The 72,089-nt window shown below is 34.8% G+C and overlaps 2 protein-coding genes across 2 annotated transcripts; one reads left to right on the top strand and one right to left on the bottom strand.

Moving 5' to 3' along the window:
* Window positions 1-586: 586 nt before the first annotated feature.
* On the top strand, window positions 587-6,992 carry LOC116165745. The gene is made up of 14 exons (XM_031480411.1): window positions 587-591; window positions 810-1,913; window positions 2,236-2,387; window positions 2,441-2,649; window positions 2,707-2,753; window positions 3,131-3,522; window positions 3,595-4,183; window positions 4,559-4,645; window positions 4,698-4,891; window positions 5,366-5,591; window positions 5,852-5,981; window positions 6,032-6,339; window positions 6,390-6,588; window positions 6,639-6,992. Exons 1-14 carry the CDS (start codon window positions 587-589, stop codon window positions 6,795-6,797), a joined length of 3,801 nt encoding a protein of 1,266 aa, XP_031336271.1. The 3' UTR covers window positions 6,798-6,992.
* A 9,171-nt stretch (window positions 6,993-16,163) lies between these two features.
* Window positions 16,164-46,543, bottom strand: LOC116165348. Its single transcript, XM_031479706.1, has 11 exons — window positions 46,302-46,543; window positions 18,920-19,097; window positions 18,170-18,357; window positions 17,926-18,117; window positions 17,765-17,874; window positions 17,549-17,712; window positions 17,339-17,491; window positions 17,131-17,282; window positions 16,691-17,077; window positions 16,547-16,642; window positions 16,164-16,496 (listed from the first exon to the last, which is right to left on the bottom strand). Exons 1-11 carry the CDS (start codon window positions 46,351-46,353, stop codon window positions 16,393-16,395), a joined length of 1,776 nt encoding a protein of 591 aa, XP_031335566.1. The 5' UTR covers window positions 46,354-46,543; the 3' UTR covers window positions 16,164-16,392.
* Between the last annotated feature and the right edge of the window lie 25,546 nt (window positions 46,544-72,089).

Consider the following 72,089-nt stretch of genomic DNA (forward strand, 5'->3'; position numbering starts at 1 on the left):
AGGCAATGAAAACATGATTCAAATGAGTGGTCATGCAGTGAAGATAAAAGTGAAAGTAGATTTTTTCACATTGTGAAACCATTTTGTTTAAAATGTGGAAAAACGCTAACAACTCTCTTTAATTTAAAGTGCGGGTTAAATTAAATAACAGAAGATCATTAACGCCCCAATTTGAATTGTTTGTAATATATAGCAAGTCATTTTGCTCTTGTAAATGCAATTAACTGGAGCATTATGTAACACGTGTACACCATGCTAATCTTAATTGTCTCTTACTGTATCACCTTATGCAACTTCTCGTCGTCTAATTTTAGTCACGGGAGTCCTACTTTTGTTTGACTCTTATCTAACACTTTTTGTCGGCGCTACGTTAACATTTTTATATCATCGGTGCATCGTGCATCTAGCTTAGGAAGGTTAGGTCATGGTACCAAAATTAACAATATACACCAAACTTCGAGTTAGTGAAACGAACGTGGAACTAATTTTCTCTAGGCTCGTGAATTTAGGTATCAGGTTTATATTGTGCATAATTGCAATATTTAAAGGTTGTTCTCGAACTCCAAAATTTGAAATTGAAAAAGGAATGATGTAGGTAAAATTTTACTTTGTATATCTTCTTATAGGCGCACGATCTGATTGTCGGTCAACAGTTATTACTTACTAACTTGTGAAAAATTTCCTTTCTATAGACTTTAATGTGTATCGGGTGTTGGTAGTACTGGCCTATTTACACTTTCAGCTATTTTCTCTGTTTTCTGTCTTTGTAAAAATTACCGTTTGAAATAACTGATTGAAAATTTTTTTAGTCAAAACTATGCCGGTGGCTCTATTCACGTTATTGCTGCACAAGCGTTTCCAAATGGGCAACCGTCTGCATCACCATCTTTTCAATCTTACTTGGCACCATATCGAACAGACATAACAAATAGCAGAGATCGCTCAGTGGAAATTTTACCAAGCACGTTAGCAAATAACAATTACCAACGGATTACGTTATCAAATTTACGCAGTAACAATTATGATCAAAATTACCAATATTATCATTTACATCATCACAATATTCCACAACTTCCGGATGCGAAGCCTGTAAATCACAAGGCCCAATTGACGTTAAACTATAATACTAACGGTTTTGTTCCATCGTTACATTTTCCCATACTGGGAAAGCAACCCAGAGCTCCGGATTTGGATACATTCACTCAAACAAGAGGTAGTATAGCGTTATTCAGAAAACCAACGACAACAGAATTTATACCAATCAGCAAACGACCAGATAGTATATACAAGCAGTATTTAACAGTAAATACTGATAGACCAAAAAATATAAGCGCGTTATATACGCCCAATAACAACAGTTTTAATATACTCTCGTTCATTGACTACCTCAAACAACCTCTGTCGGGGCATCTGATATCAATACCGCAATACAGTGGAACAAATTTGACAAAGAACACCAATCCAAAAATTGAAATATACGCCGATTCACCTGTAACGAAAATAACCTCTGGCACGTCCCATTTAAAACAGGTATTGGCACTGACTAACAACCCAACAAAATTTAACACTAACGAAGACTTTAGGGAGACCATTCGTCCAAGCACATCTTCAAAAATGTTAGCGCAAAATTATTCTTATTACGACGAGTATTATGACTATCCTAATGAAACCGAATACTACGATGACGATTTAAATTTGTTGACATTGAATAGATCATATCCTTTAAAAAATTCGAGCGTAACGACCACTACACCGTTACCAAAAATAACAAAGGTAAAACCACCTCTTGCTAAGTTACATAATACGCAACGCAACACTGGATCGTCAACCACCATTACGTCACCTTTTGCCAGAATATCGACGACAGTTCGACAAACTACTGAATCCGGACATAGACTTAGTACGACACACAGGTACATATACTATTGTTGTGTAAGATTTTATTTACCTTTCAATAGTAGCTCATTTCTGAATGGTTTACACCTGACATCAGTCGGAATTGTATCCCACTTTAAAAGTTCATGCTTGAAGACCTTTCTTCATGTTAACTAGGCAATTGTTTTTATAAGAATTAGTCAACTGACAAGAATTTTCACCAACTTTGGAAAATGTGTCATTACGCACACACAGTGGAGCATATCATTTGTTTTCAAAAGGATTATTTCCTGTTGATTTTTGGTTTTGAGTGAATCATTGATTTTTTATGACAAGTTTAAATTAAGTCATACTTTTCAGAATTGAAAACAAAGGCAATCGCGCTATTGAACAAACCCTATCAACTGTCCCTCCAAAAACGATATACAATAACAGCAACAACTATGACTCTTCTCGTTATGATTCATATTACGCTCTATATGATGATGATGTGGATATATACAAAGACGTCGGTAAGAATTGGGGAGAGATTGGCCGATGTTCCATGGTAATTTGGCAATTTTAGAATATGCGCAACACTACAATAATGAACCGACGCCAAAGCAAGTTTATCGAGGTACTCCGGCAACAGTAACCCACGAAGTGATTCAACAAGAGAAATCGCCAAAAATCAGTAATTCGGGTTACATACAAAACACATACAGCGCGTCCGATGATATTTACCAACCGGCCGATGTACAGAGTTACAGCGACGACGTTTCTTACGGAACTCAAGTAAGTTATTTAAGCGTATTATGATTATATGGGGTTAACGCTAAAATGTTTTGACAGGATGACGAACGTACAGTATATCACCAAACAAGCAAACAAACAAACCGGTAAGTTAAAACTATGATACCCTCTTACTAGCATATATATGCAATCGAATAACGTCCCTAGGGGAGATCGAAATGAATTGAATTATATTGAGGAATCTGCGACAACTAAACGAATTACGACCACCACTACCACCACACCTGCATCGACTCCACGTGAATACTCTACGCAAAAGAATATTAGAAATCCGGCAAGGTACTACAACGAGTTGTCGCGCTTGAAAGTTTTCATTCATATGCAAAGGAGTCATATACAGTTGTCACACTTGCTTGAAAGCTTTGAGACTGAAATTTGTAGTATCTTTCTTTACCTGCAAGTTTTGATTTAGTTATATCTAGCATTAATATTTCGCCTTCTGAGACTATTATTTATCCAACAGATACCCTAACACTGCCAACCAGAATGAAGTACGAGTACAACCTACACTTTATACATTACCGGGAAGCCCAGGTTCCAAACATACTCCTAGTATCCAAAAACCTACCTTCCCTTTACTTCGGACTACTCCCGACGCATCCGTACAAAGACCAATTATCAAACAACCATCTCCATTTAGTTTTGCAAATCATGTAACTACACCAAAAACACTATTTTTCCATTATATAACTAAAACGTCCATGTCAACTTCAATAGTCTCAACGACTCCTACCTCAAGTACGCCTGAAAATTACAACAAAAGTCAATTGAACACCACGAGCAGCAAAATAATTATACCAACCACGTATTCTCCTCCCTTCTTCTTTTTAAAGTCACGTTTAAACAGTCACTCAGGTGAGACCGTAAAAAAAAATAACAGCTGGAATTCAACCGACAAATCTGTACCCTCCTTTTCAAATTCTTCAGCACATCTAGAAGTTAATGCCACTTCCATTAATAACGAATTATGGAGTTCGACGAATGTCGCCACTGAAGAGAACGACGAAGAAACCGCCACCGTTCCCGTAGCCCCAGCTTTTCAACCACAAAACAATCTAAATGACAAAATTATATCGTCTAGTACAGAGTCATTTAAGCGCACAGTCTATGTTCCAACAACAACCACCACTACCGAATTTGAACCTCAAGAAGTTTCAACTTCTGAATCTGTTGCATTGGATAACGATATCACCAACACTTCGTGGTTATTACTTCTTGAACGGTTGAATTCTATAACGACTGAAAATAAAACCGAATCAACTCCTATATCAGAAAGCGAAAATAATCAAACATCCAGTTACAGTTTTAAATCAAATTTGGAAAAACAACTACCCTTTACTTCTATTCCACCCGTTGAGGTGACAAAAAAGTTAAGTAGCTCCCGAAATACCTCACTTCCTGCTCGAGTTTCCCGGGTTAATACCGCTATTAAGTCGGTTATTGCATTTGGGGGAACGCCACGGCAATATAAATGTAGCGATAGTCCAAATGTCACATGTGGCAAAATAAATCAGAGGTAATGATCGCTCGAATATAACTGCAAAATTGCATGATTTTCACGTGTTTTTACATATAGTTGCACATGTTTCCAAGTTAACCATCCCACCTTACCACTCGCTTTTTGCCGAATTCACTAAATGATCCAAAATTATCCTGTTACTCCTCAAGAGACTGGAGGTTGACTGGACCCTTTTTCTCCAAATTATAACACATGTTGCACAATTAACGCATCACCCAAAATATTACCATAAAACATATACACAAACTGCTAGACGGCATTAACAGGTTGTATTAGATGGTATGCATGGTGGTAGCGTAGCTAGGTGGCAAATGTAAATAGTTTGATGGTCTAGGTGCATCGAATTGTTGTATAATGTTTATGCACTTCTAGAGTAACAAATAATCGGGGAAGAGGTTCGGCCCACTATACCACTTCTGGTCGGAACGACAATTCCGTAAACCGAGGCACACCGCCATCGTAAGACTAAATCGTTTTTATCGATTTGATGTTACATGCGAATTATTTTCAGACGTTCTCGGCCAACGCTAAAACCTTCTACTTCAGTAGTTGCGAAAGCGGCGGAATTCATCGACATCTACAAATATCCTCCACGTAGACCAGAACCAATCTATCCCCAACCTCTACCGGATAAAACTGCCGCGAAATGTCGAAAGGACGTATGCCTTTTACCCGACTGTTCCTGCGGTGGAAAAGAGATTCCCGGTAAGTTTTGTTTTGTCGTGTCGAACGTATTACAGATCTTCTGCAATCCAGCTCCGTTGGTCGAATGGTTAAAAGTATGCATGTGTAGATTTTTTTTGTGCCGTTAGGAGACTTGGACGTCGCCGATGTACCGCAGATGGTGTTGCTGACGTTTGATGATGCTGTTAATGATCTCAACTTACCTCATTACTCCGAGCTCTTTGAGAATGGGCGTGTTAATCCAAATGGTTGCCCCATTGTTGCAACATTTTACGTATCTCACGAGTGGACTGATTATAGTCAGGTTCAAAATTTGTACGCTGACGGACACGAATTAGCTTCGCACACAGTATCGTAAGTGAGGTGTTGCTGTCCAGGAGCTGCCATGTTGCTAATATATTTTTGCTTGTTTTATCTATTCTATATGCAATCAAATAGCTTATTTCGATTCTCTAACGTATTCTTCTTTGTCTTGCTATGCCCACTAACTAATAGGTGATCTACCTGTCGAGCAAGTGCCTCAAATGGTTCTCTTAACATATGATGACTCTGTAAACGACTTGAATAAGGGCCTATACAGCGACCTTTTCGAGAAGGGCAGAGTCAATCCCAACGGTTGTCCCATTGCCGCTACATTCTACGTATCCCACGAGTGGACCGATTACAGTCAAGTCCAAAACTTATACTCTGATGGTCACGAAATCGCATCTCATACTGTATCGTAAGTCCCTCCCACAATCAATCACATGCACTGTACATAGATTTTTCATATGCACTTAATTAATACTAATTTGAGTACAGTCATTTTGATTCAAATAGAATTAATGCGCGATTTTTTTCTATAAATGTTGTAAATAATATTATTCTTCTCTTAAGCTGCTTACTACTGTTTAATTTTTGTTTGCGCTTTTTGTGTTGTTGCTTAATTAATTATTGTTCTCCGCTGAGTGGCAATCATATAATTTGTCCAAAATTTCGTAGACATAGCTTCGGGGAGCAATTTTCTCAGAAAAAGTGGACAAAGGAAGTGGCGGGACAACGAGAAATACTTTCCGCGTATGGGGGTGTTCATTTAGAAGATGTTAGAGGAATGAGGGCTCCGTTTTTATCTGTAAGTTGCTTCGGTTGTTGGGCCTTTAGATGTAACTGAGGAGTGTTTAGGTGGGAGGAAATAAGATGTTCAAAATGCTGTACGATTCTAACTTCACGTTTGATTCTTCTATGCCAATATATGAAAACAAGCCTCCAAGTTGGCCTTACACTTTAGATTATAAATTATTCCACGATTGTATGATACCGCCGTGCCCGACTCGTTCATATCCTGGCGTTTGGGAAGTACCTATGGTGATGTGGCAAGATTTGAATGGCGGTCGGTGTTCAATGGGAGACGCTTGCAGCAATCCTTCAGATGCCGAGGGGGTATATAAAATGATAATGAAAAATTTTGAGCGCCATTACACGTCAAATAGGTAAGACTTAGGTAATACAAGATGTTATGTTATCAACATGAAATTGGTAGAGCTCCATTTGGTCTCTTCTACCATGCAGCGTGGTTCACACAACCCCATCATAAAGAAGGGTTTATTCAGTTTTTGGACGCTATAAATTCTATGAAAGATGTGTGGCTGGTAACGAATTGGCAAGCAATTCAGTGGGTTAGAGATCCTACTCCCACTTCTAGACTAAATTCCTTTCAACCATTCGGGTGTAATTATCCTGTAAGTTGTTTATATCACAATGAGAACTTGTACTAAAGCACTTTTACCAGGACCGACCAAAACGATGTAACAATCCTAAAGTGTGCAATTTGTGGCATAAGACGGGAGTGCGATATATGCGTACCTGCCAACCCTGTCCTGACATATACCCCTGGACCGGAAATACGGGTATTCACAGTAGCCGCATCGATAACGACTTAGAAGAATGATTATTCCTGCCTTATGTTAGATTCTGTCTGTGTAACATATTTTCCTAACTTGTATTATACTTTTCCAAACTGTCTTACTTCAAGAAATCTCTGTTATAAAAGCGGTAATATTTGCCGCAAAATGTGACGGCGCAGTTACTCATTTATAAGGAATACTCGTAATAAAACAAGAACAGTAGGTAACAGCGAAGTTTATTATTGTTTTTGTTTTATTTAATGACCACAAATGTAGTACTATGAACTGCATATTTATACATAATAGGATACTTAATTTATTTTACGAACATAAAGAATTGTTGATAAATATTGTAAATTCTTTTGTGTATAATAGGAAACCAGTGAGACTATGAGAAACGTTTTTAAATTATACTTAATTTAATTTTTGGTGCAGTGTTATTCTTAAATTTGGATTAACAATTTTGCTAAGCGTTTTCCTTTTCAGACAATTTTGAAGCATCACTTTGCCAAATAAAAGGAAGATCGACAGCGGTGGACCGAGCTTGGTAAAAATTCAAATAGTGGCTAGAAATTTTTAAAATCATGCCGTACACGTGCCTATCTTTGTTTCTGATATTTCTGTAATAATCGTAGACGTAGATGATCCGGGTCGATCTGAGACAATTTTTTTGCGGGCCTCAAAAAAAGGCAGTGTATAACCTTCCTTTTTTTACCAAAAATCGACTACACCAAAATTTCTCGAGAAAACACTTCTTCTTATTAATTTTGGTGCGTAGAATCCAAAACAATTCGTACTTTTTCGATCAGACTTCTCAATCAAAAGTTATAGACTAGAAACCAATTTCGAAAGAAAATTTAAAGGGCTGTAACTTTTGAACTAGTAGCCCAATCTTGGAACTGTTTGAAATTATGGATTCTACAGGCCACATTCTATAAGAAAATTTTTTTTCCGGGTCAATCTGAGACAATTTTTTTTTCGGGCCTCAAAAAAAGGCAGTGTATAACCTTCCTTTTTTACCAAAAATCGACTACACCAAAATTTCTCGGGAAAAGACTTTTTCTTATTAATTTTGGTGCGTAGAATCCAAAACAATTCGTACTTTTTCGATTAGACTTCTCAATCAAAAGTTATGGACAAAAAACAAATTTCGAAAAAAAATTCAAAGGGCTGTAACTTTTGATCTAGTAGCCCAATCTTCAAACTGTTTGAAATTATGGACTCTCCGATCGATCTCGATCTCAGACAATTTTTTTTCCTGCCTCAAAAAAAGGCAGTACTTTTAAGTTATTCAAATATTTGAGAACAATTTAGAAATGTTTAGGGAAAGTTTCCATTGTCACAAAATCAAATATAAAAATCCGATACATCTGAATACCGAACTCGATAGTCTACGTAACTTAAAAACAATAGGGACCTTTCTTATATCCTTAAAACCATGTGTACAAATTTTCAAAGCGATCGCACGTTTCTAAACAAGTTATCATGCACACGGACAAACGGATGGTCAAAAATGGATCTGTTCCAAAATTGCTAGGATTAATTTCCGAAAGGCGTACGTATCATGTGCACGACGTACGATCGCTTTGAAAACTGGTACACGTATTCTTAAGGATATAACTGGTATAAGAAAGTTCCTTTTACTCCCGTTAAATTTGTATATAACAATAGAAATATAAAAAAAGCTAACCCCATACAAAGTATAACTTGATTTTTTAAGTAGTATTAAGCCTTTTATCTAGTATACTATTTTAAATTTTTAATGTATTTGAGTGACAAGTATTTGAATACTTTTTACTGTATACTTTTCAAAGTAAGATAATGAAATACTGTTCAAATTATTCGAATACTTTTTATAGTATTCGAATACCTTTGATAGTATTAGATTTGATAGTATTAGAATACTTTTGAAAGTATTCGAATACATTCTAAGGTATTTGAATACTTATTTTTTTAAGTATTTGAATACTTTTCAATGTATCTGTATATAGTATTCGCTTGTGCTGGACGTAAAAGTATTTAGTATTCAAATACCTTTGATTTGTGTAAAGTATTTACTATTTAGTATTGAAATACTTTTTGAAAGTATTCTGCCCAGCTCTGCATGTGGTGCGCATATCCAACAAACAATCGGTGAGTAATCCTTTCCTATGCGAATATCTGTTCAAAATTTCTTTCGTAAATTAATCTTAATAGAAACCGGTGTCGCTTTGAAGATAAGGCAAAATTTGAATGTAAATCATTGCAGTTCTTTTGTGAACGTCGTTCGGTGTGTATGGTTAGATAGTGTGTCGTGTAAATTTACCGAATTTTGGTGTAATTTTGAAGATGAAGCGACTAAAAGGTACGGCATGATATTTAGACTTAATATTTTTCGCTACTGATAATCATTTCGGTCATAACTTCCTTGATTTGTATAATATTTTTTAAAGGAAACGAACGAATGGTTGGTAACGCAAATAAAACACACTATCGGGCGTATTATTTTTCAAATTTCACGATTATCTGATGTGATTTAATAAGAAGCTTTAAATCAGTACTAGTGCCCGGTTTCACAAACCATGATTAAGGTTAATCAGTGATTAAAAATATTAGAATGTAAGCCACCATTGATTATTGGGTAAGGTGTATACCATTCTAATGTTTTTTAATCATCGTTGGTACTAAGTATATGACGCGTTTTTACGCCCTGGATATCCAAATAGACTGGCCATATGGCCATGGGCCACTTTTACAAGTACCTTATCGTATATTTTTCCTTGTTTTTAACATTTGGTGTTCGTATCCATTCGTTTTTGCACGTTTCAGTTAAATTTTTTAGGGATTGCATATCATGTTTAAGTTACTAGTAAAGAGTATGGCATTCTGTCTAATATAAATTGGAAAACACATTCGCTTTTTAAAGTCGATGGTATTTCTCATTTTTATTATAATCAGGTTGGCAGACTGAAATATTTTTGAGTAATTACTTCGAAAAATCCTCCGACACGTAATGTTCTAGTGGCGTTTTTTACAATACCGTTTTACAACATGTAGGTAATGTAGGAAGTGAGAAAAATCATCCTTGAATTTGGATATGATTTTCTGATTGAATTACTTGATCGCAATAATTTCAAAACTGTAATAATTAATATGATTGAATCACAAATGCGAAATCTCATATCACACATTTGTACGTAAATACGTTGATGCTTTGTACCTTTTTCGAAAATGGGTATCTTTGGACTGTTTGTCTAAAAAAAAAAAGGAAATCTTGCTAAAAAGTTTCCGAATTTTTTTGGATATGTTGTCCATTTTTGTCTGAAAAAAGTTAGAAGTTTGGAAATCTTGTCACGCTATCGACAAGATATCAAAATCGTAGTTTCTAAATTTTGTTGTTTTGCTTGGATTTGGATAATTTGGTTATAAAAATGGGAACTCTTGAAGAAAACAATCCAAAACATTTAGAAACGTTGTCTCTAAAAAATTGGAATTTGGATTTCTTGTCTGTCCCATTTTGGGAGACATCACTGGCAAGGGTATTATATATATCTAAAAGGATGATCGACTGCGCTGGACCCAACTTGGTAACAATTCAAATAGTTGCTAGAAATGTTTAAAACCATGCCATGCACGTGTTTTTAATATTTCTGTAATCGTAGATGTGAATAGCAAACATGTGTTCCGCATATCCAACAAATAACCGGTGAGTAATACTTTCCTATGCGCAAATACCTGTTCAAAATTTCTTTCGTAAATTAATCTTAATAGAAACAGGTGTCGCTTTGAAGATAAGACAAAATTTAAATTTAATTGCAGTTCTTTTGTGGACATCTTTCGGTGTGTGCGGTTAGATAGTGTGTCGTGTGCTTTTACGGAATTTTGGTGTAGTTTGGAAGATGAAGCGACTAAAAGGTACGGCATGATATTTAGAATTAATATTTTTGGCTACAAATAATCATTTCGTGTGCGGGTTTCTTGATTTATATAAGTAATATTTTTTAAATTAAACGAGAAAATGGTTGGTAACGCAAATAAAACTGTGATGTGCGTATTATTTTTCAAATTTCACGATTATCTGATGTGATTTAATAAGAAACTTCAAATCAGTCCTAAGTATATGACGCGTTTTTACGTCCTGAATATCCAAATAGACTGGCCATATGGGCCACTTTTGCAAAGTTCTTTATCCGTGTTCTCTTTAGTTTTAACAGGTGTTCGTTTGCATTCTTGCACGTTGCAATTAAATTTTTAATGGTGGGTGTTTGCTGTTTCAGTTAAATTAAAGAGTATGGAATTCTGTTATATAAATTTCTGATTTTCATTAGCAGACTGAAATATTTTTGATTAATTACAAGATTTGAAAAAATTTGGGACGCGTAAATTTGAAGTCCTAGGGGATGTGTCTTTTACGATACCGTTTTACAACATGTGATATAGGAAGTGTAGTCACTTGTCATTCTTAATTGATTACATACAGCGTGATGAAAATAGGATGAACCAGCACGCCACCTCACTATTCAGAGAGATCCGGAATATGAAAAGATACCAAAAACAAAAAATCTCGCGATCTCTTAAAGATATTTGTGAAATTAATCACCAATTACTTTCTTTTCAAAGTAATTCCTCCTGCTCTGTGTGCCGTATGGGAATTGTGTACCAAAAGGTATGCGTTAATTGTGCAAATTTGTGGAAACTGTTTAGAAAATCCGGATAATTTGACGATACAAATTGTAAATCTGGACAAAAAAATCCAAAACATGTGGACAATTTGTCTTTAAAAAGTTAGAATTTGGATTTCTTGTCAGTCCTAGATTTTGAAGGGTTTCAAAATTCAAAAAGTGTTCGTTTCAATTTCAAGGAATCTAATTAAATGATATTTTATGGTTTACTAAATAACTCTCATGTCGTACATAGATTATCCGTTGCCGTAGAGGTTATGGCGCGTGCTGAGATTATCGATTTGTTATCACTTTATCAGCCACCTCTTTAGTAGGAAACAGTTTTTAAATATGATTATATGAACATTATGAAAAATGAATTGAATTATGGAGATATAGAAACCTTTTCGCGTCACCAACGAGATATCCAAATCGTAGTTTTCAAATTTGTTGGATATTTTGTCGCTTTATTTGGCGATAAAAATTGGAAATCCTGACAAAACAAATAATATTTGGAAGATTAGTCCTTAAAAAGTTGGAATTTGTATTTCTTATCGGTCTAGATAATTTTATTCCCAAGAAAATGTTTATACGTCCACTCAAGAATTAAGCTTGATTGGATGCAATCTCTCGTGCTTTCCAAATTTTTACCTCTGCCCTGTGCCTTCGCCTCTGCCATGTACTTCTTTAAATTTACCGAGATCTTCAAAGGTATACATGATCTGTAGGAGTAGGTACTATGGTGAATATGAATTGCAGCTGTTCTTGTGCCAAAAATGGAGAAAAGAGTGATCATATCACACGATCTTTGAAGGCTCATGCTGGTAGATGCAAAAAATTTCATTCTCGCATTCATGCATTCCTGTAACCTTAGCCATTTCCGTCGCAATGGCTCCTTAATTTCTCAGTGCGTAATTTAAAATTCAAAATCGTACTTAAAACTACCTACCAACGTAGCACAACAAACATTTACAAAATCCTGCTAAATAATGAGATCACCCCTTGTGACTTTCATGACCGTGCACGTATTGTATCCCGTTACACCTCCTCCTCTCCTCTTCAGCTACCAAACGCTTAGTATTGTAATGGAATGGTTCTGAAAGCTTTACCAAAAAAGCATTTTGTCCAAATCAACCGATGGGTCAAAATGTAAGGAGAATTTGCATTTTCCTTTTCCGTATTATAGTATTTTAATATGCTAGAAGAATGAAAATGACAAACCGAAAATGTCTTTCATATTAAACATAATTCTTGGCATCTAGAGTTACAACTCGAAATTCTACATTGTAACGCGGGCCTTAGATGAAAATACGAAATTGTAATTTGTAGAGTCGTAAAGACGGAATTATAGAAAATAAGCTCTACGTTTATTACGTTCTTAACTGTAGCTATACTGCTACAAATCAATTTTTCCAGTTAAATTAACAATAATTTTGGTATCTTTTAAGGGTAAATATGTTATTGAAGAGCATTGTATGTACCTACGGTCTCCTATTAAAAACAAACAAATGGTCTTTCCAAAAAACGGTTTTTGTTTTAGTATGGGTGTTGCTATTAGAGGAAATTGTGGAAGGGAAAATGATAAGCGCCACCTTTTCTAATTCCTATAGTTAACTGTACCGCCGCAAGGCACTGTTCTCCGGTTATTATTTAACAATATTTTAACACATCTAATGGATGATCTAAAAACGTTTACTCTTTCACTATACCAAAATATATCACATGGGATAGTTTAGTTAACTCTAGTTTGAACCCACCTCCTCTCACCCTCTAAAATGGAATATTGTTACTCTGATTCATAGTATAGTACTGAATCCCAGTTGGCATACACTTCCTTCCAGAGATGAAGGGGAATTGGTGCTAAACTATTAGCTCGACCCCACAAGACAAACTGATTAAAAGAATTGGGCTACATTTTGTTTCACAGAATGATGTTGGTGAAAAGGATAGGGAATCAGAGAAACACTAAAGAAGGTTCTTAGGGAGCACTTCCTTCCGAAAAGTTTGCTGGCTCCAGGGAAGTGGTAGCTCTTAAAAAAATGCGTCAATTCAATATAAGCCATGCCTTGTTGGAGTTTACTTCAAGTGCAGGAAACGTGTAACATATTATTCCCTAAAATTAGATCTATATTCTCAGTGTAAGGATGATAAATGCAGTAACACAACTTTAAAGTGAGCTTTTAGATGATAGCATCATTTTATTATGTTGTAAATTTCCTGTAATATCAGAAACCTGGTTAACAAATGAAACTAACTCAGACGTGTTAGAATTTCAAAATTTTAGGCTCCTGAGAAACGATCGACCCTCGAGAGGTGGTGGTGTAGCTTTCTACTATAAGCAAGAATTGAATTTAACCGTAATAAAAACTGATGGGAAGATTGAGGAGTTATGGTGTATGGTGAGCCATAGAAAAACTAAAGCTGTTTTTGGTGTAGTATATAGACCTCCAAGTACCGATTATAAAGTATTTGTTGATGAATTAGAAAATTCAATTCTAGTGTGTTCGTCATTTTCAGGTAACATTATTTGTGCAGGGGACTGCAACATTGACTTCTTAAATTCAGATCATAAGACTACATCATATTTTCATCCCTCCGAGGTAACTTGGAATTATTACAAGCAGATGCGCAATATAACGAATATTGCAATCAGATCCGAAAAAAAAGCTTACTTCAAATATATTGCGCAAACGCGTAACTCAAAACAGTTGTGGTCAGAACTTAGGAGGTTGCATATAAAACAAACAAACATCAACGAAAATTCTTTCGCTTTTGATGTAGATGAGATTAATAGATGTTTTATAGATAGCGTTCCTAACTTATTAGTTGATCCTCTAACCCTTCAGCATTATACTGATAATTGCATTGCAAAGTCTAAATTTAGTTTTCGCCTTGTTAAATATGAAGATATTTCCAAAATTATTGCATCACTTAAAAGTAACTCATTTGGGATTGACGGAATCAATCTTATAATGTTAAAATTATGTTGTCCTTACATTATTTCGTTCATTACTCATATTGTCAATTGCTGCTTGACTGATAATGTATTTCCTGATCTATGAAAACTGCACTAATTACACCAATACCCAAAGTTAATTGTCCTACCTCACTTACACAATATAGACCGATTAGTATACTACCAACTATTTCGAAAATTCTAGAACGAATAGTAAATGCGCAAATCATGTTACACCTTGTTGATAATGCAATTTTGCCAGTTACTCAGTCGGGTTTCAGGTCATCACATAGTTGTAATTCTGCACTCTTACATGTCGTTGATGACATAATATCTGCGTTAGATTCTGGAAATAGCACTATTCTGACACTTTTAGATCTAACCAAAGCATTTGATACAATTAATCATTCCATGTTACTGGGTATATTGCATTATATAGGTTTTGAAAACGACGCCATTAGTTTCTTTTCTTGTTACCTACAACGTCGCTCTCAAAGGGTTCGGTCTAAAGGCAATGTATCAAATGCGTTATCTGTCAATAATGGTGTACCACAGGGATCGATCCTGGGACCAACGCTTTTTTTAATCTACACGAGTGCACTCTGTAACAAATTAAAATTTTGTAATATACACATGTATGCCGACGACACTCAAATTTATCGGTCATTCACTCACGTAAATTTACATCAGGCGATTTTTGAAGTTAACTATGATTTGGAGCAAACGCGCATTTTCTGTGATAAACATGCCTTACAATTGAATCCCTCAAAATCGAATGCTTTACTATTCAGTAATAAGTTGGTGACTTCTCAGTTGCCTGAGTTACACATTAATAATGTTATTGTTCCGTTTGTTGATCAAGCTAAAAATTTAGGTGTACTTCTGGATCCATCGCTTAGATTTAAGTCACATATAATACAGTGCACACAAAAAGCGTTTTTTAGTTTAAAATTATTGTATCCTCACAAATCGTCCCTTACCACCCAAGTTAAATTAATGTTATGTAATTCCCTAGTACTTTCCCAATTCTCCCATTGTTCATCTGTGTATGCATTCTGTATTACGAACGATACTTCACAACGTATTCAACGGATCCAAAATTCTTGCCTCAGATTTGCGTATGGCATTCCAAAATATCATCACATCTCTCATAAATTAAAAGATGCCCATTGGCTCAATATGGCAAACAGACGCTACCTTCAGTCTGCGACACTATTTCACAAAATTATTACTGACAAACAACCAGCGTATATTTATACAATAAAATCAGGTATAGGACAGATATTCATAACTTGAATTTAAGGCATAGGGGTCTACTCACTATACCCCAGCATAAAACATCTTTATTCCGCCGTTCATTTAGTTACAATATGGCTTCGGTATACAACACTGTACCTTCGTCTCTCAAGGGTTTGACCAGTAAGAAATTTAAGTTTGAAATGTTTAATATTCTATTTACATCACAAAGTTAAGATTTTGTTTTCCTTATACCTTTTATTTTTATTTTTTTCTCGTGTGATTTTACGTCTACTTATTTAATATTTGTTTTTTATGTCACTATGGTGTACCTACAGGTTTTATTTTTAGCTGAAGAAGTGTTACTTTTATTTTATACGTCACTCCACTTATTTATGTGCATGGTGCATATGGAAGAGCAGCTTTTGCTGAATTTGTACCATGGGATTCCATGTTATTATTGGAATAAATATATATTATTATTATTATTATTATTATTTATTAACCCTTTAAATACAATGGTACCCCGTACCATGTTTGCCCATGGTGTCATATCGGTACTTGCACTTGCAATTAAATAAATTATTTCGCTTTATTTATTATTATATACAAAATACATCACATTCAACTTTGTAAAAATGAACCCGGATTTAAAGCAGTTCATTTTTGACTATCTTAATACAAAGAAAAACTAAGTACAAAAAACAGGTAAAATTGGCAAGTAAACGTAATCGACATTAGATAAATAAAATACAGTACAGTCTATAACATATAAACAAATATAAATAATAATGGAACTTTTTACACTTAAAAATGTACGATCACAATCATGGAAATCCCTAAAATTACAGTCGTCGTTAAAATGGACGGAAGAGAAGAGCCACTTATGGAATTAGTCGTTATAGGAGGATCTGTAACAAAAATATTTATAATTAATGATAAGGGATATGACCATTCTTACTTTGCACACCGATATTCCAGGATTTTGTGGGTATCCTAGTGGGTGACATTGTTGGAAGTTTTTTGGTGGTGATGTCGTCTTGTGTGGAAATTTGACCTACAAACACTGTGTGGTAAAAATTATCAAAAAAATCAACGGATATACCTATGCAAGCATACAGTCCTTGTTTAATCAGATTCATCCCATTCTGTAAGGGATCTAGCTGGCGTTGGCAGTGATCTCCCGCTTCCTTTATGTAGATATCTTTCTTGTCAGAAATAATTGAACCGACGAAACATTCAAACGCTTCTGACGCGACATCCTTTCTTTGAGTGTAAGTGTACAACAGACCCGACTCTGTCCAATGACCTAAGCACCTGTACTCCCTTTCCTCGTAAACCTCATTTGTTGTACAGTCGGAGACTTGGTAGTACATGAGCTCTGGAGCTCTACAATCCGACCATAATTTCGCACATAATTCCGTAATGTCTGGAATTACTCCAGTATATTCACCAGAAATTGGACAAGAAGCCTCGAGTTTTCTGTTTAAACCTAAATTTTTTTTAATGTAACCGCAAGTTTTGCTTGTAACAGGAATTACTTACGTCCTTGGGTAATCCAAGAATTTTCTACAAAGTTTTCGTCGGAACACAGATCAATTTCGTCCTTCTTATTGCTGAAAGTTATTCCCACTTGAAATTCCATTATGTTATTACTTCGTTTCTTAACCTTAAGACAGGTAAACTGTTTCTTGTCGCTAAAATGAAATTGTTATTCATTGGGATCTATGCTAAAGCTATTAACATGACTTACCATTGAGTTTTGGTAAACACCAAATACTTGTCTTGGGATTCTTCGCGTACGCATTTAATTGAATATGTCTTAAATGAGGTCTGATTTCTATAAGTAAAGGTATTGTCATCCACTGTTACGTGTTCCCATTCTCCCGATAGCCAATCTGGAAAGCTGCAAAATCCAAATTGTGGTACCTATTTACTTCGAAGCAAGAGCCAAGCATCTTACCGACATTCTCCTAACTCGACCGCTCGAGGCCAATTATTATCATTTTTAGGAACCAATTCGAAAACTTCGTGCCCATAACTTGAGTTATGCAAGTCAGTGTTACAGGTTGAATCTTTCCCTAAGGCCAAGTATATGTTTCCTGTTGTTTCGTTACGTTTGTACATCTGCAAGTACGTATAATTAGCGCATTTACTGTGCAGGTTGCTGTTTACAAACCGCGCAACGATATTGTGGCAAACGGTTCTTCAAGTGTCGATTATCCAAAAACGTTAAGAACGTTTCACCATTAGGACCTTCCCATTCTCCCAGACAATCTAACTTTAAATCTGAAAGTGAAAAATTATCAGATGGTAACTAAAGAATGATCAACACCCTACCATAACTAGCAAACAAACACTGCCGGAAGTGAATGTTTAATGTCGATCCGGAAGGGCATGAATGTAAATCTGATTCGAAACCAGTACATTCCCTTCTATAAAATTTATCTGTCGTAAAATACCTTAAATTATATTTCCCATATATTGGGCAGAATTCTTTAGGAATTTCATTTCCCTCTAAGTCTTTGGTTTCTGAAAAACAAACGCAAGTGAGACAATTTCCTCGTGCATCCATCACACTTACTAAATAGGATTATTTCAGTCGCAGAGCGCGTCTCGAGCGACGCTTCTGATGGGCAGTTTATTGCGGCGGATTCTTCATTGGTATAGCACTTTTTGGAGATTTGCTCATCTCCCGCCGCATGAACTTGCAAAACATTCTTTGATCGCAACTTTAGATGCAAACATCGCACGCAGCTGTTTGATCCATAGCTGTAAAATACGATTGATTATTCATCAATAAATATAGTCAATTCGTAAGTTAAGCGCACCGAAGACTTTGAAACATGAATTTAGAGTGAGTAACCAATGTTATTATTATTAAGGGTATTAACATATTTCCGAGCATAATTCGCCAATGTGGTAAAGTACAATTTACTTTACTTTTTTTTTACTTGTAACAATTATATTTAGAACAATCAATTTGTTCAGGATTATAATGGTCAAACAAAAAAAGCCTTTAGTTATCGAAATATTCAACAAAATATTTTTAATGAAGCACCCTGTATTTTTTTACAAATTTTAAGCCAACATCAAATCTTGTGTTCTTTAACAAATAACTCCCCATTTAGTAAATCACATAGCTGTAAACTTCATGTAACTTAAATATAATTTAAATAAACCCTTAAAGAGAATCTAAAAAAGCGGCAGAGTCGGTGTGACCCTACGGGGTCATTGGATTTGAGCCTTTTTCAATAGGCTTATTACTTGTGGCATATATGACGTGTTTAGAATTCCACGAGAGTATTTTTAAGGATATTACAAAAATACTTACTTAATCATAAGCATAAAATTATTCCCAATCCTTCTATGGCAGTTTCCCCATATTGGAATTGAATTTGCAGTGATGTTTAGTACACTATATTGTATTCCCTCGCCGGTATTTGAGCTCTGCATTTTATACTCTCCTTGAAATTCGGGAGGAAAGTAGCAAGTTGCGTATACTGGCGTCCCTGAAAAGAAAATAAACGTGTAAACAAATATAGCTTTAAATATGCTTTCATAAATAAGAAAAAAATTTGCTTTTATCCCAAGTACCAAGTACCTATAGGTACGTATTAAATTTCATTTAAATACCTTCATACATAAAAAAGTTAGCAATTCGGTTAATAAGTGGTCGAGATGCGAAAAGGGCACTGTGAATGTTGAATGACGAACTCCGATCTACAAATGTGATAAAAAATCCACCCGCAAAGTTTCATCGGAATCGCACTCGTTTTCGGGATATCATGCTAACGGACAGACACCTCAAAATTCTAAACTCGCTGGGAGCTCGTTAATAATGCTGCTTAAATGTGTAACTAATGTGCCAAAACTAAAAAAAGGGACCAGAATAATACTTTTCATTTAATTTCCAAATTTTTGTCTTGTTTGTGTTCTGGAAAAAATCTCTCACAAACGCTATTTATTCAGCATATATGCACATAAATTCTACATCAATAAGTACACGCGTTTTGATAGGGTGCTTATGATGGTTGTATATTTTAAAGCGCAGCTAAGGGGTCATACACATTTTTTCCAAGCGCTATTGTGGTAGAACCGATTTTTTTGCGTATGTACTGAAAGATTAAGATTATAAAGACGATCTCCAAGTGTTGTTGGTGCATAATCGAAATTTGCCAATTAGCGGCGAAATTAGCCTGTTAATATGTTTCCAAAAAAAACAACATGTATTACCTCTTTACCTGCGGCCTGGATGTAATTTCCAATACTTCTACCTTAGAACCGTATAATTAATTTTTCAAAGAGGTTGTAATATAACGCTATACATGGAAATTAAATAAATTAAGTTTAACGAGGAATAAATAATTAATATGGTAATGTTCTTTTTACACAAATAGTGTAAATTTTCCAAGCCAAACAGAACTTCTCAGAACGTAAAAAATCCTTCTCTACTTTTTACTCGAGAGAAGGCTCTCATATTCGTAATTTTGAAGCGCTTGACTGCTCTAATGATTACATCCTGAACATTCAGCATTAAATGTTGGGTGCGAAGTATCTTTACCTACACTTCCTTGTAATGTTCGTTGATCTTTCAATAAATTTTCGTTAGCTTAATTTATTCACTTGTTTTGAGCGTATTTAATGAGAATGTTCGCGCTTAATAACCGAGTAAACCCTTTCCAGGTTCATGCATGAGTGTATATACATTTCTAAAGCGTGCCCCTTTAAAAGCCAGAAAATGTAAAACTTTTACGTTTATAGTTACCGTTTACTGCACAACGTTTTTCGCTTTGTGGCGGGGTATTGTTTTTTCAATAATGCAGCCCAGAAATTCACTTTATAAAATAATGCTGAAATGCCTATGGGCAATATTAATTCTATATTTGAAACCTCGTTTGTAACTAAAAAGCTCAGTGGTGGTATCCAGTTCAATAAGTTTTCCTATGCGTAAAGTAAAAAACCAACGCCCAATTGTTCAACCGTGATGGTCATTCAGTCGTAACGAACGTATTGTAATATCCATTTTATTTTTCTGCTTACTTTTATTTCTTTTATGACCCCTGAGTTTTTCAATGCTAAGAAGGGGAATTATTAGCAATTCCCACAACATATTTTCGCAAATAGGCGAGATCGTTTTCGTATTTAGTAAGAAGTCATACATTAGTTTTCGTTCAAGTTCAATTTTCCTTTTTCTGGTGTGAGGTTTGAGGTATGAGATGCTGTAATCGATCTCCCTAGTGGGTTAATAGAGGAGAGGAAAAACAATTCGGAACCTCGGAACTTTTCATTAGGGTATCATGAACGATAACATTTCGTTTGAAATCTATAATACCGGGTGGTGCCTAGAGCGAGGCAGCATAGGGATTTCAACGGTAATTTCTTCATGGCCAATTGCTAGCTCCCCTAATTATTTTAGAGCAAAAGTCTAAATACGTTTTTTTAGAGAAAAAGATACTGCATCTGTTCATACGCTTGCTTATAGTTTTCCGTTTTTCAGAGCTGTAGGAATCCACAAAATAAAAAATTACATTTTCATAATTCAGTGATGCTTTGGAATCTTTTAACAAACTGCAAGCAGATCGCATCTAAGTTGTTTGACGTCGAACGGTTTTCATATTTAATTCTGTTTCAACTAACCGACGCCGACGCAAGAAAAAGCGTCTATGGGGTAATGTTTTTTTATAGAGAATACAATGCTGCATCTCCATCAGATACTATTTGTTTATCATCTTCCGGAACCAGAGTACATAATAATAATAATGGTCATTTATTGAAGGATAACACTGTACATACTAATAAAAAGAATTCATGACTATTAAATAGAAAATAAAAAACTAACGTCAGAGTCACCTTCAATAGGGCGAAGTTCAGATTTATGAATAGGAAGTTTCATAATCTGCTCTTCCACTTAACCCTAATACTTAACAACAATTTTTATTGAAAGAAAGAATACGTCCCAAGTACAAAATTGAAATTATATTAATTAATTTAATATGAATTAGTTGGTTGTTTAACTGATTAGTGGCGTGCCATTTGCAATAAATGGCAATAATAATTTATAGATGAAGAAGAGAGGAAGTTAATTAAAAAAAAAGAGAAAAATATCAAGGTAATAAAAAAAAATAAAATTAAAAGAAATTTTAAGTACTATTTTTTTTATTTTCATAAATAGTTTTAGTAAGGCGATGTCTGAAAGAGGCAGTCCTAAGACTTTTTACACATTCAGGCAGTGAGTTATATAAATTACTAACGGTATATGAGAATGATTTTTTAAACAAATGCGATTTATGGATTGGAGGTGTGATAAAACTTTTCTTTCTAATATTTACGTTGTGAATATCATATCTAAATTTAATTTTGTCAAAAAGGTAATTCGGTTTCTTAGTAGTTATAATTTTGTGAAATAGAACTGCTGAATGCAGAACTCTTCGGTTAGACATATTTAGCCATTTAGATTCAGTTAATTTATGAGAGATACGATGGTGTTTCTTAATACCATATATAAGCCGAAGGCAAGAGTTCTTCATTCGCTGAATTCTTTTCACATCAAAGCTACCAAGACACGGTCCATACACAGTATCGCAATGATTAAAGTGCGACAGTACTAGAGATTCACATAACAACATCTTCAATTTCCCACTTAGGCAGCATCTTTGGTTAAAAATAAGTTTCAAATTTATATATACGCTTTCCGTAATAAAGAAGTAATATGTTGGGAAAATTTCAAACCATCATCTAAAATCAGGCCCAGATCGAAGAAAAAGAATTTGACTTGAGGAAGAATTGTTCTTAAACTTAAATTCGAATTTTCCGCTACTGCAGCCAAAATGTTGGATGCATTGTCGTTTTCCTGATGGTTTTGACGGACATTTTGAACGTTAACTATCATTGCACTTGCAGTTATTTAACACTGTGCCTGTTCTTTCAAATTTGCGCACAATTCTGTATACTGCTTGGAATCGGCCGATCGGGGTACTTCACACTAAATAAAGACGTTACTTGGCGGGCATAAAACAACTTTAACATTTCCTCTTTCCCTTAAGTTAAATACATGATAAATAATGTTATGATTAACTAATTTATAAACAATTTCGAGATAAATTTAATATACGTCAAAGGTAAATAATCAAACGATGTCGCTGTTTTTTAGGTAATTCCAAGGCATATCTGATTTATTGTAAAATGAACATTTTTATTTTGTCGATTTCTACGGTTTTGAAAAACGGAAAATTATGAGTAATAGTATGAACAGATGCAGTATTTTTTCTCTGAAAAAAATATATTTAGACTTTTGCTCTAAAATAATTAGGGGGGCTAGTAATTGAGTATAAAGAAATGACCATTGAAATCCCTATGCTGCCTCGCGCTAGGTACCATCCTGTACATAGACAATGTGTTAAAAACTGGTTTTTAATTTTTAAATAAAGCGTTGAATAAGTGCTTGACAAATATGCCAGTGTTTAAAAATCTAGCGAGTTGTCCACTGACGAACCCTACAGATGGTAATTTTGCAAGCCCAAAATTGTCCAGGGAACGAAATGCAAATTTATCCGAGTGCCAACTATCCCATAAAGGGAATTTTTTAAACCGAAATAACTTGCTAAATAGTTTATTTATAATGTAGTTCATGCTATATCTATCAATGTTTATTTTCTTGGTAGATGATTAATGGAGAAGGGCTCTTTACACATAAACATTTAAAGGCTGCCTGGCATACAATCAACATCTACGCTATATAATGATTTTAAGATTGATTATTTTTAGTTGCCTACATCCTTGATGATGTTGGTGTACTTCTTTTGCTAACTGGCCCCTTTTCCTAATAAAAAGAGTAATCAAAATTGGTCTTAAAAAGCTTATTTAAGAGTAAATGAAATTGATATTGGTAATCAAAAGTAAAGTTGGATTGAATGTAAAAGGAAACTAACCTCCCAATCCCAACTCTTGGCAATCATGATCACAATTACATGAAATAGCTAATTACGCCATGTGCTAGGTTTAATTTTACGAAAGCTTGATGTGAACCTTTATGGAGTAACATTCTCGGGCTTTGTTTATCATCAATACTGCCCTGTAAAGTATAATGGAGCACGGACATTACGGCTGTAATACGTCATCTGTTTTGATTATTCCAGACGGTTAAAGTTTTCTCGAATCCTTTTGGACCACAATGATTCCATCCAATTCCAGAATTCTCTCCTCCCGTCGAATCATTATTTTCTTCAATCAGCGATCGCTCTAATCATTTTATAGTAATTCAAAGTTTCATTGTAATGATTGGACTGCTTGTCGTTTCAACGTGAATTCATATCACCAATCTTTCGTTCCTGAAAGCAATACCAACGCTGCTTCAAAAAAACAATCGCTTCTTTAACAACAAACAAACATAGAACGCGAAAACCTCTTGAGCTTCGTTCTTATGCCTTTTACTATTGAATAAGCACTGCCTTTACTCAACTTCGCACAGTAGCCTGTGACAGATTGGCAAAGCGGCTTCAAATTTTGGAAATTATGATCCACATTTTATATCTATAGTTATACCAAGAATACTCTAGATTTCACTAGGTGCGGCAATATGGTCTTGTGCATACTTTTTGCGTTCTTCGACCCCGAAAACAGTGGAGACAATAAACAACAACGTTCTATGGATATTATCTCCGATTCGGTCCTCATGTCCCGAAAATCCCTCCGCAGCCCATAAAATATATCCTTCTGATTTGTCTGCCATGCATATTGGTTTGAGCGACTTCCTTTTGGGATCATAAACTCAGAAAACGACGGAAGCGCTATCGCCATCTGGAATGTTCGACTTGGCAGAATCGAATTGTCGGGCTGTTTAATTAAAACCACTTGTTGCCAAAATCTCGCAAAAATATGCAAGCATGATATAGGTACCAGGTACCTACCACACGCGTTGCTAATGTGAAACATTATGACGAATTAGGAACTGAACCATGCTCAGATAGGTACATATCCAAATTAAATTACAATTATCTCGGTTATTATGCTAATAATTTTCCTAAACTAGATCCTCCCACGGAATGAAAACCCACTTACTGAGTGCCAGAAAAGGTAAAGCAAAGCACTATCAAGTATCTATTACATTTTAATCAATTTTTTTCGTGTTTGAGCTTTTCAGTTATTTTGGTATAAAATTAAGTGTTTTGCTCTAATTTTCAATTACGTTTATAAACACCAATATATTAATATTTGTTGGGAAGTTTTCATGCTCCATTCTCAACACGTATTGTGTTGGTAAAGTACAAAAAAAAACAATTAGTTTTTTTATACTTGTTAGTTGAAGCGCATCGAATCCATACAAGTGCTAATTAGTAAAATTTTTGTTTACGTTCCGGTTGATAGGCTGCATGGTATTAACTCTTGTTTTTAACCAAACAAGCCGCCCGACGGTACTAAAAAATCATTAACTTCTTCAGAATTAAAACACGGTTTGTCATTTAGTGGCTTTTATGTAGCGCGGTGCCATTATCTATTTCATGATATTTACATAACAAAAAGTGATCAAAATTACAGGAAAACGCGGTCATTTTTAGAATTGCAAAGTAGCTAATTTTAAAACCCATCTTCGGTCACCTAAATTAGCATTTTAGCAATGTTTGAACAGGTTCATGACTAAAGTAAGTAAAGTTGTTATGCATCATAAAAAAGAAAATAAGTTACATGAAGGTGATTAGAAAAACTATTTAAAACGGAAATGAGATATTGAAATAAGTCAGAAGAAGTATTCGTGTAAGAATCTCGACATAGCATGAGCACTTCATGGTCCGATAAATCTAAAGTCACCGACCGAAAGGTACGCGTGGTTATGTTGATGCGCACCAGGCCGTTTGGTACAAATAGGTTTTACATCCAAGGATATGACAATTACGGAAAATTCAAAAATATCGCTTTACATTAAAAATGCCTTACGAAATCGTTATGCATAACTTCCTTCGGATCATTATAAAATACCGGTACAATTTGCGGAACACACCAACTTCGAAATTGGCCATCTTTGTTTATATAATTTAAGCTCTACAATTATTTTGAAGAAAAAGTCTTGTAGAATTGGACCGTGACCATTTTATAGCACACACTGCTTCACCAAGCGCTACAAATTACGAAATAATCATTTATTCCCATACTAATTTTCGGCCCAAGACAATTATGACAAAAAAATTGTTACCCCAACAAAAAAAGTGCTTAATGCATTTTTTATATCCTTTTGAACCGTTGACCGTGGTACGGAACTGGCGAGAATTATTGTATGGTAAATAATGGTTCGAATAGGCTATTTAAAAAATCATTCATTATGCAAATAATAGATAAATGTATGTACCAAACACCGTTAAGACATTATGTTTCGAAATTTGGTGCGCGGATAATGCGGAAGTAAAATATGGGAGGTGTGTTTGAGTATTCAATCCGCATAAAAATTATCCTCATACGTATTCAACTCGCTAACCAACAATTAGATTTCGTTTGAATTCAGTCATGAGGGAACAGAATACGCTAAGGTCTTATTATTAGCCATTCATATTTCTATGATTGATGATTCTAATCGACAATTAATTCAAAGCTAATTAGATACAAAGCCGGGCGTTACTTAAAATTAAACGCAAATTATGTGAATAATAAAATACACAAAATACCTCCCGTTGCGATGGGAACTAATTTCCTTTTCGAATATCAAGAAGTCAATCATTTGGAAAGATGACAATTAATTTGGTTCAAGGAACGGTGAGCAATGCGCAGTAATTTCGCTTAAAAAATCGAATATCATCAAACTCAACCAACTATGATAGAGAAACAAAAAGAATAATGACATTCCAAAAGATCGAAATTGTTCAATGATGTTAGTTTTGCAGAAGAAAGGAAAAGAGTTCCTGACCGTTTTAGTACACTCGTTTGTAAACACATCCATTTAATTTTCACAATATGCGACTGTGGAAAATTAGTTTTGCAGTTTAATTTCTTGTTTCCCCTGGTTTGTTTCGTGACCGCTTTGATCTTTGACATTAAGTACGAATTGTCAGCTAAACGTTGTAATAAAGGAGTACACTCTTGAACAGTGCAATAGACCTCTCCAATTAATTGATTGTGATTCATTTCTTTGCACACTTCAACACTTCGATTTTTCCGATTCGCACCTTTTTAAATTAGGGTACCTATATCAAACAAAAATTGGGGGGGGGGGGGGAGATTGTGTAAAAAGATTTTCGTTAACACATCTTGAAAACGGTGAGGTTTTCGTAAGCACATTATACTAAACGACGCCTAATTAGAAACAGACCAATCAATATCATTTCTATATAGCACGTGTTTGGCAAATCGTCACTATGGGGGATGCGAATTTAGGGAGTTCGGTGGTGTCTAGGCGGAAGAAGTATAAATTCTCAAAAGTTCTCCACAAACAGTTTTCGTTATGTAGCGCGAGCAGCTATTTACTTACGAACATACTAATTAGATTTTGAGTCTGGGTAAGGGCCAAAGCTGAAAATGTTTGGGCCAGACACAAAAAAAGCATGTGCACATGAGGAACTACCACATCTTTTTTGATACGGAAGTAGCATCATAACCTGACATACTAGTCTTCACGGATGGATTTAAAACAATGGAAGGAACAGGCACTGGTATTTACTCCAAAGAACTGAAGCATGGCTGCCCTACCGGCACTTGGTAACTGTAAAATTACCTCTAGGTTGGTTTCCGAATGTTACCATTTAGTTCTCATAATTCTGCTTATTCTGCGATCAAATTGTCGCTCCACCTTTTTTGGGGACGCTCCAATGGCGCAGGGCTGATTTGTCATGTGTAATCCTTACAATCCTCCGGTCATCAATTCTGTCAATGTGTTAATTCCATTCCACCTTTCTGCTCAACACCCAATTGTTCACGTTTTCTACCTTGCATCTTTTCTCACATTTTCACTCCACTGTCAAATCAAAAGTGTTAAGCCTGTTACGCAGTACCCTCATTTCGGTTGGTCCCAAAAGCTGTTTACTTTTAGATGTGTTGGGCCGGGTTTCGGCGGTATACGTCACGATTACTGCCTTATATATTTTGAACTTGGTTTCTGCTTCGCCATATTATGCCGTTCAGGCATCTCGCTATTCTTGTTGCTTTTTGTGTGTTGCCTCACTCTTGAGCTCGTATCGGTCAAAGGGCACGCTTGAACGAACGGCAATTAGAAAGCCGACGAGTAAACCCACTGGCCTCAAAACAGGTCAACAAAAGTAACGATGCACTGTAATCAGATTGTAAACAACTCAAATCGAAAAGAAGGAAAAACCGGAAAAACCTGAATATATCTTCAAAATAATATATTTTTTAAATAATCTTTTTATGGTATTCAGAAATATAAAAAGTTTTATACCAATCTACGTACTTTAAATTTGTGGTCAGTGGCGTAGTTCTGCATGGTCAAAGGGGAATATTTTTTTTAAATAGCAACCCCTAGTTTTCAGTACATATTTTGAAAGTGTAACCTTTTGGATATAGCGGCATAAAAATTTATTATATTACATAATCAAATTTAAGAGAAAAACACAATATCACAGCACAGTGATATTCAATATGGCAATGTAGATGTGATTTAGGCAATCCTTTTTCTATAATTTTTTGTTTTGTTCCAGAAAGTCCATTGGGACCATTGGCAGCATGCTTAAGGGTAAGAGATTTGGTTATTACTTAAAAATTGTTAATTTATATGAGCGCAAATTTATGAATTAATAAAATATTGTTGATGTGAGCATATGCCACATATTTATAAAGTTTTTATGCACTTGCATAGAAGCATTTACAGAAATTCTTGCTGTTCATCTTTGATCAGTAGTCAGTCTATATTCAAAGTTATTCACTAATATTCGCGCATGATTTTTTATAGCCATTGGTGTGGTGCAAAATTTCACTGCACCCAAACACCCATAATTTATGATTATTTGTAAAATATAAAATCGTTTAAAATCTGAAATTATATGTCTTGCAATGGACATGAAATAAATTTAAAATCAAATCGAAATAAGGGAGTGAAACCTTCTAATGACTCGATAATTCTCGGAATTATTGAATACTTCGACATATGCAAACCTAAAAACCTTTCCATCTTACAGAAAGCACTACTTCAATACAGGTCTTAAAAGGTGCTGTTACATGGTATTAATTTTTAAACCTGCAAATGACGTTTCCACGTAGGTATATTCTCGGATTTAAATAATTTCTCTGGCTGTGTAGATCTTTTATAAATTTATCAACACAATTATCGCCTACAATTATAAGTGTTTTATTTGAAGCAGTACGCCCTATGTGTTGACGCATTGTTAGAGGTATATTAAAAACTGCTAAATTTCCAATATGGGGCCACTTCCCGTCACCAAAAGAATCATTTTCAAAGAAGGAAGCACCTTTTAACTTGTCATATTTCTTAATTTTTGAGCTCTGCACTATAGCACTTTGGATAGCCATTTTTAACGTGAGTGACGAGATAATTTTGACGGTTATATTTTTGTCTTTGATAAAGGTTCGACAGAGTAAAAATAATACACCTAGCTACCTGGTGTGCCTACAAAAACAATAGTGTTACAATGAACGATTTTGTAATAATTCCGTGAACACTGGTTTCTTTTCAGCCATTAACAACGTGTATTGCCTATTATTAAATAAAATGTAACTAACAATAATAAACATTTATTCAATTTTGAATTTTTGATTTCTTGATATCCGATAATTTCACTCAATTTTCATGGGTTGAAACTACCTTCAATGAATTGTTATGTTTCTGTTTAGGTACGTAAGTAATAATTCCGTGAACACCGGTTTTCTTTTCAGCCATTAGCAATGTGTATTGCCTATTACCAAATAAAATGTAACTAACAATATTAAGACTTATTGCATTTTTAATTTTTGATTTCCTGACATCCGATAGTTTCACTCAATTTTACAATGGAGAAATGATCATTAATTTTTACAGATTAGGAGAATACATACATTTGGAGTTATTGTAGGAGGAAGTTGATGAACTGCATGGCAGACTCAGCGATTAGTCAGTGTAAGATTGTGCAACAGCAGACTTGTATTCACCTGAACCGTGATGAACAGGGTTCTAAATTTCGAGGCTTACATTTTCAACGTTCCTCCAGTTTGAAACTACTAATAAACGTTTTGTGTTCTTGTTATTCTTATTTATTAATCGACACTACAAGCAAAAACGTTCATTGTCACACTTGCATATGAATTCTAAGCACAAGTTACGAATAGGACGCATTTTCCTATAGTTTCACTGTAATTCTTAGATAAGTAGGTACTGTGTAACGCACCAGACACCTTTTTTTTTACAGCAATAAGGATTGTGTGTCTAATTGCCATGTTAAAACAGTGCAGAAGCAATTAAAAAATCCAAGTTGGCCAGAAGCTATCATTTCATTTAAATTAAAAGATTTTATTAATTCTATGAGCAACAGGTTTGCAAAAACTGCAGCAAGCAATAGAGATGGTGTCCTCCTAAAACGTGATAGTATAGGTTCCAAAATTACCTTTAGGATCAAAAGGTGAATTTTGTGGCAGTGGAATAGCCATGCAGCATTCTTAGTTATTGTTTTTCAGAATCAGATTTGTATATATTTTTTTAATTTCAAGCAATATATTTGAATGAACAGCTTTCAAACATTCGGTTGATGTATTGTTCCATTGTTTTTAAACGTGTTGTGCGATGTAGAATGGGATCAAAGAGAATCTTTTTTAACACGTTTTTATTGGTTCTATTGCGGCTATCGATTTCAACCTCGTAGGGTCATCATCAGGCCGAGCGTCATTACTATGAAATGATGAGGCATGTACTATTATTAGCGGAGTAGTATGTGTAAGTTATCAGGAAAGATGTTTACTAAAATTGAGGTTGTTGTGTATACATATAATATAAATCGATAGCCGCAATAGAACCAATAAAAACGTGTTAAAAAAGATTCTCTTTGATCCCATTCTACAGCTTTCAAACAATAAACAACGTCAACTTTTTGAAACGTATATTCTTTTGGTGTATTTGCACTAAAAGCAACAGTATAACAGTATACGATATATAAAGGTTTGAAATGAGACAAACTTTTAGGCCCATACTTTTAAAATAAATTTGTGTACGAAATGCCACATCATTCTGTTGGAAAGTTACGAAATTAATTATTTAATTGAATTAATTGTCACGCAGTACAATTTTTGCAATTATCAATTTAGTTATTTAAGATATTTATGGTTTACCTCACAAAATGATTTCTGACAGTGAACGAGTTTATCTCATCCTCTATAAGGCGATTATGTAACTCGGGGGATTCAATATTTCACTCGATTTTCAAATAGTGGAAATTGACTGTAAACCCAAGCCCTCTCTAAGATTTAGAACTTTGTTAGAAACATCCATAACTCGAATTAGAATTGAAAATCTGTAAATAAGGGACTAAGTTCACATGGACCTAGAATATAAGGGACAGCAATTAATTTGGTCGCTCTTTCTAAATTAAATAACACAGGAACAGTATGTAAGTGTTCATTTTTGGGTCCATCACTTTTCGGAATCGGTTCGCGCCGAACTATTACTTATTATTATTATTTCATTAACGAGCGCGTATAGCAGTTCATAATTTTGCGATGTCTGTCGGTCGGTCCATTAGCACAATATCTCGAAAACGAATGGACCGATTATACGATGAAATTTGGCAAGTGGATTCTTTATCAAATTTGTAGATAGGGGTTCGAGAATTGGTAATTTAGGCCAAAAACAAGGAAGGTCTCCGTTAGTTATTACCCGAATTGCATGAAATTCAAAGTGAGCATAGCCTTAGTCATATAATACGTGCGTTTGCTATATTTGTTTACACATTTATTATAATTCATACTTGCTACCGTCAGGTACAGGGCGGTATTTTGCAATATTCGCATATTCGGCGAAATAATTGCAAATACACGTACACAAAATTACGAACTTGTAGCGAATGAATTTTCATTTTAGTAAATAGAGTGTATGCTTAGTAATTTTTAGCATAGTTTAAAGTCTAGGAAGTACCTAATATTTTATATATGGAGGTAGGTTAGGCAAACAAGGGCACTGAATAAGAATAAGAAACCTTCAGTCTGGAACGCGTGATGAGTCAGTTGACATACTAGTAAATAAAAATATAACAAAGGAGTATTATTGTCTAGATATTTGCGGAAATTAATTGCATCTTTCTCTTTCTGGTGTAATAAAAATGAGATAAAACAAGTTGTAAATCAGCATATGCATGATGAAAGTGCATTTTTGGTAATACCGATTAGTATTTTATTAGCGAAGTTTAAAATTATCTATCTCATGAGTAATCTAACTCAAAATAGAGTAGAGCCTGCACATCTACACAATAGCTCGAAGGGAATCCAGCGCATATTCGTGTGGCAGATCCGTATTCAATCAGCTAGCTAATTTTGACTTCATCACCAATAGGGTTTTGTCGGGGGCTACTCCATTTTCCCTTTGTCGCTCCCACAGTCATATAAATGCGCCATTGTGGTGGATTTCGCTAACAACCCTCCAGAAAATAGTACTCAATTTTTGGGTTACTTGTCATAGCTTGAGCTTCTATTGGCGACCCGAGAAAGAGAACTTTAAGAAATTTTCAACCGCGACAAAGTTCGCAACGGAAGGCAAGTGTTGAGCGTCGGAAGTCGACTACCCCTCGAAAACGAGCGCCTTGCAAAGGGTGGTTCATTTCGTTCCTAGGAAGAATAACGAAATTCCGTCACGCAGGAGTTGTGCACGTTCACAAGATCTTTCCGACGACGCGCGTTGGAAAACAATGGGCCCAAAACTGTAGAAGAAGATAGGAAAAAACTGAAAAATGACCACGTTAGTAAACCATCCTCGGGGATGGCACTCACGTTCTGATAGGTACACGTGACACGTCCATTCCGCGGTTTTCTGCAAGCGTTCTTCTGTTCTATAGACCCTCATTTCCTGCCAGCCAGCCGGCTGGTCAAAATGGGATGAAAAGCTACCCTTTAACAAATAAATTTGCGAAAATGCACTACAAGAGTAGGTATAATATTCCTTCTGCAAATCCACCTTACCAAACTCGTCATCTATTCTTACAAAGTGGCTATCATCATCAGTCACTTTAAAAATCCACGACGGCTGGGCCCTCCTTTCAAAATATCGCGGCCTACGAATCTCGAAGTTCAAATCAGTTTCCCTTTTGCTCCGCAAGGTCGGTTCACTGTTCGATTCTTTACATTATGGTAGCGTAGTGCAATGCAAATATGTAACAAACTAACTTCAAATTACTAGATATCAAGTCAAGCCAACTATTAAGTTTTTCAAGTCAAGTACTTGACTTCATGAATCGCTATTGATCTATATGTATAGGTATGTAAAAGATACAACACTAATAATCATTTCAGCATCATAAAATGTGGAATAAAGTGTAGGTACAATTTCGTACGAAGAAAATTTACATGTAGATACGTGAAAACAAAGTCAGCTTAGATTGTAAACGATATCATCGAAGAGAAATGTTTCACAACAACGAAAATCAACAATAGAAAATATGTAGGTATAAAACAATACAAAGGAATCCATTTTAATTTTCTGAAATTTCCGGAGTCTCAGCCAACAATCACATTCCTCATTAGTCATTACGTACTGTAGCAAAGCGTTATAATTTTTTTACTATTTTAGAACACTTTAGTTTTTACAATAAAGAACGGAAACGCATTTTTTATACATTTGGTAGTTAAAGCTCATTAACCGCGCTTGCATCTCAGGTTCTTACGCAATCTCACGCTTGAAATAGCTCGTAAAAACTATTCTCCTTTAACTCCCCGAAACACCTGTGGAGCAAAATCCGGATTAAAAACCAATAATATCCGGTATTGCTAGTGATTCCGTGATATCCGGTGTAACATTCGGCTATATCAGCTTGCGTTTGGGATTGGGTAACCGTACAAGTAGTATTGAAATTACTTTCGTATTACAATAACAATTTCAGGGGTTCAATTTACCCCTTTTGCAATTGATCACTTACACGCGCAGGGGAATTGTCGCGTTTCGTAAAATAAATTTTGTTCAAATGTGAGAAATGTTTCGCTTGCGTACCTACCATAGAAAATCACTTTTTGTTACAACTTTTATGGTTTTACACCCCATATTTATTTACGACGTATAATTAACCTTATCCTAATGACTGGTATTTTATACTCCTATTAGAAAAGACTTATTGTGTCGTGAAATCAATAACTCTAAATAGATAGGTACCCATTTACCTGTACTTTTAAAGTCTATATCAATATGCATATCTGTGCTGCGTACCCATAAGTTGGGAAATTGCCGATAAATTAAAATCCTTACTAGAATAAGAGTAATGGGAGCACTTACAAAAACGGCTTAGGTGGAATTTGGGAATTCATTAGCTTTTTGCTATTTACCCTTAAAGATATAATTCATCGTACACAATTTAAACCCCAAAACCAAGCAAACCTGGTTGAAAACAATCATTCTCAATCAAGTATTTGTTTTAAATTTAGAATAATTAATCCTTGCAAAGTACTTGCAGTAGGTCGGTATCTACGTCAAGAAGTCAATTAACGCCAAAATGAGAAACTAAAGATAAAAAATATGAAACAATTTATATCACGGAAACAGTTTTGAAAATTCGAATAATAATTTTTAATTTATTTTATTTATTTATTTATTTATTTATTGTCCCTCTTGAATATAAGGGTTGAATCTGCAATGCACTAAAGTATGTAAGGTTAAATAGATGTTTGATACATTTCGAAGGATAAAGCCGTCAAATTCATTGTTTTATTTTTATAATCAATTTTTTAAAGTTTAACGTTACCTCTTCTTTACAACACAGTTTGAATTTTAAGTTGAATATCGAGCCTAATGTTTTGTGTATCAATTCTACAGCCTGCGTGGCAACATTATACGATGCCTTTTTTTACTACATGTATACAGGGTGTCGTTAGTATCTTGGAATCATATAAAGTTCCAATTTTTTCTGTTTTCTGTCAATAGGGGTAGTGTACCACGTATATCAGCAAAAAAACACTTTTCCTTCAAATACTGATACGTCCATGTTTTGCGAAAGATGGCATTTGTTTAACGGAAACAGTGTTCCATTACTCCATTTGACGAAATGAATTTCCATTTAAAAATGTTAAAAGTTGTATTATTTCTCAATAATTGTAACGGAAACGAAAAATATTCATATGTCAGTGATATTTTCTATGTGAAAATGTGCAAAACTTTTTCCTTTGTCATTTTGTATATAATTAGGTATGTAGTAAATCAAACAAAACAATAGCATACGCTTTGGCAGTTTGGCTCCTTTAATTTAATTATGATATGTGTACAAACTTGCCCTCTTGCAACCTGGTACCAGTTGGGCGTTGTGGTTTGACTCCTTTAAAAAAAGTTTGGGCCTGGATGGACGTAGTATGTATAATTTTTGATCTCTTCCATTTCCATGTCAAAATATACCTAAACTTCATGGGCTTTATTAAGGTGCCCAATCGTCATTTAAACTTTTCGTCTTTCACCTAAAATCTTGGTGTTATACCTACGTAGATAAATTACCTTTGGTTACGGTTACATTTGATTAATGATCATAACTGTATACATAGCGTACCATAAGTTAAACAAATCATTTTTTGAAAGCCGAACAGAAATTCTAGAACTATTTCGCAAACTTCCCAGTGCAATTTAGACATATAGAAATCTAATTGACGCAATTTACGTTAATTAATAGTTATTAGAAATGTTATAACTTTACTACAAAACTCGTTTCCATGGGTTCGAAATTTCCCGTGTTTATAATCTACCATAAAGTCGGTCATTACTGATTAATTTAATTAGTTCAAGTATTTCAGTCATAATATAATTTTATTAATAAACGTCTCTGTCAGCAAATACGGTTATTTGTTTATTTTCAATTGGTGAACGTTTTTTGTCGTTAAGTATCCCGTGCCGACGCGACGATATGCAATCAGCAGACGGTGCTAAAAGTGAAATTGATTTTGTCATTGCCTTGAAGTGGGCTTCATTCAGTTCTTGTGTATACCTATTTTTAATGATACGTGGGAAGGAATACAGTTCACAAATTTAGTACTAGAAATGCCGGAAGTTTGAATTAAATAAAATTGTGCGAAATTAATATTAATTGTTTATTGTGAAGCAGTGTCCTTATTTTTACCGTAGGCAGACCTTTGTAATTTGATATTCGTTTAAGTGAGAATCTGTTCACTAAAACTCCCACAACGGCCACAAATCTTACTTAAAATTTTTAAAATTATGTAGTGGAAGTGGTTTCTGAAAGAATGACATTGATTTCCTGTCGAAACATCCCCCGATGCTTTCAGACGAGCATCTGTAAAGCACCACAAAAGATTCATTCTTGTGTAGAATTCAAGGGCATAACCAGCAGGTAACTGTAGCGAAAGAGGGAAGTACAGCTACTAATTGAAAAATCGCCCAATAAAAAATGCAAATAACACGATCATTAGTTTTCCTGTTCTCTTTTCGGTCATATAGACAACCAGATTGCATTTTAAAGTCCTTATTTCAATAATAAATAAGGTTTGATTCTGACTGACGTTCTCTCAACTTGGCCAAACGTAAAAAATTCATACGCACTTAAAAAGCTCTTCAATGTCGCAGCAGGAACAAAACATTCATACCTGAAAAATGACAATAGAAAATTAGAACTTTCTCTATTGTACGATTTCGTCATTTCATTACTCTGCATACAATGAAAATATAAGTAGATATGCATATTAGTTATTTTATTAGTGTCCTTCTTTGCCTCAACTTGGATAGAGGAATCACTTATGTAAAAATGATCGTAATATGGAAGACTAACATAAATCATTTCCATTATGTCATCCTACAGGAATTTTACTTAAATTTGTCTTTATCTTCTACTCCTTTGGAGCGGTATTTTATAGTGTTCCTGTTTTTCGTTGAAAATAACAATTCTTCATATTCGCTAAAAGAAGTAGTTAACTCTGCACGACCCGTAAATTTAAGGGGTTTAGGAGTTTGTCTTAAATGAATTTTAGTGCACAGAAAGCCGCTTATTTTAATAATATAGAAACCAGAGCGATCGCTAAAGGCTCATTTCATTCACCTAATAAAATCAATAGCAAAGGGGATGTATTTAAATCTATAAACAAGATAAAGGGGTGGGTTCCATCTTTTATCTCATTCTGGTTGAACACCTCTATACTTTTTGGTCAAGTTATGCAAGTAGTCAATCGATCGCTGATGAATAATAGTTGCCTTTTGGCTCGCCTTTTGGTGTATGTAGGTACTTCCGATAGCATACTATACAAAAGCACGCCGTTTGAAAATTTCATTCTTTCAGGGAGCATTTTGTTCCTTTGAATTTTAAATGAAAACTTGAAAGACCGACCGAACCATACTGATAGACATTTTTTCTCAATGAACTTAGAATGCACAAGTGAAATGCCTTCCGTTTAATATAAAAATCTTCGTTCTTTTGTTATTCTTCTTATTTTATTGAGTTTGTTGTTTGGGTTAGAATCGCAAAAGATCTCGGGTCTGTTCAAACTGTTGAATAAAGTAGGTGCAGTTTTATTGTCTGTGATGATATTCCCCTTAAAAATTCAGCTGCGTTATACCTTTCTATATTTTTAAATATATCGTATCTATAAATTTTTCAGATGAAATATTGAATTTGGAACTCGAAACATCTCGATCAAATTGAAAAATATTGTGAAGGGTGCTTAGAGAGAAAAATGAAATCATGCTCGAAGGGTTTTGTATACATTAAAGAGGGTTAACGTCACATCCAACAATATACGTGGATTTTCATAGGCAAATGGTTTTCCACATGCCACGGAAATACCGTTTCGAATTGTGCATTTTGTATCCATATCGGTAGCGGTCATGTATCAGAAGTGTGTAGACATATTGAAAACTCCTACTCTGTAGGACGTACATTTTTTGGAATATTTTCAAAACTTGTAGGCATTTTGAAAAATTTGTGAAACATGTAACCAAAATCATCTAGAGATTGTACGTTTAATTTTAAAAGTGTTGGAATGTTTAATAAAATTGGAAATATCCCCGAAATATGTAGGCAATGTTAGGAATGTGCCAATAATTTTGAGACTAATGATTCGGAAATGTATAAAATATTTCCAATGGTGCACAAAATTTGGAAATACTTAAGAAATTCCAGAAATTTTGCTACAATTTTTTTAGAAATTTTGAAAATATTTGATTATGTACATACAGAGGGATGGTCATGGTGTATCTATGAACTAAGAAAATTAATTTTATTGAAATATTATAGATTAAAATGGGCAAATTCATACCTTAATAATTATATTGTGTCATTTCGAATAAGCATATGTGGCTCTTCTGATGAAACGGTTCGAAGTATTGATTTAAAGTTTGGAGATCTTCAATGAGACATTGTTATGCATGGTTCTGAATGAAAGCTAATTAGCTAAAGTTGAGGACGGCTGCTATCTTGAATTTTTTAAAATGACAATATAGGTCATGCGACACATCATTGAAAAGCATCTTACTTTCTCTTTCTAGTGACATTTAATCTTTTTTTTGGAAAAAAAAATTAAATTTTTACCATCTGATATAAGTGAAGGGACAAGGCCGAAATAGTTTGATATATGTATAGATTTGCAGTTTGAAGGACTTTGTTTGAAAGACATTGTTACGCATATTTCGGAATGAAAAAGAAATTTAAATGTCCCATATTGTCAGTAAAAAAAATTGGGGTAATGAAGAAATTTGTTTTTCATTTCCAAACAACCTTTCCAACTCCTTCAAATAATATTTCATCTTCACTGTCTTTTCCATTGAAAAGCTGAACTGTACATGAGAAAATGGGCGAATTTGCTCTTTGAACAACATTGTGAAATCCCAGTCCAGCTAGGTATAAACCTATGTCTAAATTATCCCGTTCTCTGTAGGGATCGCAGTATTGCATTGTTACACAAGGGGTCTTTATGAACTGGTTTTTTTACATTATGTCATTTTTTGTTATCTCACATAACATTAAATCCGCGTTTCCAGGAAGTAAATAAATTAATTTATTGTAACATTAGGGTGTTCACGCAATAAACTTTATTGTGAAACATGGTCAAATGACAAGTTTGTACGTGGGCCGACGATTTACGTGAGAGAATTACAAGTTTTAAAAGACTCGTTTGTTGGTCCCACTGAAATTGTTTAAATGCTTAGGCAGGGTAGCTCCTCAACTTCAGGAAAATGATTACACATTCCCATAGCATCTCTTAATTATAATAGAGCAACCTTACCCCAAAGCTCTTTTGAGTTATTTTTGGATGTTTGGTCCATTTTGAAAACAGGAAACGTGCAGAATAAAGTCAAAGAATATGTTTTGGTTCTTCGTAGGAAAAAAGAAGGCGGAATGGTATCTATTTATGTTATACTTTTTTTTACTGTTACCTATGTAAAAGAGTAAAAGTTGAACTCGAAAAATAAAAGTGGAATAAGTAACTAGACAAACCTGTAAATATTCTCACAGGATGTCGTAAGGTGACCATAGACAAGAAAATTTAATTTTGAAGATGACAGCAAATAAAGCAGGTTCTTAATTAATTCTTTCCGATTGTGCTAGTATTTCGAAATGAGATTTCGGATCGAAACAAAGATAGATTTAAATTGTATAACATTTTGAGTTAATTGGTGGGTTGGATGATTTGAACAGACGTAGTTAAGCAGGTAGTTTTGAGAGGTGGTTTATATTTTTTTTAATTTGTAATTTAAGATAGAACCGACCGTCTAATTTAGAAGTGAAAAGTCTTCGGTAGGCGCCGAACATCCGAGACGGCTACTAACGTTGCCTTGGGCTACCACTACCGATCACGACACAACTATATAATTAAATTTTATAAAATTCACAAAAAAAGGTAATACACAAACCGGCCCTGAATTGAACACCTGCTGCAATGAAAAGAAAACAACCACTCTCGTCAAGTTGAATTGTGTATAAAAACATAAATGTACATCCGCACATTAGTGGCAATGATGGTTTGGGTACAAGAATGCGATTAATATGTGATTAGGTCTCGACGTGTAAAATATGGAAAACGTACACCAAAGCAAGTTCATTAAAACATTAACGCTTTCAGCTCTGTACATTCATTGCGAACAAGCTCGCTTAACTATAACAGGCAATTTAAGTACCGCAAAACTAGGTCTTATATCGTTAACCATAACTAATTAAATCTAATTGCAATTTCGTGAATGTATGAGCGTTTTAAACAGGAAGCGAATTAATTATGGAACATTTTCCTAGAACTTGCCTCAAAGTTTAGTAACCATTACTTTTCACTGATTACACACACTAGTAAAGTAGAATGAGACCTATCGCTCCATTTTACAAATCGTGACATAGCTGTGCCAAATTACAGAGTATACAGCTATAAGCCTATTGTTATTTAATACATCATAAAAAGGAAACCTTATTCTGCTCCATTCTACAGATGCTATTTGATTTTGGTAATTTAATCTAACGTAATGAATGATGCAAAGTGAACGTTGACCGGAAAAGAGATTTGGCAAGTCAAGTTTAAAGGCATTAAGGAAGAAGCCTTCATCCCATATTGGACCAGTTTTATTTCTCATGTCCTCTTTTACATAACTGTCGATTATAAATTGTTTAACAGTCAATAAGCGTTGATTTATTATGGTACTTGATTAACTGAATTAATTTCCTTATCATCGTCTTCGAGTACCAAAGGAAACGGAAATGTTGTCGAAAATCGCTCCTTCTTCCTCATTATAAGCTTTCGCCAGTTACAGTGGATCAAAATAGAAAAGAGAACTTATTTTTCATAGATTTTTGAGTTTTTATTTATACTGTAATCCCTACTGAATTCTGATGATAATTTTCAAAAGTATATCATGCATTTTGTGTCCACTAAGTGTTTATAAATTAATTCAGCGTAGCTCAGTAGAGTTGAGTTATAGTCGCTCTAACTTTGGTTAAAAGGGTTCTGTGTTCGAAGGGTTGAATCGTAGTTGCTCCTTGGCGCCAGTTGATATTTTAGTGTGAATTCGAGGAAATAAGAAAAAACAATTTATTCCTAAAATTTAATTTTAAAATGCGTATTGGTAACTCGAGGATGGAATACCCTCTCCGCCTCAACGGTTATAGCTCTTTACACCACTCAAAAGCTCCAATTGATTCTATTTCGTAATTTACCTATAAAGTTTAATAAGTAACATACCAAAGGAGGGGTGTCTTCAGAATGGATCTGGTCGTTCCATCCATTATTAAGTATAGATATCAAAAGCTACAACTACAATTACTTATCAGTAAAAGCTCGTAATTTGTGCGTACAATGCACATAATTCGAGACAATTAGAAAAAAGTGAGAGTAAGCGGGGGCGGGGAGAGGCCTACGTCCAAATAAACCCTTCTAACAATGGCGCTAAAAAATGTCAATTTCTTGTAAATAAGAGCTCATAAATACCTCATGATTTTGATGCACATCTTGAATTGATTCTCGAGCTTTATGTCTTTACGATTATGCATGCGATTGATCTTATTTTCAATTTACGAAGGCGAATAGAGACGCCTCTAACAAATTGCACAATTTTCCGTGCAGCAGTTCTAGTTTTATCCACACGATTGGAGCGATTTACAACTGTAGACTGCAACCAAAAGTTGTAAGTGACTGTGTTCTATAATAAAGTTGTAGGTTTGATCTACAATAGTCATCACTATAGAATTCAAGAAATTGTGCTTTGAATATCTTGGTTTCGGTGTGTGCAAAACTTACATTGATCAATGAATCTAATACGATATGTCATTTTATGGTTATTATGATGATAGCAAAAACAACTTTATTTGATCGCACACAATAAAGTTTTATTCTTATAGTATGATTATAGGGGAAGTAATTAGAGTGAATGAAAATTTGCGTTGATTGATCTTAGAGAGTAAAACGGAACTCGTAGCAAAACTTCCAGTGATAACCTTCTGTAAATCGTTAAAATGGGGACGGTCATGTTTTAATTGTCTTAACCTCAACCTGAATGAGTTCCTAACACGCTTAAAGATGCAGTTGCATAGTAGGCTCGATTCGGTAGAAAGAGCGAAGGAAATATGTAAAAGCAAGTAGCAAATCATTTCTGACACTAATGAGAAATTAAAAATTTTGGTGTAACAGAATGAAAGATATTTCATAAATTCCACAGTGCGTAATTTTAAACTTGTTCTCTATATATATCCATTCAAATTTCATTTAAATTCTTCTTTACATGGTCAGTGGTTATGCGTTCATGTTTTATTCCTTTGAGCAAGATTTTTGCTTTTGAGTTTCGTGGGTTTTAGTCAGTTAATTTATTATCAAAGCTCACAACGTTTACATGCCAAAGACATTATTAGAAGAAACGGTCAAATGCTTTATTATTGATTTTCATTTTGAAAACATTAATGCGATCATTTTATTTCTTGAATCGATGAAAGCTCCATTATCTAAAAAAGATTGATATTTTGCAAATGATTTAGTGAATCTCTTGAGTCAGAATGGTCAAAATTAACCCAAATCTCGGGAGCGAACGTAATTCTTAACAATAATAACTAATGCTTTTTAGAGATATGGAATCCGCAATAATGATAATCACTTGTGCTCTATGCTCATTGGATTGTGCCATTAAAATACTATTTCATGATAGTTTCGCTTGTCACATGCCTCTAGCCAATTAGACATCGGGATTCAACATCTGCAGTGTAAACAGCTTTTAGTGCAGAGATGCCAACTGCGTCTCTGAGGAATCTGAGCTTATAAATAGATTTAGGGATAGTTCGACTGATAGCTTCGGTTGGTGGGTGTTGTCTGGAAAAATTCATTAAACAAGTTTGCCAATTTCGTGGGAGACTCGATCACTGATTGTCCAATATTGACGGACATATTTTGGTGAATACCGGTACGCTGATTTGTAAGTCAATTGATTATTTTCCAAGTCGTCTTGCTAATATTTTTCCTGGCTACCATTCTCTTGGAGTTGAAGTACTTGAATTTTGTGTTTCTCAATAAAATCCTATGGGCTGCTTTAAGTGCCACAAATCGGTGTTTCAGACCAGGGTCCAGGATACATTTTTTGTAGTACGTACAGGTTGTTTAGCTTTTGGTTTGAAGAAATTATTTCCATGGCTTTGTTCGGAGTGTCATCGGACGTTTTCTGAGTGGAAAACAAACCATATAGTAGTGTAAAAAAGTGTCAAAGAAGTTATTGAATTTATCATTGACATTCTCCGTTTCGAAAACGTTCTCCCAATATCCGCTTGTAAGAAGCTCTAGAAAACGATGCATGTCATTGTCACAGTATATTCTCTTACACAAGAAGGTGGTAGGCCACTGCACAGAAGTTCCAGACGCATCCCAGATTTTTATCAGTTTATGATCGGAAAAATGGATATCAAGTAGTTCATAACAGCGTAAAAAGCGTAAATTAGTGCAAATGTTGTCAATGGCTGTGTGAGATTTTTGTGTAACCCTAGTGGCCGACTCCACAATGATTCTCAAATTGAAGGATTGTAATACGTTCCTAAGTTCTGTATACTTCTCATCATGGCACTCGAAGTTAATATTGAACATCAAATTCAGCTGGTGAATAATTGTGTGATAATTACTGCCCGGAGGCCGATAAATATTTACAACATTAATTTGTATGTTTTTGTAATGCCACTTAATGCAACACCCTTCAAAAATTCTTTCAACGGAGAACGATGTTACGTCAATTGGGTATACAATCGTGTCGAAACGATGCCATATCGCACAGCCACCGCCCCTTGCAGTAGATCCACTGATTGAGTTCGATAACGAATAGTTGTCGATTTGATCACTATGGGCCCAAGTTTCAGTAAGACAGGTAGTAATGGTTGACTGTCTTTCAGTAGCACTTCAAGATTATTTTCTTTGTTGTTAATACTTTGGACATTCAACAAAAATAGCAATCTTAGGAGTTAGGTTTTAGGAAGATTGGTGGCTAGTCGGAATAAAAAATGGTTCATTCGTGCTCCCCGTGGGGCGATTTCAGGGTTTCAAATAACTCACTTGGCACTGACACATGAAAAGAGCTGTACTCATCTGGCCGCTTCGAATTAAGTTTGACACATTTGACTTCATCAAAATCGTGACCTTTAAATGTTCAATAACTTGTTGAACCGTTACTGTAGGATCTAAATTGTAGGCATGGAGGTGAGAGAAGGTTTTTACTCCTTTTAAATTTATTCCAACTGCTGATCCTTCAATAAGCGGCTTCTTTGGCTTCCTTCGTTTGGTAACCTCTATGAAGTCTCCATCGCCATCGAAGGTTCTGGTATTTACCACAAATTTGGCATTTTGTGGTGGTGGTGGTGGAGTTAAAGCATTTTGAGGCAGATATTTAATAGCGGCGTGTACTTGGACAGCACTGCAGGCTTTGGCCACGGATGGAGGTCTAATTAATTGAGTAGTCATCTCTGTTGAAGTATTAATCTTTGAGATAGCTCTTTTATTTATGTTAGAGCTGGCATTTCCAGCAGATACCGTTGAGGCATACGATGTAGATATTGTTTGTTTATTAAATGTCGCCTTGAGATTATAGCAAGTTCATGTTTAAGGTTCGTGTTTTCATTGATAATGGACTGCATGTTATGTTTTAATGCAGTAATTTCGGGTAGAATAATTTTGTTGAAAGCATTTTCAATACTTAGTTGCATTAAATGAGCAATATTAGAGTTTATACCAGTGGCATTACTTACGGGATCGGTCGTTTCAGTGGACGCACATGCCGATGGGGGTTCATTTAGTACCTTGCAACTAGCAACCATCCCACGATTTCGCCACTGGTTTTTAGAAAATTTAGATTACTCTCACTTAATCCAACACATTTTCGGAAGCGTAACAGGCTCCACACACTTGCGACACTTAACGCGCCATTTTAATAATAATTAATTTAATAATTAATTCGAATTATTCATTCAAACGGAGCATCATTATTTTTCATTTGCTTATATTTTCACTTCAAGTACTTTGAGCACTACTTCGAGTACTTTGGGTGAAATGTACATCTACAGACATGGAATGTTAACGCTATGACGGACAAAAACAAAATTATCAGTAAAACCATAAAAGAACCGGTCAAATATAATCGGAAGTTGGAAGACGCCTAGTGACACTATTTAAACAAATTACCGACAAGGAAAATATATAGGTAGAAGGTTTCCTATATTTTTTAATTGCGCCCCTTGTGAAAACTTTCTCCATAAATCACTCTATACAGCATGTTGGATAGCCACGAATTAATTGATTTACTTCTTTCCCGAAAAAGCTTTTGATCTAAATAACTTTCTGCCGAATGGCATATAAAAAAATAAATTTATTTAGGCAATTTTACATGTAAACGTGATATATTTCTTTCAACAATTTCTGGAAAACAAATTCTATGAATAAGGACTTTAGAAATATTACTCGGGTGACTGCTCCATTGGAGATTTTATAATCCAAATAAGCCACGAAAGTGCTTTACTTTTGATACGAAAAATGGGAGGAAATATGTAACTTTCTTGGCTTACACTAGTATAATTGAAGCAATATCTTTCCCTAACCGCTTTTTTGTAATCTCTTGTGAACGTCTGCCTTTTTAAATTTTAAGCATCTTTTGCCTATGATAGCTATAGGTACTGATGCAGAAATTGCCTCCTTTTGTTCTTGTTTGAGTTTCAGTTTGAGTTCAGTAAGCACTAGCACTAAGAATCTATGGGGAGCAACATATAATTGAATGAGTGTAATTTATATTCGATAAAAGCAAATAAGTCGATATAACAACGGGGAGAGCTTTTTTTAGTCTTACGCGGTCATGCGGCCGCGCGCTTTTGCAAAACCTATCAAAATATTGTAAAGTGCATTCGGCTTTTCTATATGCGCTCTATAATTAAATTCATCGTATACGGTCTCCCAATTTCCCATTATGTATAATCTCAATTCCGCTGAGGAAATATCCCTCGTGATTGTAAATTATGTGGAATTGGCTATCTTGAATAATGTATTTATCTTTAGGGGTTAAAAGTTTTATTATTTTAATTAAAATCGTAATCCTAGATTAGCGTGCTTATTTGATTTATCGGGGGTGAGAACGAATAATTCAATTTGAATGACGCGCGGCGCTAAAATCTGGGTGGTATTAACGTGGGTTTTATAAAATAGAGCAGATTTGTAAACAAATTTGAGGGCAGATCCCACAAATAGACATTAAAGTTAATTTTATGCAAGAAGAGGCATTGTTCTCGGTAATCACAGGAGTAATGATTCAAGAAATATTCTGGCACAAACCGTGTATGCTAATGCGATAAGTAAAGTATGTAAAATATTTAAGATTGTGGTTCAGATGAAAGGAAATTTATCCGTGGTTAGATGACCGAAGAAGTAACAAAAAGGTAGCAGGTAAATGCACGAATTGTCACATCCCATGATCCCTTAAAATGTACCTTTACACTGTTCCCGGCAATTAAGCGCTTCCGCATTCGTTATAAAAGTGTACATTAAAAACTCCCCTGTTACAAATAAATTTCGCCGTCACGGTTACTAATACCCTTCTTACTCATGCACAAAAATTACAATAATCATTAAAATGCGGTGTGTCATTTCATGTTGGTTACCTAAATTACTACTTAAAAAATAGAACTTACGTAAAACTTGTAAAAAGAAGAATCCAACTAAAGCTAACTCAGTGTGATGCATTTTGCAGTCTTTGGTATTATTGGATAAAACACAAAATTAAAATTTAAATCTTTGAAAATTTTGTACGCATAATAAAAGTTCGACAATTACTTAAACCGCGCAAATGTACGTATCAACTCGAATTCGGCATTCTTCACGCGACTACGGCAGAAAACTGAATGAAAGTTCTCTGGTAGTCAGTTTATGAATGGAAATGTGAAGAGTATTTTACTGGACCAACACCCACTACCACACACGCACCAGGTATCTTCGCTCACATGGTGCCTGGAGGCACAAACCACGCAAGCGCAGGTATCTTAAGCTGCATTTCGAAAAAGAACTTATGCTATTTTTGTAAACCGAATGCAATAATTTGTGGTCTTAATTAAGAATCAACTCGAGGAAACATGAGTAATCAATACCAATAGTAGCATTCCTCTCACCTGCAAACGTTTGCGGTAAGTTTGCAAAGTATGGAATTTCAATTATTTAGTTGGTCACCCTAGAAATTCTTGGGATGTGCTGAAATCAGTAACGTTCTCTGAAAGGAATTCTAAAACTTCTTTTGGTATCGTCTTTTGTGATGGTTTCATTGTTGTAGAGAGCACTTTCTATTATCGTACACATTTAGACTGTCCCACGGAAGATTTGGACGAATGCGAATCCACTTACCCGGTAATTTGTCGAGCAATTAGAACTGTTGCAAAGGGTTTGATAAAATGCATACAATCGTTATTACATTGGTTTAGAGGCTTACACAGGGCAAATTAACATAAAAGCCTCATTAAAAAATAGGAATTCCACTTCAGTAACAAACAAAGATTATGGGACACACGGGGTGTGGACTGAAATGTGTTCGTAATAAAACATGTTAATGCAGAGTAGTACCTACGTATAAGACATACTGTACGTTTCGTTGTTACAAAATCGCATTGAACCCATAAACGGTGTTAATCTACGCTCTAAGCCCTAAGGAAAAGGATTAAATCGTTTTTCCGACACGCATTTCTCGAATAAGAAACAGCGAACATCATTAGAAAAGTATAGAAAAATTGCAGTGAATAATACTTTTACACGTAAAAAGTTTCGTGTTGACTTCTTTTGATAACATATTTCCAGGATGTTAATCTATGGATAGTTGAGCTACTCACCGTGTACTTACAGACTTTTAGCACAGTACCGCAATTGTTTTCGAAATCCTAAAATTCGTACAATTTTCTTTTCAGCACGGTGTATGATAAAATGAGACAAAATTCAATTTCTTTCCCAACAAAGGTGATGTACCTTGACGTTTAGATACGTTTCAAATGAACTAACTCAATTTACCCGTAGATTTACCCCAACAAAAATTTTGTGTTGTATGACTTTTGTTAAGACCGGTTAAACGTTTATACAGTACAAATTTAAGCAAGGAAAGGCGGAAACAAGCAGCAAGTGCGTAAAATTTTCACCGTTTTATAGAATTCACGTGATGATTTTGTCCGTCCGTCTGTTCTTCGTCTAACTCGAAAACGAAAAAAGACAGCGATGTCAAACCATCGTCAATCCATTTCTGCGAGTTCTAGAATCAGGGCTATTAAATGTAAATCGCGTTTCTGAATGCTAGCCGAGTGTCAAAAAATTCCTGTACTGAAAATTAGTGATCTTGCAAATTTATTTCACTTTGTCTTGTTTGTAAAAAGTCAAAAATTTCCAAATTATTTAGTTAAAAATAGTTGTATATAGATAGTTGTATCATCCCGTGCTTGCTTTTGTTTGTAAAGTGAAATTGCTGTGACATGGTTGGTGATATTCTTGCACAAATGTCACGGTTGTTTCTTCAGCCCAACGAGACGTGATGCACGTTTGCGCATTTACGACCATTTTCAGACTGCTCTGCAACGTGCATAGAATAGAAATATACAGGGTCGCAATAAAAGATGGGAACAAAGCATGAAAATTAGAACGCTTCCATTTGAGATTATTTTGAGATTAAAAAATTTTGAGTACGACCGCCCGCCATCAACTATTTTAAAATGGGAACATAGGTCATGTCATACGTCATTAGAAAAAAACCTTTTTTTTCTCATTTTTCTTCTCAAATTAACAGAACGTCAAGAATTAATCTAAAAGCAATGAATTTAATAAGTCTCCATTATTTTCTAATTTAACACCATTTAGATTAAAGTCGTAAGAAAAAGAAAAAAAATAAGCTTTCTAATGACATGACATATGTTGCTACTTAACAAATTCAAGACGGCAGTTGCACTCAAAAACCATGTGTCAAAAAACATTTCTTTAACCTCAAATTATGTGAAATAATTTAAAATGGAAGCCTTCTAATTTTCATGTCTATATCTCCAACGGTCAGAGTTTAGATTCCATCTTTAAGAGCGACGCTGTATATGTAGTTTAAAATTATAAAAAATTAGAATTTCTGCAAGAGAGAGGGCACAAATAAGGTAGAAACCGTTTAAGATTTTGAGAAAAATAAATTTTCTATAATGCCACTCTTTGGGAAAAGTTCAATTTCGTCGCTGCACCTTACAAAGTGGCGTTTTACTAATTACAAGAAACAATTTCGAATTACATTAATTTTCGTATTTGTAATTATAAGAGGAAATTAGAAATTCCGTAAAAGAAAAGACGTCATATAGTTGGGATTTTGAAAAAAATAGGTTCTTCATTATATTCTATCGAGGTGGAGCTTTATTCGGCGTTAATTTTTTTTGGAGCAAGTTGCTAATCGTTAGGAACAGTATTCCGACAGGGCGTAAGTAAGATACTCCGGAGGAAGCGAATTCAGGATGCGAGTTTTGTTTGGGGGCGAGTTTTTCTACACACCCAAAATTTACATCTGTAATGTAAATTTACACTTTTTTCTACAAGTGCGATGGATTTTGACCATAGGATTCATACGTAACACTACAAACAATATTCCGTCATGAGAGGCTCTATCGTGTCAACAAGAAGATAATTTTCGTAAGTAAGATATCAGAGTGTGTTAGGGAATGACTAGCGAATTGGGTACTGTAACAAGTGCGTCTCCAATTTTGGAAAGACTGTGTTTCTCTTTTTCATTGCTCGAATTTGCGTAGTGAATACCCTCGAACTCTAACTAAAACTCTGTGAAAATCTAACCACTTTACATGATATGTTGTGATCTTCGCTTTGCCATTTTTTTAAATGTACCTGTGCTATGGAGATTGCTCATGATCAGGCGCTCTTCATATAATAAGTACTATTGTTGATGCACTGCTGCATTGTAGCGGAGTATGTGGTAAGTGGGCAGTATTGTTCAATGCCGCAATCTTGAGAGATTCTGTGTTACTAATTGCTTGTGATTATAAAAAGTAATTAAATTTTGCAATAATTGCACATTCTCAGCTCTTTTCATTTACAGTTGCTTTAGTAGAGTATTTAACACGAATCTGTTTGCAGTAAATATAAATTAATGCCGATTTACTATCAGTTCTTTGCAGAAACTTCGAATTAACGCTCACATGCGGTTTAATTCAAAGTTGTAAATATATACAATATCCACACGCAAACCTACGGATAGTCCGATGTTTCCCGGGAAGGGCAGTTAAAGCTAAGCTGTTCAAATAGACGCATGCCGCGGCCACTGAGTGGCCTCCAAGCATGGTGTCGCCAATCGAGGGAGCCAAGTGCCTCTCAAAGCTACCGTGGAATCGACTATGGCTACCTTTTATTTTCAATAATAATTCTATTTTCTACACTCCCATGATATTTTTTTAACTTAAAAACGGAAAACCATGTCTAAGCTACAATTTTGCTATCAAAGGAAAGTGAAAGTATAAGAGTTGTGTAAGAGTGTGTAACTGTAAGTTGGCTATCTCTCACATTATCTTTATGAACAACAGTTTTTTTTGTGATTTCTGGTTGTTTGTCACTAAGGAAGAAATTGGCTTTAATAGAAACATTGTGGTCAATATTTCAAAAAATATCCATAAATAAGAAAATTGACACTGCGCAATCTGCGCATGCGCACATTAATCGTCAATATTTTTCTTGGCTGAGGTGCCAGAGGTATAAGTTACCGAATGCAAAAAGAACGAACTAAATATCTGTAGAAGTAGTTAAGGGCTCGGACGGACGGACGGAGAAAGTGGCCATAATAGCGGAAGATGCGCTAAAAAGTAATAGTAAAAAATCAATGTTTTTTATGTACCATAATTTTACACTTTTGCCGTTTATTGTGCCTATATATTTTATACGCTAAGATGCTTCTTATAAAATGAAATAGAAATGACGTGTCAATGAATAGGGTGTGCATGCGCGACTTTGTTATTTGTATTTCTGAAATTTTAAAAGAAGGAAGGAAGGAAATAAATAAAGTAAATTCACATCAAAAAATAAATTGTACATACTAAAAAAATGTAAAACAATTATTGCGCATTCGTTATTTGTGAACCAATCCTTCTTAAATTTTAGGACAAGGATTCTTCTTATAAAATGAAACACTTTTTATTTGTGCGAATTTTTATGAAATTAGAAAACAAATGGAAAATGAATGCAAATGATGTCAAACAATGGATTGCTTATGCCCAGATCTAATTTTAAGTTTTAACCGAAGATGCTTCTTACAAAATGAATTGTAACTACACGGAAATGAATGGATCGCGCTTGCGCAGTCAACTTTTTTTATTTTCAAATGGATTTTTTGAAAATTTTAACAAAAGGTGCATGTATAAAAAATAGAGTGGGCATGCGAAAGTTCGAGTTCTTTATTTCTGAACGGAAGGTCTTAGCGCATTTCCACAAAAATAAAAAATGTGCCATTGTGGTCACTTTGTGCGGCCGTCCGTGTGTCAGTCTGTCTGTCCCTACGGATGTGTCGCTTTCAGATATTTATCTTAAGAGCACCCTTTTTTAATATTTGGTTCATTATAGTGTCGAGGATTGCACCAAAGAAGGAATTTTCGCAAAAAATCTACTTTTTGACTTCTAATAATTTGACACTTTTGCCGTTTATTGTGCTTATAAATTTTATAAGTTTGTTGCATTTTGATTACCCAAAACTTAAACATGAAACTTCCGCGACTTCAGTAACCATTTTGGATCAAAGAAACCCAAAGTTCGGTAGCGGAAACGGTTAAATGCATTGATAAAGAAACTGTCTTGGATATCACGGTTTAACCCTTTGGATCATTGTTTATTGTGTGCATTTTCTGAAAAAATAGATTGCACATGCGCAAACCCTCTTTATCAGCGATTTTTCTGAAATTTTAAGGGAAAGTCCTTCCTGAAGGAATAAACTAAACGTACATACAAAAAATAGACTGCGGATACGCATACTAAAAGACGCAATAAAATTATTTCGCATTCACATACTTAAATTGTTCATTTGTGACCTAATTCTCCTAAAATTTCAGTGGAAGATCAAGGATTCTTATAAAAGCAAATTGCAAAACATAGATTTGCGCATGCGCAGACGTAGCCTTATTTATGAACCATTTTTTTGAAATTTCAACTGAAGATGCTGCTTATAAAATCGAAATTTTAACAGAGTGAGCCTTCGTACTAGTAAATTAAACACACATATCCATTTATTCCGCATTCCGCATACACAAAATCATTCTCATTGTGAAGTGATTTAAAATAAACTGAAAGCCGAATGGAATCTTTGGCCCACCAAGAAGCAAATGCAAATTTTAGTTATAAGATTGGTATACTGTTTGTAAACCAAACGGCTTAAGAAGCGAGCAATTTCCGGGATAGGACCGTGCGTCAATGTTAAACGATGAGTCAACGTTTCACCCTGTTTCGTAAGGGGCTTCATCAAGACAAGAAAAGAAAATAAAAATCAAATATCTAAAACTATAAAGTTTTATATATTTTTATTGTTATTTTGTTTCTATGCCCCTTTACGAAAGTGGGCGAAACGTTGCATGGGGGTATGAATATAATATTTTAGTGCGTGATATTAAGAATAAAAACGAATTGAACACTCAAAGTAGTATTTTCCTACCATGGAAGTTACAATAAATTCAAAATTTCAAAAAGCACACCTTGTATATTTTTACACCGTGCACCCTGACAGCACACGGCATTCTAGATTTCATAAGTTTTCTAAATATTGAATCACGAATTTCTCCACTTTATTGTATATTGACCACATGCTTATTTTATGTTCTCTTAGATCCAATTGCTCTTTTCAAAGATCTAAAAAAAACATAGGCATTGCATTTGAAAAACAAGTTGCATCGATGTCCGGTTTGATCGGAAGTGATACAGAAATTTTCAATATGTCATTGAATAGAGATAGATTGTGATTTGACCATTTCTTCGAATCTCGCCTTATAAAAGAGATATTGAGGTGACCCTCTTTTCTCGAACACACAGGGTCACATAGGAAGAATGCGTCCATTTCCGGGAGAATTAAATCATGATGGAATTGTTTTGTGTGGATAGTCGATAGTCTTCTACATATTGACGAAAAACTTAAAACGATTTGTTTTTTCGAATCTGATAGTTTCGTTATTTAATTGTTTAGACTCTACCTAGATTCTTATCGAGTGTCTCGGAAGGGTTTTCAGTCCTATTAACAATATATTTTCACATTTAGCTATTAGATAATGTTACGTAGGTGTTGCATTTAAATGATATTCGATAAAAAAAAATAGTTTAGTTTTCAATGGTCAAAATGCACGAAAGTCTATTGACTAATTGAGTAGACACTTTAAGCGTTGAGTGAAGGCCTTCGGTAAATAATTAACTCCCAGCGCGCAGCTTCCCTCCTGCCGTTGATCGCACAAGGGCTCGAGCACCCCAGGTCAAAATACTTTTTTGACCTATATAAAAGCGATATGACACAGTGACACTTGATTTCTTTAGAAAATTTTTTTAACAGTGCCGCTTACACTATAATGGTCACCAAACCTCTACAACTCTTTCGATAAAATTATTAAAAGGTAGACATTCTCTTGGGACCTTGTCTCATTTACAAGGGTCGACAAAAATTCGCGTGTTATAAATATCGCATACGACGTATACCCGACATTCCGACCATGCGCTTGAATCATCACACCGCGGTACCATCAACCCAAGAATGTGTATTGAAATAAAACCCCCAAAAGCCAGTTTTTTCATCTTCGATCAAACCGCGGGTATGTAAGTCCCCACCATATTTTTGGTATAAAATCATTTTCCAAAAGCCATGAAGGCGGGCACGTGTTGGAACGCTTGTATATTTTAATTGTATCAATGACTCATGAGGAAGTATAATCTTTAATTTGTTCGTATTTACCTTGGCGGGATTGAGACGCTTTGCAAAAAGCGTTATCAAAACCGATACAATTAGCGACTCCTGGAAAGAACGCCACAAAATAATTGACATTCATATCTGGATGAGAAAATTTTATTCTACGGCCATGACGTAAAATTCTTGATAATTTACTACCTGTAGAGGATTGTGAAACTTGTGACTAATCCTTTACAACTTAATTTCCGTTTTAATCTGCTACTAATTTATTAAAAATCGCAATTTCGATAATGACTAACAGCCTTGTAACGTAATACATCAAGTTAATAAAGTGAAAATTAGTTTTGTATAATATTCTGCGTTAATTTGCATAATTCGGAGCGCTATAAACGTATAGGTTTATAGTTTTCATTTAAAGATCAACACAAAACATTTAACCTACGAACAGACAATAAAGAATGAGCGTAGGATGCAGGTGCGGTCAAGAATTTCAAAAATTTACCCGCCACCGTCTTCTGTTACATATAGTTCAATAGAGTTAGTCTTCAAAATCTTTAACGTTAGACAAAATACACATGTATTTTGTTAAATCCGCTTTGGACGTTTCTATATCCGGATTAGGAGTGCAAGGAAAGTTTAAATCGCCAAAAGTATACGCTACACCTGCCTTATTGTGGCATTAGTAAACAGGTATAGTTCAGAAGACACCTTTAGAATAACGTTGAAAGTGTTAGTTTTATTGTTCCGACCTTCTTGTACTTTTTTAAACTTTGCCACTCTGCGTCATTTATATTTGATAAATACAAATTTGCTATGACTAATATAGCGGCATCGTTTAATAAGGAAAAGACCCACCAAGAAGCTGGTCACACTGCATTGTAGGAAATTATGGACAAACAATAAATTGCTGTTTTGGTTTCACGATTCCTATTGTTTATGCATAGGCTAAAACGTATTAGAAACAGAGTGGTATAAATGCAATGTATACACGTGTGTCGTATTTGCACCGAAAGAGAACATTACGTGTCTTGAAGTGTAAATAAAAATTTTATAGCTTCCTAGAACAATCGTTGTAATTTTAATAAATCGAAGAATGCCTGAATTGGAAATCATTGGAAAAAAATCGTCTGCAGTCACGCATATTAAATGGTTATACTGCAGTTACAAGGGTTGGTTTTATAATGCATGGGGAGACTTAAACAGAATACGTGTTAAAATTTCACATTTTTATTGTACTTTACTTTAAAGCTTCACCTTCGTGGAGCTAACCCCCCAACTTCACAATAAATGCATCGTTTTTGGTGCATTTCTTTGCACACTTAGCCACCGCTTTAGCGCATTTTTTAAAATAAAAAAAAATGTGTTATTGTTTGCGATGTTTCCGCTGTCCGTTCGTTTGGATCCACTTAGAGGTTTTGAACTACTTTCTTGGAATTTGTTTGCAGTAGGTCCTGTATCTTGAAGGGGGGGGGGGCATGAATTACTCCCCGAGCTGCTGTTTTTCGAAAGTAAAACGTGGCAACCAATTTGTCTCAGATTTTACATACGCGTACTCGAAGTGGTGCTAAATAAAAGGGGGGGGGGGGGGGGTTAAAACACGTTTTATCCTTCATAGTATCTAATGAAAAGTCTCGTCGAAAGGAATTGGTGGAGTGTGGGGGGAGGGAGAGGATGGTACTGTAATGAAACGTTTTCATTTCTACAAACCAGTCCTTCTCTTCGACCCCTTATCGTAATCGGTAATAATTCCTCATATCTCAAAAGCGGTGTGTCTGAGGAGAGTACTCAAAGTCACAAAGGGAAAATGGTTCGTCTGTACAATACATAATTATCAGATTCCTGACGATCAAACGAAAATGAAGTATAAGTGTAAGGAATCCCTGCTTGCCCCATGCTTATAACCCAATTATTTACTAAGATGTTTATGTTTAAAAAAAACTCTGTATATCTGCACAACTCTGTAAATTAATATATATCAAAAGTAAATTTTCATTCTTTATAGTACATTTCGTTAATGTTAATGGGTTTGGTAAGCACACCTCCATAAATGACGCGATTGGGGATGTAAGCACTACAGTTAGTGGACACGCTCCCATAAATGACTCCATTGGATCCGCCACGACAAATACTTTTTAATTGAAACTTAATTAGAACTACTGTACCCGTTTCATTGCCACATTTGGCAAATGACGTGAGTACGCACAGCTCAAATAACAAATAACGCCACCTTCCAGTTCAATTTGAACTACAGTAGTCGATAAATATTTGTGTTTGACGATTTTTTTCGTAAACACACCTCCCTAAACGACACCACTGGGGATGGAAGGGCCGGTGGGCAATTATCAAGCCTTCTAATTTATAGGAGACTTTTTAGACTTATGTAATCGATACATATTTCTTAGACATTTCCCGAACGACGAGTTGTTGGTAAGCATATCTCCTATTGAAGGATTGAAGGAACGGGTTGCTATTTTCTTAATCTACTCGTCTAGAAGCCGTTCCATATTCGTTCGCTCACAGCGAAAATATGATTGAATTTTTTAGTAAAACCACAACCACCTCAAACGAGGTTTATACATTTTTAGCGCATTTTTGAAAAAAATACGCTATTATATTCGTTATTGCTGGCAGGCCGGCTGTCCGCGTTAGATCTCCACAACTACAATAGCTAGAGACTTCAAATTTTCACTAAAAGCTTTCCGCTATAGTGTAGATGTGCAGGCACTAGTCTATTTTGAGTTAGATTACTTGTGAGATCGATAATTGAAGAAAATAATTTCGATATGGGTTTCGGAGGTGCTATAATTTTACCGTTAGATAGCGCTACTAGTATAAAAACTTATTATTTACTTTGTGATTTGTTTTACAAAATGAAGACGTACCGTCAATTGAAATTAAATAAAATTAATTATTTAACGCAGCCAAAATTACTCGTGAGATCGATAATTTTAAACTTCGCTAATAAAATACCGACCTGCATTACCAAAAATGCGCTTTAATCATGCATATGCTGATTTACAACTTGTTTTATAAGCATTTACACAAAACCTGACTGCGGAAAAAAATTCCCAAATATGCTAACGAAATGATATCGATTAGGCGACTACTACCTAGGTTCTGAATAGGTTCAGCCACAAATTTCCACCGTCATTATCCAATATCCATCGACGACAGTAATGGTGTAAATTTGGAGGTGCTTGTAACAGGAACATCAAAATGAGGTTGATTTTTTTTAAATATTTGTAGGGTTGTATTTTGAGTTTCATTGGGTATCAGGTACATTTAGATAGTGGGTTTGTCATTCTAAATTAAATTTTCTGTAAAAACAATAATTTTGGAAAAGAATTAAACGCACTTTATTTCACTAAGACTAAGATAAGATATCATCGAATTTTTTGGCATAAAATTAGCTTAGGTTAATAAAGAGTACCGTACAGCTGAATCACATCCTGTTATTGATCAGAAAACTGCTATATATAAAATTGCGAGTAAGTAAGATCGAGACTCGCACCGAAGCGTTGGTAAAGGGTAGGTTAGCGAACCTGTTTGGGGAAGTAACGGAAAAAAAGTACGGTTTGTCAATCAAAGTTCGGGTAGCCGTATTAAGTTGAGTTCCAACAGGGAAAACCACAGGAACCTGTAGTAGGAACCATTTGTTTCTTTATTATTACACATTTGTTTTTTCGTTTTTAATCAATAATCAAAATATATGGTTACAAAGGGGTAGAAAAGAAAATTCGTGTACCTAAATGTATGTACAATCAAATGGAAGTACAGGGTATATTTGATTTGACGGGTATGTCGTGAAACCTGCAAATGAATGAACCATAAACGGTGTATTTATTTTGAAATTGGTGCGTTAAGTTCACACGTGTTAAATCTCTGGGTTAAATTTTCTGGTAAACTCAAACTCGAAGAACCAATGATTGCATTACTTGTTGGTTTAGAGGATTGCCTTGATCAAGTGTAACGGGAGCTTTGCGATTTTTTTATTTGAGCAATTCTTTTATCAATTTACAGAAATTATACTACTAACTACGAGGTTTATTATGAGCCTCCTGTTAACAGTGTAATATAGGTAGGGGCGGTACATCAAATTTTAAATAGGATAATGGTCAGAGCTGGGCAGTATTCGATTTTGTAAATACTTTTTAGTATTCAAATACTTTGTAATTAAATACTTTTATGGAAGCAGTATTTGTATTTGTAACTCAAATACTTTCACAAATATTTAGTATTCGAATACTTCGCAAGGTATTTGAATACTTTGAGAAGTATTCGAATACTTCGCATAGTATTTGAATACTTAACCTTCCTTTTTTTTACCAAAAATCGACTACTCCAAAATTTCTCGGGAAAACACTTTTTCTTATTAATTTTGGTGCGTAGAATCCAAAACAATTCGTACTTTTTCGATCAGAGTTCTCAATCAAAAGTTATAGACTAGAAACCAATTTCGAAAGAAAATTCAAAGGGCTGTAACTTTTGAACTAGTAGACCAATCTTGGAACTGTTTGAAGTTATGGATTCTACAGGCCACATTCTATAAGAAAATTTTTTCCGGGTCGATCTGTGACAATTTTTTTTTCGGGCCTCATAAAAAGGCAGTGTATAACCTTCCTTTTTTACCAAAAATCGACTACACCAAAATTTCTCGGGAAAACACTTTTTCTTATTAATTTTGGTGCGTAGAATCCAAAACAATTCGTACTTTTTCGATCAGACTTCTCAATCAAAATTTATAGACTAGAAACCAATTTTTTCCGGATCGAACTGAGACAATTTTTTTCCGGCCTCAAAAAAAGGCGGTACTTTTAAGTTATTCAAATATTTGAGAACAATTTAGAAATGTTTAGGGAAAGTTTCCATTGTCACAAAATCAAATATAAAAATCCGATACATCTGAATACCGAACTCGATAGTCTACGTAACTTAAAAACAATAGGGACCTTACTTATATCCTTAAAACCACGTGTACCAATTTTCAAAGCGATCGCACGTTTCTAAACAAGTTATCATGCACACGGACAAACGGATGGTCAAAAATGGATCTGTTCCAAAATCGCTAGGATTCATTTCAGAAAGGCGTACGTATCATGTGCACGACGTACGATCACTTTGAAAACTGGTACACGTATTCTTAAGGATATAACTGGTACAAGAAAGGTCCTGGTAGGGTAGGTACCTCCTATATAATAATATGATAATAATATATATTAACCCTTTTATCTAGTATACTATTTTAAATTTTTAATGTATTTGAGTGACAAGTATTTGAATACTTTTTACTGTACTCGAATACATTTCAAAGTATTCGAATACTTTTTATAGTATTCGAATACCTTTGATAGTATTAGAATACTTTTGAAAGTATTCTGCCCAGCTCTGAATTAATGGTCTTTTTCATATATTATATAGTATAGTGCACCACCCCTTCCCTGGGTGAACAGAAATTAGATATTCTAAACAACTTAGTTAATTATGTACTAGTTTGTTAATAGCACTGTTGTGGTGATACTAACAATTTGCAGCTTTAATTGACGCCAGAACATGGAAATGAAGAAGGCTCGAGAACACGCCATTAACACAAATGAGTCTTGCAATGAGTCGATATCACCGAACCTTCCAAGGATTGTCTCATGCCATGTTAGCAAATTCTGTGTGACATTTATTTCGTCAAATTTAGATTCGAAACTAATTTGGAAACGGTATTAATTACTCAATTACCAAGTTTACTAGGAATTAATCCAGTGAGGGAATGAAATGACTGTGCGGCAGCTGCAATATAATTGAATCTTGATTGGCGAAACGAAATTTCATTTTCCATTAAATAGAAATTATCCTAAAGAAGCTTGCCTTGACTATCTGTATTTGGAGCTTAAGATGCGAAATAGTTTCATACATAATACTTAAATCGATTTTCGCTATTGTTTTTGTTCGCCTTCTATCAGAAGCATGTGAAAGTTGCGCAGATTTATAACGGAATTTACGTGTAATTGGGCTGTTATCTGTGGAATGGCAAATAGATCACATGTGTACGTACATGCTGGTTGTGAAGCGTATAATTTACAGCCCTCAGGTGTGTTTTACGTAAAATATGGGTTACATGACACATTTTCAGGTGGCGGTGCTGTACGTCAATTTCATTTTAATTTTCTTACTGCAAAATTGCGCCATTTTTTCAATTCATCAATAACCAATATGTATTAAATTGTAACTTCAGTAACTCCGATAAAATGGTGCTACACACTGAATGATGGAGGGAAATAAGGAATGGCTTATACATCTTAAAGACCTTTCTCTTCTCTGGAATTACTTGTTTATGGTCCTTTACGGAGCATAACGCGTTCTCTTATCTTAACAGGCTTGCTTGAGTTTGCAAAATTGCTCGTAAAGTAAAGGTCCTTGATTGCCTGCGAATCCTCGAATGAAAGAATAAAGATGAATAATGAAAATTACGATTTCCAGTTTTCTTCGTCCATCTCATTTAGCCAGAAGGAATTTAGTAGTGGAGAATCGAGTCACTATTTTGGGGAGAGTCTGTGAGGCCGTAGTGACATTAGCGGATTCCTAGGGACCGCCTGTCCAAACTTCATTCATCAAAAAACCGTACCGAAGTTAAGCAAATTAGCAAACATCAAATTCTTCTAATGTGGCTAGTCTCCAAACGACTATTAAAAACTTTCGAAATCAAACAGGCATAAATTGTGAACGAAACTACAACTGATTAATAATTGGGTGGGTCAAGTGAATCTGTGGGTCAGATCGGATCTTTTCCTTCACGTACGGTGGATTGTTTTCTGGGTTCGTATACCTCGGCTTGCAATTGTTTAATATTCTCGAAAAGAAAAGGTTTGGAAAATAAAACAATAATATTGATTTAGGGTTCTTATTCTCTACTAAGCTCGGTAGAAAAAATACACTTTAATGAAAACACCCTCAAATCAAATTCAGTAAATTGTCCGTTGAAAATGAACAGTTATTCCGTTATCACAGCAAACTTAGAAATTAACGAATAAGTAACTTTGAACCGTCTTAAAAAAAATAAAAGCAAACAGCAAGATTCGGTTACACTAGCTTAAATAAAGACCTTCCTATTCCATGCGGGTTGAAATTCTTAGTTCGTCGTTTACCTATCTTAAATTTCACTTTCTTATCTGAATTGCATCAATGAAAATGATTTTCTAAATAATTTCCCAGCTAGCATTAAATGAAATTAAATTAATTCAAGAAGATCTTCTTGTTGGTATAATTTCTGAATTAGGACAGGCATTTAACTCAATTTTTATTCCGCACGTTTATTCCAAATGTTTATTCAGATATACAACGGTGATATTTTGCGCGCTTTCACAAACAAAGCGGGTATTAACCGTAACTTTCGAAAAATGCAATTCCCGATCATCAATACGGCCGATCAAAACACGAACTCAAGACTCTCGCTCTCCAAAACTAATTTCCACTCACTCTTGATAAATAAATCCGCCCAAAATTTTGGTTAAAGCTCTTATTTAACTAATCCCAGTTGTTTTCGTTGTTTCGTTGACCATAATCAACCAAATAAATTCTCTATATCATCATGACCAAATTTGTTTGGGAATACACCTTAAAACCTTGACTTTTTTTACGTATTTCTGCGGGAACAATTTAAAAATTTAAATCCAAAATAAAGGCTACCGTCATAATAAATACAGCAGCCTCTTCAAACGAAACCGTCTTCTATTCGGCTCGAGCGGATCTCTTATATAGCTCCCCGGGTTATAAGATAAAAAAACTGACGACTAACTAAAACTTGTATAAATAGCTTGAATCGAACCTTCGACTGCCGGACAGACAGATTGACGGATAGTCAGACAGACCGACAGCAATGCAAAGTTATAAACGATCTCGAGAATCGTTAATAAAATTAATACTGTCCCAAATTACGAGAAAAAATTAATTTCACTTAAATTTGGTATATTTGAAAACGGAGTTCATTGACCTGAACTTCTAATAAACATTTCAAATATTAAATCCTATTTGGGCATGGCCGTTTGCGATATGCTTGTCTTTACTAGAAGCATGTGTGACTAAAATTTCAAAAAAATAGCTGTATAAATAAGAAAATTTTCTCATGCGCAAATTAATCGTCAAGATTGTTCTTGGCTCAGGCGCCAAAGCTTTGTTACCGAATGAAAAAAGACGAACTAAATATCTTGAAAACTGTCGGAGCGGCGGAGAAAGTGACCTTCCAACATGATTTGGAAAATGCGCTAAAAGAAAATTACCTTATGACTTATGAGCGTCCCAGAAATCTTTCACACCACTTATCCTTCGCAATGAGTTTTGCTGCAAAAATTAGCTCTTTTTTATTAGATCATTGAAGGATTACAAATTCAAATATTTTTCTTACAAACATATTGCAACGTAAGCAACGTTATACGTTGGCTTGGTCATCTTTCCAACACCCCAGACTCGGTGTTTTAATACGCAAGTTGTCAGAATACTAATGTAAACTAGGACACTGACCAAAAGTAGATACAAATAAAACTCCATAAGGGACAACATTCTTGGAGGTAAAATAAAGATCTTCACAATTGCTTTTACTGGCTACTGGTATAGCCATGATGTTCTCCATTAGAACTTCTGTGGAAAACGATAATTTTCTTTACGAGGACTTCTAAAGCGAATATATTCATAAAAACTTCCGGAATTCACCAGGAAATACAAAAATATTTCTTTCCTTTTAAACGCGGTCTTATTGTCTACTGTAGGTACTTGTTACTATAATCAAAGTAGCGTAATTTTCCTCAGACTATACCTAATCTTTCATTCATTTTTTAGTCGATCTAAAGTAATTAAGACTTTCTATTAGTTTTGACTGTTGGAGACAAGACTTATACCCTTTGCTATATTTTTTAGTAGTTTGCCCCTGTACTCCTTGATATTACATTTTCACTTCTGCCAGCTCTCCAAGGGTATTATCTTTCAGAAATATTCATTTAATAATATTTACCAATAAAAATTATTATTTGGTAGGATTTTATCAAAACGCAGTGGTACTTACTTATCTGCTATTCAACATTATTACTATAAAGTTACTCGAAATACAATATAAGGAAACTATCGCTTGAGTGTCTCAATAAAACTATAAGCATTGGCGCCCGTCCTATACAATCAAATATTAGCAGTGTCTGAATGTGGATCCATAAACCCCACCCAAGTAATCCATATTAAGTAGGTACCGATGTGTAGCGATGAGGATGAGGAAATAAAGCTCAATCGCTTGTTTTACAGAATCTCATTATGTAAAGGCCATTGCATCTGAATTAAAGGCTTTTAATCGCACAGGGACATTCCGTTAAATTATTACTTCCGAACACATTTTTCTGTTAATTATACACATTTCACGATTACAATCTTGAGGTCGTTTTATTGCAAGCGTAATAATATAAAAGAATTGACTTCTCATAAAACATATGTTTGTCAATAAATTTTGAAGGAATTTGGCAGAAAAGGTTGTGGGAATTTGTATTCTATTACTCGGCAAAGCTTATTTGTATCGTTTCTCGCAAATAAGAGCCATGAATATCCAGTATTCTTTCAGACTGTAATTAAATTCCGACGAACTAAGGGCAGAAATTGTGTTACTAATTTCGTTGTCTTCCAGAATAATAGATTACTTCCTATTTTATAAAGATATTAAGCAATAAATCAAATAAGATATATGGGCAACAGTGACATGCCATTAATGATGTAGTTGGGATCGTGACGATGAACCTAATTTTCTCTATGAGGATTACGCTGAAAGTATTTACTGTGACTATGAGTAGTTATCATTATTTCTTTTACAATTCCCCCTGAAATGGATTTACTTCCATCGGCAGTGAATTGGAATCAAAATTGAGTATGAAATTTCAGTTTTGACTTCTGTTGCATGCATCGAGTGATGTAGAGGTAAGCGTAAGAGAATGTTTGTACATTTACCTACAAACATTGCACTATTGTGACTACTTGTCCTTACCTTTGTAACCCTTGTGAAGCTGTCGGCACAACGGCTTTCAGAATAACGAAATAACGTTTGTTATTCCTGTCAGTATTTACCGAAACGAAAATGTGCTCATATTCGTTAAAGTTTCACATGCATCGGAACATGTCAATTGTCTTCAAAACCTTGGTATTTAATTCCTTATATTTTATTAATATAGGTATTTCGTGTAAGAGCATTTGGTCTGTCCCCGTTAATCCAACACAACATGAACAAGAACCAATCATCAAGTAATCAAACAACCTATCAATTTCTGAAATTCCTAGTGAAGTCTTCTTGCTTGTTGCTAATATTTACATGTAATGTTTGCTCTACTGCTGTGTTCACCTCCCTTATACACTTTCACATCAAATATGCTAAATGCAGAGTTTCCATAATTACTTTACGTAATTGTCTTTGTCTTTGTTTTGTTGTAGTCGGGTTCTTAACCAAGGAAGTTTTTAAAGTTTAAAAATGATTTTGTTTAAAGTAGCTACATTTCGCCCCATTAACAAAACGTCATTTACACAAATTAAAACCTCTTATCTTTTATTAAGATTGCTTAACTTTATTTCGAAACCGACGAACTGCGTCTTCAACAAAGCAAATAGGACAAACTGTCCGAGACAATTAGCGTAAACAAATTTACACACGTTTTTAAACCGTCGTGAACAATTAACAGCAGCAGCAGCCGCAGCGGCACTTTGGCGTTAATTCCCGTATTAAAGGAAACACCACTTCTACTATAAAATAATCTCTTTTTCCAGGATTTGAAAAACATCGCGAGCTTCGAAGCTTACGCCAAAATAACACCAGGTTTTTGAAACACCCTTCTAACAGCAATAAGAACATGTGCGTTAACTAAATTTCGCCTGATAAGAGCTCCCTATCGCAAACAACCGGATTAACCCACATTTGAATTCGTAATTTCACGTTTTACAATTAAATGTACAAATCTAAATAAACAATTTACAAAAACGATAAGATATAAACAAGTGAAAACTTCTAAAAGGAAAAACAATACTGAGATACAAATTCAAATACCAATACAAACAATGGAAGTATTCTCATATACCTACAGGATGTCCCGTCACTGTTTTTGGTGTTTACACCGAAATAACGTCTACATGACGTTGTTTACACAACAGAATTATTATTGGCGACATACTTGCCACGGAGTAAAGAATGATCACATTCAATGTTGCAAACTCCCATGGGGATTTAGCCAAGTTTTAGAGTTAACTAACTCTTCGGTTTAATTTTTCACCAAGTCTTTTGCTTTGTATATCCAAGCAAGACATATTCAGTACCGAATTTTTTTGCCGTTTTGTTGATTTGTATATAGTATTCACTGTATATTCTAATCTAATTCCATGTTTCACACAGAATTCTTCACAGTTTAATTTTGCTACACGGGTTCCCAACTTTGACTTTCTCATTGTTCAATCTCGGTATGACATCGAGTGTATTTGGGGTAGAATCTAAGGTGATAGACCGCCACTTCTACCAAAATTGTAGACTGAAAACCTTACACTCCAAATGAGTAAAAGCATTCGCTAAAAACTAATTAATTACCATCAGTCATCCGTGGTATAGCCTGCTTAGACTGAAGAGACCCCAACGGCCGAAGGACTTCCGGGATAAGAAGTCAGCTCTCTACTGTGCCAACGGTCTCTAGGAGGGCGGATGAGCGCGTACAGCGGCGGGGATCAACGGCGTCAGGATAGAGAAGACCGGGGGAAATCATTCCATTAAAGAAGTTTACTAAAGGAGGAAAAGCTTGAACATCTACTACGAGAAATGATTAGAAACAGACTAGATTTGATTGGAGTAAGTGAAACACGATAGGTAAAAAAAGAGGAAGGCAAGGAACTTTCCAGGTGTGTAACCAAAGTAATTTATGGTTGTGACATTATAGAAAACGTGGAAGAGAGAAGAAGGTACAAAAATATCAATACCGAAGGAGGAAGAAGACAATATCGGAGGCTAAATACAGAGTAGAAAAAAGAAACTGATGAAGCTAAGAAAAGGTGGTGTGGTGGGAAACTGAACGTTATGTGATCACACCGTATTGTTATTGTAACTTAATCTCTGTGATAATGTTTAACTGCCCTTTCACAATCATGTTAATGTTAATGGTAATGTTAAGAGGTAATGGTAATGGTAATGGTAACGCTGTTCACAATACTGTTAATGTTGATGGTAGAGGAAGTTCCCCCCAATCAAAAGTGACAGTGTTTTGTGGTGGCGCTGGAGGGCGCAACGAAAAATAAATTGTCTGTTTAAATTCTTTGATTTGGTCTGTGGTTGTTTGACGGGCCGTAAAAATATAACCTTTAATTAAAGTTTGCATTTTGCAAGTTGCACACGAAAACAACAAGGCAAACGAGAAATTCAAACGAACTGCAGAGCTTAAATAAATATGACGCGATGGGTGACAGTTCACGCGGTCAGCAGTCAACACATGCGCATGCGCTGCATTTTACCGTAGCTGCAATTCTATTGGAGGATGTTAACGCCGATGTTAGTAGATCCAGAAAATTTCTGGACCTTAACGTTACCATCTTACGTTAACCATCATTGTGAACGCTTTGCTTGTAATGCCATTATCTGGAGTTTAACATTCTAACATTACGTTACCATTACCATTAACATTAACATGATTGTGAAAGGGCAGTAACTTATTACTTAATTACTCTGTTCATTCATTCTGCCGGTCGCGATGTTCATGTTCAACTGACGGTTGAACTATCATTCTTGTAACTTGTTCTTCTAATTACAAGGAGATACAAAACAAAATTCCACGTTTTCGTCAATAACTTTTCTTCGGCGTCGGAAAACTTCATTTAATTAAACACATGATACTATGCAAAAATTGTCTATAAATAACAATCTAGTCTTCTTTGATAAGAAAAATAAAATGTGTACCTACACCTTTAATGCTCCCTTAAATATTTTAAGATGTCTGAGAGATCTTTTTTTAATCTCCGTTTTTATAGTTCCCGCGATTGATGTTTTTCCAAATGCAATTTTGCTTTACAAAAAGTTTATCACGCGCTTAACATTTTATTATCTTAAATGACGCTTGTAGGTACAGCGATGGGACGTAGCGTTCTTACTTTGAAGCAGTATTTTAAAGTTGTTATATTTTGCCCCGTGTGGGGTCGGGAAAGAATAACCCTACCGCAGAGGTCACTGCGTGTCGTAAGAGGCGACTAAACAACTGCAGGTAGAATGTTCTAGGAGTGCAGATGTGTTTGTTGACATCACGACGATCGAGTATGCTGAAAAGGAAAGATTTTTACTTATTTTTACCGATTGTGGCTTTTATTTGGTGTAGGTTTCACGAACCACTTCTTTTGACAGTCAGCTTTCTTTTAGTTGACGTTATCGCCCACAATAATTTTAGACGGTAGTTTTAGAGATTTTTCAGTTCGCATTGATAGATCACATTTTTGGAGCAAGTTTGGAACACCTTAAATTAGTAATTTTCCAGGTAATTTTCTTTTCGCTGCTACCATTTTCCATGAATGCGGGCAGAGATTTCATTACTTACGAATTGATATTGCTACGGAGAACGATACTTTCTTGTATTTTATGATTTTTCCATTATGATGTTAAGAGATTATTAATGTTACCCTTTCAAATCGTTAGGGACATTATTTTGCAATTCTTATAAAATCAATTGATTATGTTTGTGGATTCTGAGATTCACGAAGCTTCTTGAACCTAGACCTCGTCTTGAATCGCACAATCATTGAATTTGGTCAACACTTGATCGTCCAGTTTCAAAATTCCTCACATGGAAAGATGGAATTCATTATAAAATACGTGAATAAATTTAGTGGCTGTGACTTTGGGAATTTTCTTACAATCTTCGTAGAGTAATCCTCTTTGTAGAATCTTTAAAATGTTTCTTATAATCTCCAGAATCTGAAAAACCTGCACACTTATTACTTTTAGAATCGTTTGAATGAACTCAAAACATCATTTTTCATACGCCTCATAAGCCTCTCTTGGAGCTGCACCACAGACGAAATAGTTTTGCATCTTTAATCATGAAAATAATTAATAAAAATTGGTTTTTGAAATTAAAAGAAACTCCAAGTCATTTATTTTCCCCTTGATTGTGCTACATATTGGACGATTACGAATTTTGCCTTATCCCACCTCTTCTCATTTTCATTTTTTCTCCTTGGGCCTAGGCTCAAATTAATTCAAAAATTGTATCAAAATGAAAAAATTTATTGTGAGGTGACCGAATCTATTTGAACGTTCCATGCTTTTGCCTAGAAGCAATTGCACTCTTTGTGCTCTGCTCTTAAAACAGCAAATACATATTATAATCCTTGGAGGTCCTGGTTAGCTTTAAATATACTTTTTGGCTTTACCATTTCCAATGAAACTTGTTGCATGAATTACCAACTAAGAGTTTTTAATTGACGACAGGGCCATAGCCAGATTATAGTTACTAAGAGACCAGTTGAAGAAATTCGTTTTTAGCGCTAAGTACCCACGAAGTGGAGCGCTTATGTTTTCACGTTTCCATCCGTCTACATGTCGTTCTGTGATATAGCTCAGTCCCTAAACCTAGTATCAACTTTTCCTGTTATGGAACCAAAGTTAAAAGATATTTTTGTCGACTTTTGGTCACAATCCGCTCATGAGTTTAGTGTAAAATAAATTAAACAAATATAGCAAACGAGTTCCTGAGTATGGCTTGGCTTGGCATTATGGCTAAAGCTATGCTAATTTTGAATCTCATGCAATTCGGTTTATAAGTAACGGAGCTGTCAAAAGGGCCTTCCTTATTTTTTGACTTACATTGCCAATTCACGAACTATGATCTACAAGTTTCATAAAGAATCCACCTGCAAAATTTCATCGTAATCGGTCCATTGGTTTTTGAGACGAACAAACGAACAGACAGACATTATAAACTCGCTAGGAGCTCGTTAATAAACATAAGAGTGGAGTAGTGCCTCTAGTTTGGTTATATTGTAGTATATCTATCTATGGATAGACCAGACAAACAAGCAGATATTTAAATTTGTGATCCCTACGTTACTTACTAACCAAAACCCACTAAAAATTATATTTCTCCCCGAAAATTAGCCGTCCCTAAGAATAGCCGCAACGCCTTATGGGAACACATCATTAAGACTTTTCTTGGCTCAAGTGGCAGAACTATAAGCTACCGAAATCAAAAAGAACGAACTAAAGAGTGTCTACGAACAAAATTTAAGATGCAGATAAAATATTCTAAATTCCTATTCAATTAGCAATCACACAATTATTATTTGCGCCTTGTCGATTTAAAATATGTTCTACTAACAGCAAAATCAAACTTGAATTTCGAAATCGTCATTATCATTACCATATTAATGAAACATTAAAATTTATTTTTCAACGTAATGAACAATTTATTTTTCTCGTGTACAGTTAATTAATTAAAAACGCGACGTACCTACCACTTAAAAGACATAAGTATTCACTTGTGTTGTGTCACTGAATTGCTCTTTGATGCCGACATACCCGCAATAAATTGTGACGTTTATTGAAATTATGGAGTTGTCGAAGCGTACGATGGCCACTATAATCAAAAAAGCTACTTGTAAGGTTGATTTATTATTTCTACTTCAATAATTTCCAGACTAATGGCGTCTTTTTATTAGATTTAATCCAAATCGTGTATATTTTTTGTCAAAGTGCGCTTCTGTCAATATGTTCTTAAAATTTATTATCTATTAAAGTCGAGTGTAGCCAATCCAGCGCATGCCAGCTGAAAAATAAGTATAAGAAGTCTGGAAGAATAATAGCAATAATACTCAATTGAAGGCATTTAGTTGAACCGAAATTCTTGTCGTCCTCGAGCTCAAGAGATCGAGGATTATAGACTTTGGAATAGAATTTATTTGTGCTGAAAAAGTATTACAGCCCATTTCTAAAGGCAGGTATTTCATGGTCGGTGTTTATTCATGCGTTACTTCCACAATTCAATAAAAATATTTGTCTTGTTAGTTTTAGGTTTTAGTCTTATCTGTAAGGTTTCCGGCCATAACAAAAACTGGGATCGTACATTTACCATACGGACAACTTCCGTTAATTTTACTTATTCTACTCGTTTGGTTTAAGTTTCTTATTGAATTAGGTTTCACAAAACAATTCACCTTTCATTCTTCTTCGCAAGTACCGCGGAAATGTAGATGAAAATAGTTTCTCACGTCTCGCAATAAAGATGTTAGTGCGTGCTATGTCGGTTGTTCACAAATTTTTCATAGAAATACGAAAATTCACTTTGTCTTAAAGTAAAAATTAATTGCATCTGTCTCAAGGGTTATTCATCCTTAATTGCATAATTTGTTAAAACGAGTTCTATTCACCAATTTCATCGGAGGGAACTACAAAACACATTGCTTTATAAATTTTGTTTGTTTGTATAATTATCGCAGGAGCATATATGTATGTGGAAAAATGAAATTAATTCAAACGAAAGTTGATCATTTGACTGAACGTGTTAAAAAGTTGGTAAAGATTGCACAAGATTATCCTCAATCTCAATCCTCAATGAAAATTTATACAACGAATAATACCTGAAATTGATAGGTATTCTTATGTAACCGATTAAATTTGGCAATCTGAATAATCTTTTTTCTATCCCTTCTTGGATAGTGGATGGTGCATTGTTTTCCATCAATTGTACGGAACCGTTTATTTGGAACCACTGTTTATTTCTTCCTGTCACTAGGGGCTTCAACCATGGTGTAAATTTCTTCTTCTTGGGCTACAAAACACATTGAGGAACTGCATATTCCTTTGTTCTCGTTTTCAATTAAATTTTTATGCAGAAACTACCTAAGAGCTTTTACAAGCAGTTATTATAAAAGTAAATAGATACGATAGTGATAAGTGACAGCGTCTATTTGGACGTAGCCCAAACTCTGTTCATCTCACTCATTTCAACTTAATTTTATGTCTGAATTGCTGAACTATTAGACCGTTGGCAGCAACTGCATTTTTAAAATATAATGGAAAGGCACATTGAGTTACTTATTTACAATTCCACATTGCGCCTTCTAGTTCCCACTATTTATAATGAACATACATTTTGTCAAATATGGTGTCTACTTTTTGCGCCTCACCAAGAGTATCTCGAATATAGAGCGAGTTAGTTAATTTTAGTAAAGTTTCTATACTGAAAATCGAATATCAAAATGAAATACAGCTGGCATTGTTTAAATAAAGCATTTTAACAATGCTTTTGGGTTAACCAGGGCTGTAATCAGGATAAAATAGCAGCGGTTACTATTAATGTAGAAATAATTTTTTATTGTTCTGTTGTGTTGTAAAGTGCACCTGCACGTAAAAGTATCCCTTCTCTCTTATAACAATTACAGGTTCTTTTCAAATACAAATTCACTTTTACATAACGATTCGTTTTTTCCTTTGCCCTTTATTTTTAAGTGGGCAGAGTTTTAGTGAAGGCTGTTCTACCCACCCAATCCCACGATACATTTACAAATATCCATGCCCGAACCCGGATCGGATTCGACCCTTCAGTACCGCAGTCGAGGTTCAAGTCGACTACGCCACAGGGGCCTATTGTCAGTGGTATTATTTTTAGCTCATTTCCCAACTCATGGTGGAAGGCATTAGTTGGAAGATGCACTATTATGATCACTCTCTCCGTCCGTCCGTACGTCCTTCCGTAGCCTCCTACAACTTTCAAAATATTTAGTTCGTTCTTTTTGTACCTGAGGCAAAAAATCTTCACGAACAAATTGCGCATGCTCAATATGTCAACCTTCTTATTTATACATATATGTTTTGAAATTTTAACCACAGATGCTTTTAGTAAAGACAAGCATATCGCACATTGTAAAAATTGGATTAGAACTTTCTGGAGATATTTTTTTTTAAACTTGAACCAAAGATTCTAGTAAAAGCAAACGTATCGCATATTTTAAACATCAGGAGTGCGCATACACAGACTACGCAATGCTAAGTTTCTTAATTCTAAGACTATTATTTTCCCTCGGCTTTTCCTTTGTATCTACACATAAATAGTCTGTTATATGACCTTTCGGGAAGTACTGATCAATTTATGGAAAATGCACTAGTTACTCGCTATAAGGCGAAAACCTTTTCTTTTTTTTAATATATGGAATATTTTTGTTTCCTTGTTTGATTTTGTTTACAAGGACAGTAGAGAAAGAATGGGGGTGCACAAACGCAGTCCTTGACCTCTTCTATGGCCTTGTCTTAAATTTATGGGTATGGTATGATTTCAAATTAGCTGTAAGTTTATATTGTCCTGCAAACAGGGGTTTCAAAAGCGGTGCCTGCGCCCTTTGACCTTTAATCTTTGACCTCCAAATTGTGTGGGTTCCTAAAATGATAAATGATCGCTATTCGAAATAAGGCTTTAAACAAATTCAAAACTACTCGTAATATTATTACTGATGGGAGTATTGCAAGTTACTTTAGAATTTTTCCAGGAGCCTTGTAAAAAAGCCTGGAAGCCAACCTCTCTCATTACAGACATCTTCA

The sequence above is a fragment of the Photinus pyralis genome, unplaced genomic scaffold (assembly GCF_008802855.1).
Source record: "Photinus pyralis isolate 1611_PpyrPB1 unplaced genomic scaffold, Ppyr1.3 Ppyr1.4_LG3a, whole genome shotgun sequence".
Lineage (NCBI taxonomy): Eukaryota > Metazoa > Arthropoda > Insecta > Coleoptera > Lampyridae > Photinus > Photinus pyralis.

Bases quoted from the DNA above. Each gene is read 5' to 3' on its own strand.
- LOC116165348 (XM_031479706.1), bottom strand. From the start codon at position 46,353: ATGCATCACACTGAGTTAGCTTTAGTTGGATTCTTCTTTTTACAAGTT. The intron at 18,118-18,169 runs GTAAGTGTGATG...TTTGTTTTTCAG, and splicing joins GACTGAAATAATCCTATTTA to AAACCAAAGACTTAGAGGGA. The intron at 17,492-17,548 runs GTAAGATGCTTG...TGGATTTTGCAG, and splicing joins GTCGAGTTAGGAGAATGTCG to CTTTCCAGATTGGCTATCGG.
- LOC116165745 (XM_031480411.1), top strand. The intron at 1,914-2,235 runs GTACATATACTA...CATACTTTTCAG, and splicing joins AGACTTAGTACGACACACAG to AATTGAAAACAAAGGCAATC. The intron at 2,388-2,440 runs GTAAGAATTGGG...TGGCAATTTTAG, and splicing joins GGATATATACAAAGACGTCG to AATATGCGCAACACTACAAT.